Source organism: Cornus florida, unplaced genomic scaffold, assembly GCF_030987335.1.
Source record: "Cornus florida cultivar Cherokee Brave unplaced genomic scaffold, ASM3098733v1 CherokeeBrave_3.0.0_Hap2_Chr03, whole genome shotgun sequence".
Lineage (NCBI taxonomy): Eukaryota > Viridiplantae > Streptophyta > Magnoliopsida > Cornales > Cornaceae > Cornus > Cornus florida.
This window is the reverse complement of record NW_026775573.1, coordinates 18743090-18815178: the sequence shown is the minus strand read 5'-3', so window position 1 is coordinate 18815178 and position 72089 is coordinate 18743090. Positions and strand designations below refer to the sequence as shown.

At 33.5% G+C, this 72089-nt stretch overlaps 5 protein-coding genes across 5 annotated transcripts; 1 reads left to right on the top strand and 4 right to left on the bottom strand.

The window, feature by feature from the left end:
* Window positions 1-7453: 7453 nt before the first annotated feature.
* Window positions 7454-10041, top strand: LOC132299781 (gibberellin receptor GID1C-like). Its single transcript, XM_059796594.1, has 2 exons — window positions 7454-7747; window positions 8469-10041. The coding sequence occupies exons 1-2, from the start codon at window positions 7712-7714 to the stop codon at window positions 9459-9461; spliced, it is 1029 nt and encodes a 342-aa protein (XP_059652577.1). The 5' UTR covers window positions 7454-7711; the 3' UTR covers window positions 9462-10041.
* Window positions 10042-16678: 6637 nt separating this feature from the next.
* On the bottom strand, window positions 16679-19237 carry LOC132299780 (uncharacterized). Its single transcript, XM_059796592.1, has one exon. The coding sequence runs from the start codon at window positions 18941-18943 to the stop codon at window positions 16913-16915; it is 2031 nt and encodes a 676-aa protein (XP_059652575.1). The 5' UTR covers window positions 18944-19237; the 3' UTR covers window positions 16679-16912.
* A 5543-nt stretch (window positions 19238-24780) lies between these two features.
* LOC132299779 (histidine-containing phosphotransfer protein 1-like) lies at window positions 24781-26939 on the bottom strand. The gene is made up of 6 exons (XM_059796591.1): window positions 26735-26939; window positions 26473-26603; window positions 26237-26305; window positions 25439-25510; window positions 25153-25225; window positions 24781-25045 (listed from the first exon to the last, which is right to left on the bottom strand). Exons 1-6 carry the CDS (start codon window positions 26795-26797, stop codon window positions 25001-25003), a joined length of 453 nt encoding a protein of 150 aa, XP_059652574.1. The 5' UTR covers window positions 26798-26939; the 3' UTR covers window positions 24781-25000.
* Window positions 26940-32090: 5151 nt separating this feature from the next.
* On the bottom strand, window positions 32091-49180 carry LOC132299778 (autophagy-related protein 18h-like). Its single transcript, XM_059796590.1, has 9 exons — window positions 48693-49180; window positions 46041-46484; window positions 45118-45561; window positions 44556-44801; window positions 43447-44241; window positions 43152-43330; window positions 33849-34027; window positions 33175-33759; window positions 32091-32586 (listed from the first exon to the last, which is right to left on the bottom strand). Exons 1-9 carry the CDS (start codon window positions 48873-48875, stop codon window positions 32582-32584), a joined length of 3060 nt encoding a protein of 1019 aa, XP_059652573.1. The 5' UTR covers window positions 48876-49180; the 3' UTR covers window positions 32091-32581.
* A 6127-nt stretch (window positions 49181-55307) lies between these two features.
* Window positions 55308-65427, bottom strand: LOC132299776 (receptor-like cytosolic serine/threonine-protein kinase RBK2). The gene is made up of 9 exons (XM_059796589.1): window positions 65089-65427; window positions 62888-62994; window positions 62372-62734; window positions 61910-62161; window positions 61661-61815; window positions 57760-57839; window positions 57546-57681; window positions 57308-57457; window positions 55308-55876 (listed from the first exon to the last, which is right to left on the bottom strand). Exons 1-9 carry the CDS (start codon window positions 65136-65138, stop codon window positions 55706-55708), a joined length of 1464 nt encoding a protein of 487 aa, XP_059652572.1. The 5' UTR covers window positions 65139-65427; the 3' UTR covers window positions 55308-55705.
* Window positions 65428-72089: the final 6662 nt, after the last annotated feature.

Here is a 72089-nt window from a genome sequence, read left to right as displayed (position 1 = left end):
TTTTGTTAAAAATATGTATGGTGAAACCAAAATTCATTCTCATTGAGTTTTTCACATCTTATCAAATATTTATATTGAAAGGTTCAAGTCAAATTTTCTCTGGAACAAAAAAAGTAAAACTTTTTCTCTTAGCGTCAAAGATGTTTACTCATTTCATTTGGTTTAATTATTTTTATTTGTGTAGTGTGTTATTATTTATTATTTGTGTTAATAAAAATATATTTTTTTTCAAAGATTTTCATCATACAATTTTAAAATTTTAATCATGAATATATTTAAAAATATATTAAAATCAAAAAGTGTGTAAAATATATTTAGCACACCAAGAGATATCCTTATAATACCAATGAAAAAAAATTATATTTAAAAACACAAATATTAATATGTTGTATTCTTTCAGTTCATTCCAATAATTTTACGATTACATGCTATTATTTTCGTGGAAATCAGCACCTCATCTTATTTGCTCAACATTGTTAAAAGATCACTTAATCGTCATTCCTAACATTAACTATTATGTTTCTTCTTTTATCAATTAATAAGGTGGACCTCATTTTTCTTTTTGTATTTTGTTATGATGGATGTAAGAAAGACACATCAAAATATTTACATTTTTTTAATTTAATGACAAATTATACTTTATTTACTCACGTGTATCGCATGTACATATTGACTAGTATATCTAAAATTGTACATTGTTTCTCATTTATTCTAGATATTTTAGTACACATTTTTTTTATGTGCCATTTTTTCTAGAAAAATCTACCGGCCCGGCCCGCAAGCAAACTGAGTCCAATACGGAGAAGGAGACCTGCTTTTTGTAACCTTTTATATAAACATATATTACTCTCTATAAGAAAACAAATATTATATGGAATAATTTTGAGCAACAAGCAATGGAGTCCTAATCCAAATCAACTTTTGTAATTCATTATAAATAGAGGCACGTACATCCAATAGAGATATACAAAATTTTCAAGCAATTCCTTTAAAGTATCATCTTTTGTTGATGAACGAATAGTTGCACATACAATTATAGACCTATTTTTACTTTATATCTTAACTGGATTAATTTAGTTTGTCCTCACATTCTGTGCAGCAATGATACTGATGAGAAGGAGTACATATAAAAATGCTACACAATGACAATGACTATGCTAATTTCTTTTTTCATTAGCACTAATTTATCCTATGAGACTTGAACCCTCTCTCACCATTAGACTACAAGATTCTTGGTATTGCCTTGCTTTGTATTTGTTTGATACCCTCGTAGCAAGTCATAATGATGGCTTTTTAAGAAAAAATTATTGCATGGTTTAGACTATAAGATTTCGGTCAATCTCAACTTAACATGCAAATAAAAATTTGAATAAAATTAAAACATCTGATTACATATTATGTTGTGACTGTCTTTTACAGAGGTTGTTTCTATGAAGATGGGGAGCATAAATAGATGGCGAAGCTGGGGACTTGAGATTTGATCTTCTTCCTTAGATTTGTAATGGAATTTACCTAATTAATTGTGTATTGACTGTAATTATGTATTTGGACAGTTTTGTATTCCTCCAACAGCTCATCATCATTTTAAAAGAAAAGACAATGGCTTGCCAAGTTGTAACTTAATGTTACTTTATCGTATTTTAAAATAAAAGTTGTAATGTCAAGTAGTTTAGTTTTAATTTTTCGTATTTCAAAATAAAAGTTACAATATCAACTCTACGCAAAAGTATGTGTGTGAATATACTTTTTACCGAGATTAATAAAAAAAAAAAAAAAAAGTTCATTCTCCATTATACAATGTTTAATTATTTCACAAAAAATCAATATGTTTCCATACACTTCTATAAAACTCAAGTAGATCTTGAAACTCGATTTATTCATACCACCAAGCTAGCTTGTTAAGTCTAGAAACATGGGGGTTTAATATGATGTTTGTACACCTAGTTTTCCTATTACTTTTTCTGACTAAATATATTCATATTCATTTTGCAAGGATAGTTATGTAATTTTATTACTCTACTAATGATGAAGGTACAAATTGTTTTTGTTTTATTTTATTTTTATTTACTATTCTTTTATGGGTGATGGGTGCTGTAGTAAATGGTAATAGAGGTGAAAAATTAATTAATGCATAGAAGTGTTAGGGACAGTTCATTGTCGATGATAGTTCGATTTTCTAACCAATCACAATTATTGTTTTAATTCTTTTATTTTTTAATCTAGTTGAGTTCATTTAATTTAAATTTTTTAAATGAATTACATAATCCAATTTTAAAAAACACCAATTGCGATACAAGCCAAGTTTCAGAAATGCAAAATTTTAGGATAACACAAATTATTAATATTGTACTTGTGAGTTTCGAATCGAGATTTGAATTTGAGTTTCTTTAATTTCAAATTCAATGAGTTCATTAATACTTTAAATGAATTAATTATTATTTTTTTAAATTTTAAATTCAAGACATCTATTAATGTGTTGAAATTCGTGTTAGTGGGTTATAATCGTATCGTATCGATATGATTTTTTATTTTTAAATAGGTAAATCAAATTCGACCCATTCAATAATCATGTCAAAAACTCTCAATACGTACTAATCCAATCAGTTTATCGAAATGAGGCATTTAATATTTAATCAAATAATAAATATTAGAAAAAATTTGTCACAATTAACCTAAATATTCAAAATAAGAAGAAAAAACATAAGGTGTAGTCAAGGTTTATGCTGAAATGATTTAACTGTATATATTAATTGGGTTTAAACATGTAATATATTATATATGTCATATTAACTATTATAACACGTTGAGTTAAACGGGTTATATGGGTTAAACCCCTCAACTCACAGTTAAGTAAGTGGGTTAATGTTGTCAACTCGTTTATAACTTGAACCCATTTAAGGTAAATCCAAACCCGCTTATTTTGGGTCGCGTTCGAATCGTACTGACAGGTCGTGTTGTAATTTGCCACCACTACATCAATTGGGTGCTGTAAATATATATATATAATCTCGCAAACAAACAAAAACAAGTAGCACAAAATCAAATTAGACAATCCTTAGATGCTATAAGACGAATATTAAGAGGAATGCGGGCAAAAGCAACATCTTTAGATAGAGGACTTCTGAAAAGCACAGCAAGAGCATTAGCCACTTTATTGCCATGCCTATGGACATGTCTAAAACATGAAAAGTGCAGCAAGAACATTAGTCACCTTATAGCCACCTTATTGCCATGCCTATGGACATGGCTAAAACATAAAAAGCGCAGCAAGAACATTAGCCACCTTATTGCCATGTCTATGGACATGGCTAAAACATGATGAGGAAAAACTCCGAAGCGCCATATGAACATCATAGGCAATGGTCTGAATCGACAGTCAAAACAACCTTAACCACCATCAACGAATTTGACTCATTGTTCATTTTTGGAAGCCGTTTTGGGTTCTAATCCTTGCTGGGCCTGGCGGAGCATTTAGTCAACACAATCTCTTATTGCTGCCGGTTCGCGATGGATAGTGGAAAACCGACAATCTATTCATAGTTGGTCTGATTGGTGGATTCCAGGTCATTCTTTTCGGTTCCACGACCGGCAACTTCTGTGGTTCCTCAGTTTGTGGCTGAGTTGTTGGATGATTCTCATGGTCAGAATGTGACCTTGCTTCGCCATTTATTTCCGATTGCCACTGTTGATGCCATACTCAAATGCAGTTTAAGTTTGTTTTCCAAAGCGGATAGGTTGGCTTGGGACTTGGAATCCAATGGTATGTTCTCTGTGAAATCAGCCTATACCTTTGCTTACCGCCTTATGACTTGTGGGACGAGCTCTTTGGGTGCACATGATTCACCTTCTTCCTATACGTTTCCGTGGAATAGTATTTGGTCGTGTAAAATGCCGCCTAAGTTATAACATTTCTTGTGGAAGTGTAATAAGCTTACAGCTCTGGTTCGTGAGCCCTTGATTGTTCATCTGCCTGATGTTGTCATCGTGTGTCCATGTTGTGGTTCAGAGGCAGAAACTATTGAACATTTATTTTTTCAGTGTTTTCATTCAATTTAGGTTTGGAAGTTCTTTCCACTTTGATTTGATTTTATTATGGATCACTCGTTTTTTTTTAATGCTTGGTGGTTGAGTTTGGCTCGCCAACAAGGGACCAAAGGAAGGGGTCCGATGTGCTGAGGTTTGTACTACGATGGTAATCATATGACAAAACCTTGTTAGTAAATAAAAACTACTACTCCGTAAAACAGAATTCATCCTTCTCCGTTCAATTCACAAAAAGTCTTAATAAACTCCAGGTCCATCACAATCCACGTCAAATATATAGGAGAATATATATATATATATATAGCTATATATACACACATATAGAGTGAGAGAGACAGAGAGCGCACCAAAAAATAAAAATAAAAAAATAAAAAAGAAGCAAAAGAAAAGAAAAGGCAAAAGCATAAGAATCCAAAAGATGTTATCAATGAGAAAGCGAAGGATGAGGTGTTTGGTTTTGGTCCATAGACATGATATGGACCATATTGGAGGCTTAAGGGGGTGATTTTTTTGTTGCATTGATGAGAGGGCCACTAAAGTACCACAAAAGCTGTTCTGATTTGCTTTCTCTCACCAAATACTTCCAAATTTATTTCGGACTCCACATTATGCAAAAGTGGACAAAACCATTGAATCTAATTTCACCAAAATGAAGTTTTCTTTTCTAATTTCACCAAAAGATAACAAATTTTTTTTTTTAAGAAATATATATATATATATATTTTAAAACTAAAATTTTTTAATTTAAAAAGAAAATTTATAATATTAAACCAAACAGGACCATGGTTCGACGTATCGTCTGATATGCGACCTTTTTTTAAGTCCAATACGTGATTCGTATCGGCCAATTTACACTAATGCAACCGATACTGCGACCGTGACTCATACTGCGAACCATGAATAAAATAATAAAAAAACTCTATATAGTCTTCTAGTCATCACCCAGAACTTTTTTTTTTTTCTATTTTTTTTTTTTTTAAATTTAAATATCCAATTCATTACAATGCTTCGTCCAAAGCCTTATTATTGATTAATAACTAGGGGTGCAAACTGTTTAATTTGGTACGATTCTTGGCCAAAATTGAAATCGTTAGGACATGAAATCAGAACCGAACCGAACCAATTCCACGGTTCAGTTTTTTATTTTTTATTTTTTATTTTTATTTTTTTTTACTAAGACCTTAACCAAGGCAATACCTTAGGCCAAATTTATAGCCAAACAAGCCATCAATAGACACACACACACACACACACATATATATTCAGTAAATATAGGCATATATATTAGTACTTATATAATTAAAAAATAATATATATATATATATATATATATATAATTATTAGTACGGTTCCAAAGGTTCCAATTGATAATTATAAAAAAATAATAATTATATAATTATTAGTCTGGAACCGGAACCGAAACAGTTCCCAACGGTTCCAACCGAAATCGAAGCACTGATTCCGGTTCCACCTATTTTTTGTACAACATTTTTCCTAGCACGAAAACTCGATTTTTTTTATAATAATAATAATAATAATAATAATCCGCTGCCACTTGTAATATTCTTTCCTACAACAATAGCCAGCATTGATGTTCATGCTGTAGTTGGTAAAAACATTTTACCATTGACAAGGGCATCTCTCACTAGTCACTACTGTCAGTGGAAAATGTTTTACCTTTGTAAGTGGGGGCTATGAATATCGACTCTTACCACTCGCAGGAGCCATACCCCTCCACAAATGACACCATAGAAATCCATGCTTCCTCCACTATCGCCACCAGAAAACACCTATGCCCTCACCAATGAAGCAGAACCATGCATATCCTTTGGGGATAGTTTTGTCACACTACATATTAAATAATGTTTAAAATGTAACTTTATCTATTTGAAGGGTAATTTTGGCATTGAATTTTGAGTTGGAATGAAGAAATATATTATGTCTTGTTTATGTTGTGTAGTTTCTAAAATACTCCTGCACTTTATTAAAATATATAATAATAAAAAAAACATACTAATTGAGTTTCTTATCAAATACAATTAATTGAATTTCTTAATTATCTTTTTTTTTTCGGGTAAATTTCTTAATTATCTTATATTAATTTCTTGCATTACTTTTCCATGGCAGGCATTCCTCGAGCAAGAAATGAGGTCGTTTTAGATTGTATTAGAATAATTCCACAATAAACCCTATTATCACTTTAGGGTTTATAACTTACTAGTCGCCTCCCCCAAGCCCCACCTCATGGAACCCGCATAATTAGCTTAGAAGGCTGGGAGGGTTTATAACTTACTAGTCGCCTCCCCCAATCCCCACCTCATGGAACCCACATCATTAGCTAAGAAGGCTGGGGTTCTAGTAGACGCCGATTTAGTATTTTTAACGTCTTCGATTCAAATTTGAACACAAAGGTAGTGATTTCGAACATGACCAACTCCCCTAGTGTGATGAGCGGTGTGACCAGCAGCCACCACTCCCACCATTCGACTCAAACGGACATGCCAAATTTGTATATAGGATTTTTTATATTTTATATTTATACGAAGATATTACTTTTTAAAGCTTCTCTCAAATTTTAAAAAATCTAATATTTTTCTTTCAAAATTTATATTTTCCGATAGATTCTTGTTGTAACTGGAAAAAAATTGTTTGAGAAAAATTCATATTTTAATTGTGGAAATTGGTTGTGGCGTGGTGGAGTGGGGTGGGAACGAGTTTTTTGAATTTTTTATTTATTGAAATGGAGATGGGAAAAGAATAAAAATCCGAGAAAGAAATAGGATAGGAGAATTAAAACGAAAACATAAATAAGGATGATTAATTCCACACTACATGATTCTGAGAAACATAAAATATGTTAGACTAATAAGATACAAGTGACGAGAAATTTTAAATCCGTCTCAATGTTATTTTTATCTTACAAAAAGAAATTTTTTTTTGTGTCCATTGCACCGTACAATAAATACATACAACCATTCATTACCAACATTTATAATACACTTATAAAAGTATGTATTGCACAAACAATAAAAAATCTTGTAACGGACGGAAAAAAAATTTTGAATACTCCAAAAATATTTGGCTAATAAGGTACGAGTAGGGAGGAATTCCATTTCCGTTCCGTTGCCATTTCTATCCATAATTATTCAGCTTCATTCAGTGCACCCTTCCCACTTTAGTCACCTATCAAAGGAAAGCACTGTCTTCCTCAATCGCCACGTGCAAGTTGCACGTGACTTCACAATTTCAATGGCATTTAGTATTAATAATAAAATTTTAATCGTCAATAAAAAACAAAAAATAAAAATAATTAGTTCGAGTTGGTGGGTCCCAATTAAACCTAACAGTTTCTTCCGGCCTCTCTTTGTTCCCCTCTGTCTTTATCCCCGTTGTTGTTTAGCCATTGACCATACATTCTTGCTACCGTGCGCGCCTCCCCACCTCAATAGCTTATCCTTCACCACCTCGCTTTCTCTCTCCCGTCTCTTACCTCTCTGTTTCTTATGAAATTATCAGTGGGAGTAGTGATTCTAGAGAGAGAAAGTCAGGATCTGGGTTTTGTGTTTTGCTGTTCAGAAATGTGATTTGTAGTGAACTGGAAAGCTCTGAAGAGATCTGTGTTGGGCTTTTGAGTTTTGCGGTTGATTTTTCATCAACGGCCAGCCTCATGGCCGGTAATGAAGTTAAACTCAATGACTCCAAGGTATCTAATATATATATAAATATTTAATTATATGTATTTGTATGTATGTATGTACATATTTGCTGGTTGATGATCAAGTATGGTAATGTTAATTATGTTTCAATTCGTTGGTACTTCGAATTTCTGGTTTTTATTTTGTGATTTTGTGCTTTAATATTGATTTATTGACTTCTACTTTAGGTTTTGAATGGGTTCATTCGGGGTTTTGATTGATTATGAAGATCGAGCAAGTGTCTTTAATTGAATCGTTTTTTCTCTGGTTCGATTATTTTTTGGGTATTATCTACTGGATTTCCAAATTTGTTCTTCAGAAGTTTTAATCCTGCCAAATTATTTTGTTTGATAAGTAAATTTTACAAATTTCTCGTCTGGGTTTGGACTTTGGAGGTGTTTGGTTTGGGATTTTGCATATAATATAAAGTTTTTGAGATAGGGTAAAGGGTTTATTTGTATGGCTGATTTGTTTGCTTGCTGTTTTATATTATTGTTGAAGTGGCTCTTGCTTATCATTTGATTTCTTGAATTTCACTGTTTCTCTGTTAATTTATTCTTTACTATGCTAGAACACAATTACTGCAAATTTTGCTAATACAATTGTCTTTTGATTGAATTTGGGTACTTGATGCAGATGAAGAAGAATACTATCTGTGGTCGTGGTTATCATGACTTTGTAGCTTTGAATTGTACAAGGTCTTACTCTTAACCTCTGTTTTGTGTGTAGATGGTGGTTCCACTGAATACATGGGTTCTTATTTCCAATTTCAAGCTGACTTACAATCTTCTTCGTCGTCCGGATGGCAGCTTCAATCGTCATTTGGCAGAGTTCCTTGACCGGAAGGTCCCAGCTAATGCAAATCCAGTTGATGGAGTTTTCTCCTTTGATGTCATTATTGAACGCGGCACTGGCCTCCTCAGCCGAATTTATATGCCGGGTGATGCTGAAGAGGGTCAGCGGAGTATTGTTGAACTTACGAAGCCTATGAGCTCTGAAATTGTTCCTGTCATAATCTTTTTCCATGGTGGAAGCTTTGCACACTCATCTGCAAATAGTGCTATCTACGACACCCTTTGTCGGCGTCTAGTGGGCATTTGTAAGGCTGTTGTGGTATCAGTGAATTATCGGCGAGCACCTGAATACCGATTCCCTTCTGCCTATGACGATGGTTGGGAAGCTCTTCAGTGGGTTAGCTCAAGACCATGGCTTAAGAGTGGGAAAGACTCAAAAGTTCATATATATTTGGCCGGCGATAGCTCAGGTGGTAACATTACGCACAATGTTGCCTTACGAGCTGTAGAATCAGAAGACATTGAAGTATTGGGAAATATATTGCTGAATCCGATGTTCGGTGGGCAAAAGAGAACTGCATCAGAGAAGCGATTGGATGGGAAATATTTTGTCACCCTTCAAGACCGTGACTGGTACTGGCGAGCATATCTCCCTGAAGGAGAGGACAGGGACCATCCAGCCTGCAATCCATTTGGTCCCAATTGTATAAGCCTTGAAGGAAAGAAGTTCCCCAAGAGTCTTGTTGTGGTTGCTGGTTTGGACCTTGTTCAGGATTGGCAGTTGGCTTATGTTGAGGGGCTGAAGAGGGCTGGCCAAGAGGTGAAACTTCTACATTTTGAGCAGGCAACAGTCGGGTTCTACTTGTTGCCGAATAACAACCACTTCTATACTGTCATGGATGAGATAAGCAACTTTGTGAAACCGTAACTGTTAATAGACTTAACTTACTGACAGGCAGCAATGCATAAAGAAGCTTGACAAATCGCCTCGGATTTATTACTTTGGAAGGGCTTGTTTGCAGTTTATAAGAATATGTTAAATTGTTAATACTACTCCTTACTGTTTAGTTGATCATGGTGTTATTACTATTTGTGCTGCATTGCGTTGGTTCGTCTTGGATGAGAGACAGCTTGGCTTGGTTGTTGGTGCATAGCATGGTTCAGCATCTAGCTGGATTGGAAAGTCGTTGGCACTCGGGTATGTGGATTCTCGGTGCTTTGGTTTCCTGCACATTCTTCTGGGCTGTCAAAGCCATTTAAGTAAGTTTGATTGATATATCCAAGATCAAGTTACAATTTCTGACTTCTGGCCCCAAAGGATAGGAAGACAGGAATCTGGGGATATTATTATATGGCCAATCAATTTGGTAATTTTCCTCGCTAATGTCATATAGATAATCTTTGGGCATGGATGGAAAACCATCCATGCATGGTATTGTGAGCTTATATGATGTCTTTATACATGTGTTCTAGAATTGTATAAAGTTGTTTGCTTAGCTGCTGCTCAATTCTCTCTCTTGATTGCCTTTGATATTATCTCTATATGCTGCTGTTGATGCTTCAGTGTTGTTCTTCTGAGCTGGACCTTATTGAGCTTTGGCAACTTTATATGGAATTCTGAACCGATTTATTTTTCTTGGAAACACTTGAGCAAGGTTTAAAAATCTTTTCTAAGTTTTAGATGGATTATAATTGATGATGATGAACTTAATATGTTGATTGTTGCCTCATTTATTTAAAGCTGAAGCTTCCTATTTGAACTCTTCTTATAGTTCTTAGTGATATAAATTGAGAGATTGGGATTTCCTTTGGCTAACAACTCTTTGTTCAGACTTCAGACTTAGGATGTTTAGTTCTAATTACAGACTTTAGTCATAGGAAGCTGTTGTTTGCGCTCCAACAATCTTCTCTGGCGCTCCAACTCCTTTTATTGATAAAAGGATCATACCAGATTGCACTCTACTTTGTTTTTGCAACACGAACTGCCTTTTCCGTTCATTTGTTCTCTTTTGTGATCTGATCTCTCTCTGTCTTTTAAACCATGCGCATACATGTAATGAAACCACAAGAACACAACCATTGATTAACTCCACTCCTCAAAAATAATGCTTGGAACATTGAACCTATTGATTTTGGTTATCAGGAAATAAGATTTCATATCTAATAAGCGTTTCTGTGGAGGTGGGGTGGCTATGAAAATTCTATTTCTTCGACGTCTTTTCATTCTGTGTTGTATCCTAATATTTAATCCCATGAGCCAAGAAAATAATGGCAGCATCCTTGCCAAACCCCAAATTCACCCATTTCAATCCTCGTTTGTTCCATTAGCCACTAAAAAAATCAACACAAATATTGGTGGTTACGGCATGGCAATGTTTGAAGAACTATCGAGCTGCATGTCATTGCCGGAATATGCTCTAATTCTTCCACCTGCCTTTGCAGCAGCAAGCCTGCAACTTCGTTTCTTTCGGCTTGATCCAGAACTCTACAAAATTAAGTTAGAAGTTGTGTTGAGAGAGAGAGGGGCACTTTGGTCTTTTGACTGTATATGAGATGGAGCAACTCTGATTAGAGAGGGCACTTTGGTCTTTTGTCCCCATGGGAGATGAAGCCACTCTCGTTTTAGTTGATAAGTTACTAGATTTGTGTAAAAAGACCACAACCTTATCTCATAGAAAGTTACCTGTCTGGTTGAGTATGAGTGTATATCACCACAACAACTTGAGTTCTACATCACAAACTTTTAGTCTTTTTATGGCAATGGATCTAGAAATCAGGTTTCTTGATTTTAAAGTTGATACAAATAGCAAACTGTTTCTATTTTGACCTAAAGAAGAATAGTTGCAAGGAAGTATCATTGTTGCTGAATTTGTAATTCTGACAAGAAAAGGGTTAGCAATTCACATGCTAACTCCACCAATTTGTTGTACCAATGTTGTGACAACTATAGTGTCAAAGCTAACTTAAAAAGAAAGGTTTCCAAGTTCGGACCACACTGGTGTGGCCATCCTGGTTTCCTAAATCCAATGCCCTAAATAAGCCCTAGTTGACTTCCCAAAAAAGGGCATCAATAATCTTCACTATTGATTAGTGAAAAATTCAAAGAATCGCATTCTCGCATCTCATTCATCTAACGTGAACAGTCATATCTGTCAGTTCATCATTTTTTTTTGGAAAGATTCTGTCAGTTCATCATTCGTTAGATGAAATGAGTGCTACATAAGCCCAGTTAGCTTTTGATTTCCTAAATCCAATACCCTAAATAAACTTAGTTAACTTCCCAAAGAAGGGTATCAATAATCTTCGCTATTCATTAGTGAATAATTCTAAGAATTGCAATTCTAGCATCTCATTCATCCGACGCTTATTATTCATCTGTCGCTCATCATTTGTTGAATGAAATGAGTGTTACCACTTGACTCCTAGTTTTCTAAATCCAATACCCTAAATAATCCTAGTTAACTTTCCAAAGAAGGATATCAATAATCTTCACTGACTATTAGTGGAAAATTCGAAAAAAATTGTTATTGTCGGATCTCATCCAACATGAAAAATTCAAATAAGAATCATGCTACCGATAATTTTAGATATCGCTCAACATCTGTTGAATGGGATAAGTACTGCACCACTCAATGGCTCACAACGGGACTCGAGCTTATTCAAACAATACAGATATGCAAGATTTTGTGATTACTACTTTTTCATTCTTGTCAGTTCTTGGATGCCTTGGGTGATGGAACTGGTGAGAAGAGAATTCAAATATTGGCTTGCTTTGGAAGAGGACTACCCTATATGCAACACTGTCTGAAATTTGGATGGTTTTGAAGAGGACCCCACACATTGCTTTTGAGCTGGTGAGATAGGGTTTCATAATGATGATAGAATGGCATAAATTGGCAAGCAACAGCTAAGCTTTGGACAAAGACATACAACCTTCTGTTTATGTTGACTACTCAGGCCCCACTTAGATATAACATTACGAGCCTTTGTTTGATTCCTTCAAGTACAAAATTATTATTGTCCGTATTGTACGAAGGTTTATGATATTTGCATTATTGGGTACTGGGTATTATTTCTGCATCTCTTGCTTGCTTAGTCCTTGCTGTTTAAGATTGGTTAGATCAACCAAACTAGAGCAAACTCAGGTCTGGCCCAATCCGGAAAATTCGAGTTCGGATTCTAACTTGGTTAGATCAACCAAACTAGAGCAAACTCTAGTCGAGCTCAATCCTGAGAATTCAAGCTCGGCTTGTTAGAATCATCTAGGGTGTATTTGGTAGGGTTGATTTGGAGGGATAGGGAGAGAGAAAAAAAAGAAAAGATAAGGTGGGCGTGTGTTTGGGTGGGTTAAGTGGAGAGAAAAAGAGAGGATAGGGAGAGATATGAAAGAATAATTACAATCCGGTTTTTCTCCTAATTTGAGAAGATAGGAAGAAAAATGATAGCGGAGTAAGTGATTAATTAGTAATACCAAAAATACCCTCCACAAATTAATATACAGAAAAGTTATTCCATTTATGTCCTAATTTTGTTTTCAGCTATTATTTTTATTTTTTTCTTTTTTCTTTTTTCTTTTTCTTCTCTACTTTTGTTTTTATCATTGCATTGAACTATAGGAAAAAAACATTCCAAAATATTCTATGTGAGATTTTAGAAATGGATAATGTGTGAAGTGATTATGAAAGGGTAGGACAGTAATTTGGTCACTATCATTTGTTTTATTTTCTAACCTTTATCTTATTCAAATAAGAATAATTATCTTCTTTTTTTTTTTTTTTCTTTTTTTTTTTTTTTTTTTTTTTTCTCTCTTCTCCCCTACCTATTCAAACACCAATAGAAATTATTACTATCTTTTCTTTTCTTTGTCATAACTAATAGTATCCTTTCTTTTCTTTTCTCCCCCGTCTATCCAAACACATCCTTAATCAGTTTTGAGTTTAAGATTAGGTTTGGTAAAGAGAAAAAGTTCATTATAAATCCAAATAAGTTTGATCTCATAGTTCGTTAAAATGTTTGTGTGAATGCCTTTTCTTCCTATTTGCTTTTGCTTTTCTTAACGGGCAGATAAAATTTTTTTTAGGGTATTGCTATCAAGAGAGCCCTCTAATGACAAGAACATTGGGCTCTCCTTATTGACCTTTGAATTGAGATATTAATAGATTCATTTGACTTTTTGTAGATCTAAAAAAATTAAGCATGTTAAGATCAGCCAAACTCGAGCAAGCTCGAGTCAAGCCCAAACCTGAGGATTCGAGCTCGGCTTGTTAGACTCATTTAATCAAAGTTTGAATTTAAGATCATGTTTGGTAAAAAGAAAAAACTGCTCATAGATCCAAATAAGTTTGATTTCATAGCTGTTTATTAAAATTCGTGAGCCAATGCCTTTTTCCTTTCACTTTGCTTTTACTTTTTTTTACCTGTACAGGTAAAAGAACTTATAAATAAATTAAATAATGCTATCAAGAGAGTTATTCCGACAAGAAAACTGAACTCTATTTATTGACGGTTGGATTGAGAGATTTATTAAAAGAAATGATCTCAATCTAGTGATCAATAAATAAAGATTTCAACGCTCACGAAGGGGTTCTCTTGACAAAATTACTCAAACTTTTTTATTTATTTATTTCTGGAATTTCAAGCAAAACACAATACAGCCTTTCCACAAAGGTAAAGCAAATTCTGAAACTAAAATGTGTGATTGTACATGAACCAAGACGCAGAGAGTAAGAAGTAGGCCCTGGTGACAGAATGTGTTGTCTGCTTAGTAACTACTGTTGTGCTGACAGAATGTGTTCAATCAAACCTTGTCTGCTTGAGCCTCTGGCGCTATTGCCTGGGTCTCTCTGTTTATGTCATTGCAATTGGTATCATAGCCTAGTTTATGTTCTCATTTTGAGGCACCGAAAGGGTAAGCAATCCTTGGGGTAAAAAAAAAGAGAGAGGCCATGTCACAAGGTAATAATGTTTGGAATAATCATATCCATACAAATTACTGTACAATTCAACCCAATGAACCTTTTTATAATTTAAACTCTTTGAATAATGGAATCCAAAATGTGTGTGTGTGTGTGTGTTTTTTAACAGTAGGTTGGTTTACGCGACACATTTCTCAGGTCAAAATGACTACCACGTCATACTAATAGTAAAAAAAAAGCCAAAGACCTGTCATGTAAGTCCCAAAACCTCAAGAAATGTTTCTTCGAGTTCAAAATCTGAGGACACTCTCTCAGGTCAATCTAAATCTTGAGAGAGACCCCTTGAATCTAAATTCCCCGAACACTCTCACAGGTTACTTAAAATCTTGTTTTTAGGTTTATCAAAATTTCGAGAGACATATTTCAAGTCTAATACACTGAGCACTCTCACAAGTTAAAAACATTCTCTCTAAGTCTATCAAAATTTCGAGGGTACTTCTCGAGTTTGGAACACCCTCTCAGGTCACTCAAAACCCTTGGGACACTCCTAGGTCATTTAGAATCTTGTGACACTCTTGAGTCCCTAAGACCACTGGGCATGTCCAAACCCACCTCGAGGGAATTGACTACAAAGGAGGAAAAGAGGCTATTTACATTAAAGAGTTATGCTATATAGGCCCAACATTCTCGTCGAAATGCTTGACACATCAAACAATACTTCGACCATTGGCCAAGCATTTCTGTTGAACCCCTTATCATTTTTTCTTACAATTAAATGCTTAGCCTGCACTATCTAATGTTCAGCCCCTTTACGAAGGTGAATTTATTACATGGTTCTGGCTAATCACAACATGACACACAAGTAAAAATCTCCTTACAAAGAGGGACGATTTGATTAGATAGGCTTGCCAGAGTGTGGCTAAGGCAATATTGGCCTAACCCCTAAAGCCCAGGCCAATACCCTATGAAGGTTTAGGCCATTGACCAATAATAACCAGGTCCTCGAACTCTAAATAACATCCTCTTCATAGAATTTAGACAACTTGAATTACTACAACTACAACTATCAGACATACCAAACGTCACCTGTGCTCATGAAATGGCTCAACTCAGCCTTCTCCCATCATTATAATTTATTACCGACCCCATTAAATACCCCCACAACCACCAACATCCTTACCAGCTAAATTGACATCTCCAATAATTTCCAAGCTGAGGTGAGTTGTTTGCAATGAGCAACATTGTGATCCAAGGAAAATAGTTGGATATCGGTTCACACTCAACTTGTGTTGTCATGATAACTTTTTCTTGCTACTATTATTCTTTATCATTGGATGATTGGTTTAGTTCATGTCTTCTTGTACATTGTTGCAAGCACTTGCAATGCATTACACTTGTGCTTTTCTTTGAGCAGTGTATGTTCAAAGTAGCTGACTATGCAATCCCACCACGACAGGCCTAAGATGCCCAGAAATTAATCAGTTCTGTAACGAATTGTGATATTAAAGAATTTGAAACTTATGTAATTAACCTCGTTTGGTTACCCCGAAAAAATGGGATAGATCTAGTTAAAAATGGTAGATTAAAATGGGATACTAAAAGAATTGATTGCTGAGGAAACTCTCAAGTACGGTTATAGGGGAAGGAATTGACCTGCCTATTCCGACCAGGGAGAACAAGCCATTCGACAGAGAGAGATGTGCATTCATTCTAGCTCATATTCTTGCCACTAGAACTTCTTATAGTAACAATGCTTGCAGTTTTGGAAGTCTACAACTTCCACAGGGTTTAACATTTGAAGAATCCAGGCTCAACATTTGTCCAGGATTTCATTTCCATGGCGATATGATTCCCAAACCAGTCTGTTCTTTATCATGTCATAGTACTATAATTCTGTTTCAGTTCACACACACACACACACACACTACACACAGAATCATCTGATGGAACCAAAGCAATTGGTTTCGAACTACTATGGCAGTTTTCGATTAATGTTGCTTGCTACTGAAACATCCATTGGACCTTGAAAGCAATGTCAAACATCATGAATCCTAGCAAGTAAATATTGAATATCTCAACAAGAATGCTTAAAATTCTAATCCAATTTGGATCACCAGAACTTAGAACAGCCATCTAGTTTGAAAGGACTAATTGACTGGATGGCATGTAGATATGTTAAGGAAGTCAATAGAGCAAAGATAGCATCAAAATATTGCACACTAACAGATAATTATCGAAAGACAGTAGCATTTTATTTATAATGAAAACGCAATCAAAAACTTAGTGGAAGAACATGATCATTTCTGATTCTAGGAAACATTATGTTCTTACAAAAAAGAAAGTTAAGAAAGAACCAAGATATCATCATTTTTTTGGCCATCTGATTAAAAACTTGGATTAGTTAATCCTACAGTTCATACTTACTTCCCCTAAAAAAAGCACTTGGTGAAATAAACGAATTCACTCAGCGCCCACAAGCAACATATGCAACAGAAGCTGCAGCGAAGACCGTTGTTGCAGAGGACATCAATGTCCAGAAGCTCTTCTTCTTATGTGCTTCTGCTAGCAGGAACTCAAGCTGCCGCTTCATCTCCTCTGCCTTACTCTCCCTCTTCTTGAAAGAACTTTTTATCACGTCCAACTCTGCCACGTACTGCTTCATCTCTTCTCCGACCTTCTGTTCATCAATAAGCACACTGTCTTCCACAACACCCATTTCATCTTTAGATGGACAAACTTGTGAAGCTGTTTTCTTTAGCATGTTTAAGACAAGCTCTGAATTAGTATTCCCTAACTTCACTTTAGCCTGCATATCATCAAACTCTTTTCCGGTTTTTGAAAGTGTGCTCTCTAGTGAAGCCATTTCCTTCATCAACCTTGTGCAGCGGCTTTCCAACTCTTTCTTTTCCCCAATAACGCTGCAATTTTCAGTCTTCATCTCCCTAGCCACCCTGTGTGTTTCTTCGATTTTCTTCTCCATTTCCAAAATTTTATCCCTCAAGCTAATACAATTCCTGTTCTCCTCATCAAATCCTTTTCTAGCTTCATCCCTTTCGATTGTAACTAAATTCAGTGCTTCTCTATATTGACTAACTTCAGATTGAAATTGCCCAATCTTCTCTAGTTGATCATTGGATGACTCTTCTAGTGCTGATATGGCATCCTCAAGTTCACCAATCTCTTTCTGCATTTCGACAATTTCACTCTCTTTAAGAGCTTTCACCTCCTCAATCTCCATTTTCTCGCGTCTTATCTCCTCCACCTTTTGCGTCTGATCATCTAATTGCTTCAAAATCTCATCCAATTCTTTCCTGACAACACCCTTTTCCCCATTCAACCTCTCAAAGCTCCTCTCCATCTCCTTCTTTGCTTCCTCCAACACGTTAATCTCCATCACCATCCGGTTTTGCTTCTCCAAACCTTCAATACACCTCTTCTCCATTTCGGCAAAGCTCAATCTCAACCTCTCTTCCTCCTTCTGCCGACTGATTACCCTCTCCTTCAACGCGCTCACTTCCTCAATTTTCTTCTCCACTTCCACTTTCCTCTCCTCCTCAATTCCTTCCTTCTCTCTAACAATTTCTTCAATATCTCCCTTCAGCTTCCCAATTATCCTTTTCGAATCTGTTAAACATCTCTCAAAGGCATCCTTGTCCGCCATTATCATCTGGACCTTTCGTTCACTCTCTTCTTTTTCCTCCATCATGTTGGCATACTCTGTCCTCAGTTTGTGAACCTCTTCTTGAATCATCATCCCTCTTTTCTCCGACTCATTCAATTTCAGTTCAAAATCGGCTGTCGCCTCAGTTTGAAGACGAAGTTCATGACTCATTACAGCCCTTTCACGACGAACCTCATCAACATGTTCACTTAACTTTTTCTCCAAAATCTCTTTCTCGTACCTCACAGAATCGAGTATAGAGTCCAACCCATTTATCTCCCCAATTTGATCCTCAACTTCAGTTCTCAATGAATCCCTCTCTTGACCCAATTGTCTGGACACATTTCTCTCATTCTCAACCTCAGCAAGAAGCTGATCCAACTTCCTCTTCGAGTCAAACTCTTTCTCACTCTTCTCCCTCAGAACCTCTCTCATTACGCTCTCCATACTCTGCAATCTCTTCTCAGTCTCCGCCTTCTCTCTCCTTTCCTTCTCAATCACTTCCGATTGTTGATTGACCTGCACAGAAACAAACACAGAAACCAAGTTCCTCTCCAGTTCCATTTGTACCGTACGGTCATGGAACCGAGTCAACTCCGCCTGCAAGGCCTCCTTCTCTGTTTCGGACCGAGTTAGCTCCGATTCCAGAGACCCTTTTGACTGGAGGAGTGAGTCCATCTGTTGACGGTGCTCGACGGTCTCTTTGAGAAGCATGGAATTCAGGGACTTTAAGTGTTCGATCTTCTCTGACGCGTCGTCCATGGTGGTGGTTTGACGGGTCTGTTCTGGGTTCTGGGCCGGTTTGTCTTTCTGGGTCACCTTCTTTTTAGCCATGGAATTGTGGGTTTTTTTATTTTCGGCGCAGAGAATGAGATGTTAGATGGGTGGTTTAGGGTTTTTCTAGGGCTTTTAGTGGTGGAGAAATGGGATCTCGCAGCAGTGAGAAATGAGAATAGACTGATAGAGAGAGAAAATAGAAGAGAGAGAATGGATTTTCTATCGCGGAAAAAAATGAGATATTGCAGCAGCAGTTATGAAAGTAGAAGAGAGAGAAAGTAGAAGAGAGGGGGGTTATTAGGGTTTTAGTTGTGGAAAATGATTTTAAGTTGAATATCCAACGGTAGAGAGAGAATTTAGAGAGAGAAAGCGGGGGATGGATTAGGTTTTCAAATTCAAATGTTGTGCTCAATTTTCGAGGAAGTTTTTATGGGATGCTTTAGGCCACGTGGTAGCCCAAGTAGAGTTTGGGCTAGCAAGAAAAGGGCCCATATTTGGAAATATAGGTGACCTATGGGCCACGTCGTAGCCCAATTAGATGGTTTTGTTTGGGCTATTAAGGAAAGGACCATATTTAGAACCTATGGGCTACGTGGAAGCCCAATTAGGTGGTTTAGTTTGGGCTATTAAGAAAAGGACCATATTTAGAACCTATGGGCTACGTGGTAGCCCAATTAGGTGGTTTTGTTTGGGCTATTAAGAAAAGGACCATATTTAGAACCTATGGGCTACGTGGTAGCCCAATTAGGTGGTTTTGTTTGGGCTAGTAAGAAAAGGACCCATTTATGGATATGCCATGTAATTCATGATGAAGAAGTGAATACGACGACGTATTAGTGGGTTAAGCACTTAAGCCAGGGCTTGATCAAAATTGACTCTGACCATAAATTTTTTTCCTTTGAACTTATTTTGTGAGAAATTTTATTTAGTTGGAAATGGGACATTATATATATATATATATATATATATATATATATATATATATAAACACACACACACACACACGCACTCCGTATGTACTATGATATACGTTTGTATATTTGTTGACATGTAATGGCGTCTCTATTTGAACGGCTGGTTTTGCTATTAAGTAGCATTTCAGGTGAAATGTTTGGTTGTCAAGTGTATAAACAAATGTAACTAATTAAGTTTCGAAGCATCGAATCGATGTCTTGAAATCCAATCGATGGTTTTGCAATTAGAAAGTTATGATCCTGGATAGTTAGAATGGTGAAGTATATATCTGTTCCTATGTTAATAGCTGACCTAATTAAGTTTTAGGCTATAGTTGGTTTGTCCAATTCACCTCTATTTAAATACAGAGCAAAAACATTTTTATAATTTAATGATAATGATTTTTAAAGTCGAAGAGTTTGATTGAAATAGAGTGTCGAAATTTTTTCATCCCTCTGACACACTCAATTAAGAGTGAAGTGAGATCCAATTAAGTGTATTCTGAAAGTCTTTGTCTTTCCATTTCGTTCAAACTCTCCGGCTTGAATATCATTATTCATAATTTAATGCTTCACTGCTTGCCCTATATTTCTATCACAATCAGTTCTTGAAGTCTACTAATCCACCGAAAATATCAGTGTTATTATTCTTGTCTTAATCCCATATCAATGGAATCGAGTCTACTACAAATATATGGATGCAGAATTTGATATTGAACGGACCACCTACTAATTGGAAAAAGCGAATCCTTTGGAAAAAAAATTTAGTAAGCAAATTAAGCTGTAATAAAAAGAGAATATTATCTATATATATATATACAGGTTCATCAAATATTTCTATTGATAGTTTACCCTTTATCTAAAAAAAATATATATATTTCAATTGATCAATATATGGTGACACTTAGCACAGACACTACAAACACATGTAAAAAAGTGGAATGTTATGATATGAGTTATGGTAACAGAAAATATAAAATACCATGCAATATAATTTATCATGTCATGTTTTGATATTTTGTGCCAAGTTTACATAGAAAAACATAAATGATTTTTCGGATAACATAAAATGGATTTGTAAGTTACGAATTATTTTTTACTTTGGCTGCAAGGCCAGTCTAACCATCCAAGACTAGAACTGGACATTAATTACACTCATCCCGCTAGGGATTCAATGGAGACTGCAGAAGAGTTGATACCATAAGCTTGGCAACAACGAAAAAACTTGTAGCTCACAATGAGCTACAAGGTCTTTTGGTTGGTTTTGTTTGTCCCACTTGTATGTAGTAACTGTTATGTGTTTGCTTGGTTTAGTCTTTAGTGCTTGCCTTGGAGCTTGTTCCTGGGCTTGGTTCAATTGACACTATTGTTCATATTTTCTCTTTATTAAAGTTTACCCTTTTAACCTAAAAAAAAAATAACGAAAAAACTTTGATGTTTCGGGAATACCAATAACATGGTTTCATCTATGTGATAAGATATTATTGGCTGATAACACGATAACAAGTTTTGATATTTTAAGAATACTGATAACATGGTATCACATTTTTTTACTTATGTAACAAAATATTATTGGTTGATAACAAATAACATGGATACTTCCGGCGCAAGAAAGAATTTTTAGGGGAATCACAGGAATCTAACTATCGTATTTAGGAAAACTAGGGTTTTCTTTCTCCTTTTTTATTTTTATTTTTTTCTTCTTTCTATGCCCTAAAATTTTGTTCTCATCAAGTACCGAGATGGTGATTTAAAAGCAGTGTTTATAACCATCATTAATTTTGGTGGATTCCATCATAATGAACCCTCATAATAGAAATTAGGGTGGACATGCATGTATAATTTCTTCATCATTGCTATACCATAATTATGTATGAAACCTAAATGTGGACGTTTCTATCAAATGGCCGGTGATATGATTAATGAGAAGTCACCTCATTTTTCATGATATCAGTTGTGATGAATCATCATGTAAATATATATATATATATTCTTTTGTTTATATATAATGTCAACACAAGATTGAATTAAAATTATATTGTCAATATGTACGTATAAGCACATATTGGTTACCTATGCTACATTGTTTACCATTGTGTTTCTCAATCCAGGTTTTTCAGCCAAATACTTAATTTTGAAGTCTCTTCATGCTCTTAAACCTGCATAATTAGCCATTGCCATTGTTCAAATGAATATTTCATACTAGTTCTGTTGCTGCAAAATAATCGCAGCTCTAAAGTATTGACCAAAAATAATAATAATAATAATAAATAAAATTTATCACCATGAAAAGTGAAAACAAAACAGAATTTTTTTGATGTAAATGTAGTGTTATATGGTTAAACTCTATTCCAAACACTGTAAAACCTCTTCTTTTTTCTTTTTCTTTTTTTTTTTTTCTTTTTTTTTTTTTTTTTTTTAATTTGGAAAGTCAAACAAGTGTAAGCTTCCTTCTTTTTCTTTTTTTCTTTTATAAAAGAAGGTTGGAATATTTTAATTTAAGAGTAGTGATGTTTGCACAAATTTGTTACAGTAAATTACCTAATTAAAAGTTTCTGATTTAAATAGGGACAATTCACTGCAATAAAATCGGTGCAAGAATTATTTTCCTTAATTTAATTGATTAGTTTAGTTCAACTTTTACAAATTTTTCCACTAAATTTCAAATATTTCCTACTTTTTTAATGATAACATTGCTAGATTATTCTGCAAAATTATCCCTTTTAACTCAGTTGGATTTCCATAAACCTAACTTTTTCACTGAGTCATAATTAGATATAAAATTCTAGAAACATGTAATATATATATATATAATATAAGTACACTCAGGTCAATCTGATCTCAACGAATCAAATCATTAATGTAATCCACCAAGCAGAAACTCCTATATATGACTTTAAAATTAGATGTCATCACCTTTATTTATTTATTTTTCCTCATTAAACTATCTTCCACTGATTTCTCTCTTTAGCTTTCACTTCAATTCCAACCCACATTAATTTGAATCCTTAACCAGTTTGTGAATTACATAATGCCATTTGTAATAGCTAGTACAATATATACAATCAAAACCAAGTCATTTTTTTAATGATTTGAGTTTAAAATTGCACCATTCATAAGTTAAAGCAAATCATCAAATTAACTATATATATAAAGATTCCTTTCTACTGAAGAAAATTAAACAAAAATTAAAATGGTTGGTCATAGTGTTTGGATCTCTCAAAGTTGTAAAAAATAATAAAGAAAGTGAGCTATACACACACACACTAACACATCTTTAGCATTACTCTAATAAACTTTTGGTCATATTTGCACATTACCAGCAGACCAGGAGACATCCCACCCCAACCCATAACAGTTGACCTTCACAAAACTCATGTGTGTTCAATGAATGTAGTAGATGCTAAGTTTAAAAAATTGCCCACTTCCATGAATGATCTGATTAATAAATATTAGGGTTTCTTCACCATTTTCCAATACCTGAATGCTTTGTTAACAATATGTGCATGCCCCCTAAAAGTAAAAATTTTCTAACACGATGATGAGTTCTTTCTTAATTGTTAATGGCCGGTGCCTGCAAATCCGATTTGCCAATATATAAATACATATGTAATGTGTGTGTATATATAATATAATATCGGCCATCCAAGATTTGAAGGTTCGTACTGATCTGTGTGTGTAAGTGGTCATTGTTAATATATCGAGGATGTAAGGAGAGGCGGACAACCTAAAATATAATATTATTTGTTGAAAGTGGACGCACTCAGACTTAAACTTGTTTTCTCACGTTTGATAGTTCGAACTTTTACCATTGCACCAAGCAATAATCGCCTTTCTATTCATGTATTAAAACGGTGAATATTGAAGGATCTGAAGGTTGATAGCAAGGTTTATGTTGGTGATTTCTCTACACTGCTGTTGCAACTGTTCTAGGAAGGAATCCAAGGAAGAAAAGAAAAATAAGAAATGAACTATATATATCACTTTTTCTTTCCTTGTATGTTTGAAAAAACAAAGACCGAAACCACCAAGATTGTATCTCTTCTACTTTCTAAGCTGAAGGTTTGAAAGGTTGAGGTTCAAAGTCTTTGGAAATTTTTTTTTTTGAAAAGACACATTCAAATCGAGTAGTCACTTCTGCACGAGATAATGCCAAAGGCTGGAAAAAGAAATGGAAACTAAGTCTAACTAATATATATATATTGTCATACCATCTTTTTAGCAAACAATAGAACTATTGCTGTCCAATCATATATATGTTAGATAAGGTTCCTTCAAATCATCTTTGCATAAAGCAGCTTTCATAGACAAACTAATTTAATCAGAAATCCTTTGTCAGAGGTCCTTGATTTGAACCATAGAGTGAGAAGGCAAAAGTTTCACAAATTTATTTTCCAAAATAGAAAACACAAATTCATGCCTCAAGCTGCAAGCACAAAACCTTTTCTTTCAATTTCTTTTTTCTTATCATTTTTTTGCATTTCGAATTCCAATACCACATCCAAAGAAAAATTGGAAAAGTTAAAAAATATAGAAATTTTAATCACAATATAGTCAAATATGTTGGTAAGGGTTCTATATTACATTCATTATGTTGGACCAATAGAAAGATCTACCGGTGGAATGTTAAATCTCAAATTTTTAATTCATCGTGTCCGAGGTGGACGTGGAAATTTACCGTACTTCATCTTCTTTTTTTTTTTCTCAAAATACCCTTCTATTATTGTTATGAATTTCTTTCTACCTTCTGCGCACCTAAACCAGCCCCTTCTGAATGTGTTCATCAGAAATGGCTTTTAATTTTTTTTTTTAAATAATAATAAATTTCTATGATATATTTAAAAGAGGGTGTGCCCATTAGAGATATCCCTACCTACTTCAAGCACACACATGACATGTAAAAGAAAGAAAGAAAATTGCAGCTTGAGTGATAATGAGAGATAATATGAAAAGAAAGGTTTTATTCACATTGTCCATCACTGCTCATACATTTGATATATAATACAACCTCAAGCTCAAAACATCATAAAACCCTTTAGTAATGTGGATTCTCAACTTAAAATTAAAGAAAGAAAGACGGAGAAAAAACTTCTCTACAATTTGATACACATTTCTCTCTCTTGTTTTTTCTGCAGATGATGACTTTAATTGCTTCCTCTCATCACATAGGAATTGACCCGCCAGCGGCCAAAATTTGTTGCTCAAGCTACAACAAAACAAGTCATGAAATTGGAAAAGCTTTGAGACATAGAAACCAATCAATTTGGTCCCAAAAAAAAAAAAAAAAAAAAAAACCCCTTAAAGAATGCTCACCTTGAACATAGTCTCAAGCTTGTTCCTTACAAGAGAATACTCATTCTTTACTTGTTGGAGACATTTTAGGCACCTGCATAAATCCTTATAATTCCCATTAAGCATGTAAAAATTTCCCATAACAATGATTCTGAGTTTCCAATTGACTTATTGCTCCATTTGTTTGCTGAAAAAGTCAATTAAATGAAGAAAGAAAGAGAGAAAAACTTGATTTTTTTATTATAAAAAGTTCGAGGTTGGAGTGGCTTTTGAAGGTTCATAAATTTTGGGGTTGTGAGGAACTCACCCTTCAACATTTTGTTCCTCGCAATAGTTGCGAAAAGAAATGCAAACTCTTTGAACTCTCTGTGCACCAATGCTGAAATGAGAAAAAAACAAAAAAGAAAAGAAAAGAAAAGAAAAAATGGCAAAGACTAATGTAAGAAATATGAAAATCAAAACATATCTAGAGGTTGACATGCTTCTCTACTTGCATAGGAATCATATTGGAAACATATTTAAATGGTTCACCAAAAGTATTGTGAATTGAGCATATTATGAAAAGTTCTATTAATTGATTGATGAAACAGTAAAAGAAAGGTTAAAATAAACCGTTTGTAACGAAGTTTTGATCTGTGAAATAATTTTCATGGAAACAAAATAGGATGGTGTTGTCTCATCAAATCTTGACTAGCAGATTAAAATCTTTAAGACTAGATTCATAATTTTAAACTTCTCTAAGGCAACTGCATCATTTAAGGGTGGTTTCATACTCAGATTTACATGCTAAACATAATCAAGAAAAAATATATATCATTGATTCTCCATTTATTGGATTGGAAATCATTTGCTTGACCAAAAAAAGCAAACAAAACAATGGCTTCAAGGCTTCAACTAACCACACCCCATGGTGACAAATGTGCTTCTCTCACCTGGGAATAATATAAAAAAAAAAAACAATTTCCACCCTTTTGAGGCCCATACATGAACACAAAAGTTGATATAGATTGACATAAAAGAATACAATTTTTGGTCCTAGCATTGTAAAGGAGAGATAATTAGCTGTAAATGAGTCTTCAAGCTATAAGAGAAAACTTTCAATTACCTGGAGCTGCTACCCTTGAACTGGTGAACATGAGCATCCACCTTTTTGAAATCTACACTCTGCTGATCCCTATACAAAGAGAAGAGAAAAGAAAAGAAAAGAAAAAAAAAAAATCATATTTTCTTTATTTATAGAAGAACACACAAAAAAAACCATTAAAAACTGTATGTATATATAAGTGTTTTTTATTTTGGGAAAAAAATAAATAAAATAAATTTAAGGGGTTGAGTTCTCACAGTGCTTTTGTTAGTTCATTGAGAAGCCTCTCAGAATCTTCAAAGAAGAGAGACACCACTTCAACCACAAAGTCTGGGTTGCTCTCATCTTGCAGCTGTTGAAGTTGGATGAACTGATCATCCAGAAATCCCTTCTCACACACACAAAAAAAGTAAACATCAAAATCCAAAACTATCCCCAAACAGAGAATTAAATTAAAAGCTTAGTGAAACTAGCACATAAAACCTTATAGTTTACTATGAATAGTAGGAAAATACTGACCTCTTTATACAAGGAAGCTCTGTAGTCAACAAACTGTCTTTGCAACTGAACCACAACATCCATTTTAACTCTCTCAAAATCTAAACTTGTTCACCAACTTTCAGATCTTTATAGTTTCAGTTCATAGTAGGAAGAGCATGTTCATTTTTTTTTCTTTATTGGAAAAGCTCAACACTAAGAAACAGATGTAATGAATTCAGTGGACTATGGATATACAGTATATATAGCCACCCCTTTTTCACCTCTCTGGATATGTGTTTGTTTTGTCCCTTTGCTTCCTCTCACAGTCTTAAACCATCATGTGTGAGCAGTTAAAACTCTTTCGACTTTGAAAGCTGTCACAAGATCCAAAATTTAATGCCATGTACCATTTACCTTCCCATCTTCTTCTCTCAGTAATTATTGCTCCTTATTCTCCCCCTCCCTCTCTCTCTCTCTCTCTCTCACACACACACACACGGTCAATGAAACTCACCATAAACTTTTTGTCAGTATTTTTTACACGCAAGTGTGACAAATTTCATAGATTAACAAGTACAAACCTCTGTTAGGGTGGTTTAGCTTGCCTCCAGTTGAAAAATAGAACTGTCCTACGTGTAACAATGTTAATTAACAAGAAACGATAAATTTTTATATGATCTGGCCAATCACATGTAACCATCATGTATGCAATTGTGTCAACTGTAATTCTACTTATTGGTAGGACCATGCAATAATTTCTTAACAAAAAACTAATATAATGCATTTTCATATTTGGTGAACATACCAATAACATGGTATGCTGGGTGCACCCAACCCTGGTCTCTCTCTCACATACATATTATATGCATTTATGAATTTATATATATTTTATTATACACAAGGTGCTAACCTGTCTGTGGGGGCATGAGCATGACATTTCAATGCATGCTATACTTACAGTGGGATGATGTAGAAGTGAGTCAAGACCATGTTACATCTATATCTCTGAGATTTTTTAGGTACACTATATCTGCATGTTTGAAACAAAATGTAAAAGTGATGCTATGAAAGTGAAAACTTAATTTCCTTTTTTCCTTTTCTTGCTTTTTTTTAATCTAGCTGTGTCATAAAATACTGGATTTGCAGCTGTGCAAAGAACATATAAATTCTCTCTATCTTGCCTACTTTTTTTCCTTTCCCTTTGCCCTTTTCCCCTTATCTCTTCACTTTTCACATCCATGCTTTTTAATCTTCTGTAATTCTTTAATCAATTTGGTGCTATTCTTGTTTTTCTTGTTGTTTGTGGTGCTGTTGTTGTGTGGTTGGTTGGTAGATTGATTATTTGATGGGTTTTAAGCAACTCAAAAGGGACATTTCACAATAAAAGCACATGCCCCCACAAGCCTTAGATTTTGGCTTTACACTTCCATAAATAATGTGCAAGCTAGGTTAATAATCTTCAATTTCTTCACTTTTGTTTTATTGTGTGATTTTAAAAATGCTGTATCTCACATGGGTTGAAAAGAATTTGGTAAAAAAATTAATGTTACGTCTTTATCAACCAAAAATAAAAAAAGAACAAAATTAGGGTTTTTTTGTTCTTTTGGGTATTGGTGTCGCGCACACGTGTCCGATTCTGAGGCACCATGTAGGGGGCATGTATGCTTTTTAAGGTTGAAATTGCATTCTGATGAGAAATGATGTTTAGTATGTTGTTGAATATATTGTGGAAATGTTTGGTTTGATAATGAGTTCCATTTGAAATCCTGCTGCTGAAGCACTATGAGAAAAAGTGAAAGCTGGTGCTGGTACTTGGAAGCATTAACTGAAGTGACTTCATTTAATCCAGTCCACCCCAACCTGGAATACAAGAATTCCAGTAAGATATCTGATACCTTGAAAGCACTATCTGAAGTGACTTCAATTAATCAAGTACTCCCCCAACTTGGACTAACAAGAATTCCATTAGGATATAACCAGAAGTTGATTGATTGATTGATTTTATTTTTATTTTTATTTTTATTTTTATTTTTTTGATAGTGGTTGAAATTTTGAATGGGTAATCAATGGACATTGAACTTTCTCTTGAAAGGGGAGGTTGAGTACAGTGTTGACTGCCTTGGCACAAAAGTGGTTTGAAAGGGTTTCATCTTTCAGCATTCTTTTTTCCATCTCTTGAAATTTTGAATGGGTAATCAATGGACATTGAACTTTCTCTTGAAAGGGGAGGTTGAGTACAGTGTTGACTGCCTTGGCACAAAAGTGGTTTGAAAGGGTTTCATCTTTCAGCATTCTTTTTTCCATCTCATCAGCCATCAATTGTGGCATTCTTCTGTTCTGTCAAGCAATTTTGTTTGGACCATTAGGCCTGGATTGTAAAAAGTTTTGATGACTAACCCTATTGTGTAACCATTTGCTGGAGCTGCCAACTCCAAACCAACCAATAATAGTTGGAGTCATTTCATTGCATATTCAAGCACACAAATCGGGTCGGGCAAGGACTAGAACCCTAAATATATGGGATAATTACACTTACCTCTACTGTATATTATTTTAATAGTAGGTGTCTCCTCTCTAGTTTCAAACATAACTTTGACTTCCATGGTTCATGTTTGAGTAGCATTAACCTCCCGTCATAAATAAAAAATTATTTAAATCTCGAGAATGTCCTAAGAAAGTTTGAAAATGCTATTTCTCTTTATGTTAAACTAATAAAAGTACAATGAGTATAATAGTCATTTAACACGTTCGGGTCAAAGTTAACATTGACAAAAAAGTAAGTGTTATTTTTGAAACTAGAGCAGAAGTCCTTATTATTTAGGCAATCTATCAGGGAGGTAAGTATAATTGTTCTTATAGGTATATTTATATATAAAAAGCTAGATTGTACTAGGACTCCTTGTGAGGCCATATTTTAGTAAAAACCCATATGACCTAATGCTAAAAACTTGGATGTATTTGGTCTAAGATTGCGAATTCGAGTTTGAGAGCAGTCTCTGCATATAATATAGTGTCAAAAGTAAGGTGAATTTTCAGTTTTACTCTCTCAATGTGTGTAGCCCGTAATATACACTAAATAGACCTTGTGATAAAATTGCTTCAGTATGACTTAAAAGGCCACGAGTTCAAAATAAAAAATATCTTTATACAAAAATTAGGTTGCGTACAATTGACCCTTTCCAAATTTCTCAATTACAAAAGCTTAGTGAACTCTGTTAGCCTACATTTCATTTTATATTTATATATATCTTTTCTAACATAAAATTTATACGTTCTTTTAAAAAGATTTGAACTCTCTGCCTTCAACTAGTTGAAGGCTGAGAATATATTTCATGATTACAACATTCATGATTACAACAAATTACAACCTGAGTGATTTCCTTTGCCATTTCAATACAATCAATGAGACAACTTGAAAAGAAGTTAAGGACAAGGCCGGACCCTTATGATGCTATGTTTCACTACTAATGGGGTTGGTACTATTTAACCATATTATTTAGAATACGTGGCAGTACTATTAGGTTTTGTAGTAGTACTATTTTGCCTTTTTCTTCAAGGGCACATATATATTTTTTTTACTGTGAACCCTTGGAATTTCATTAATGCAGAGTATCTCAGTGGCCTCATAAATGTTTGAATAGGGACCACTACTGTGTAGGGCATGGGTGATCTCTTCACCTTGATATGAAAGGCATCAAAGTGGGACCCACCCTAAGAAGAAACAGGGGAATTCTTGCCATAAACTCAGTTGCCATGCCAAGCCAAAAGAATACAGAAGTGTAGGATGGTGTAGGTATCCTAAGTACTGAAAGAAGAGAACATAGCCAAGAATCATGGGTTTTTGGGTGGATGTGAATATGATGTTCCTTTTTATATAAATTAAAAGGAATTTATATGTGAATATGATATTCACTGTTGTGTAAGGAATTTACACACGAATTAAATCACCGTTAGATATAAAAACATAAATTATTTTTTTAACTGTCAAATAGAATCTAACAGTTACTATTTCAAGTGTACATGCAATTTTTTTGCACACAGGAAGCAAGAGAACAATTCTGTATATATATATATATATATATATGATGGTCCAAATGTCTAACAATAATGCACTTCACCAAGTCACTGAACTGGGTAAAATTCATTTGCAGTATTGTATGTAGGTATCCAAAGCAAACAATGAATAGTGATTACACTTGGGTGAATGTTCCTAGAACACATGAAAATTTGTACATCACACTTTTGCCAATTCAATGCCCACAGAAATGTCCTCTTCCCATTTGGAGGACATTTCATTGCCCCCTCTTTCTCACACAGTTGGATGGAAGATTCATTGCTCATGTAAATGTGTGCTTACATGTGTGGACATTTTAAAGTTTTGTGTAAAGAGATTTGTCAGTTTTTTTTTCAGGTTCCACAATTTACTCTCATTTTACCTTTTGGGGGAAAAAAATTTTACTTTTATTTTTCTCAAAAGTTGTGTAACATCTTACACCTAATTAAGCAATTATATATACTTTTAGTTTTAAAACTTCAGCAACAATTTCACCGTTTTAGGATTACAACTTTAGCAAGTAAACTATTAGGCTCTACCCCACATGATATATGAGTTTTCCCCTCTTTTTGACGTTGAGTTTTCGCGTTCGGTGGGGGACAAAAATATATAACGGGTTATTAAGTGTGTGAACAAATTAAGTTTAGATGGTATTTACAGAAAATGTGAGGAGTTTGAATCCCGTAATTGACATTTGTGGAGGTGGTAAAGGAAATTAGCTGAGAGTAACCCAATGGTAAGCCTCTCGCTTCCTATCTTGGAGGTTTAGAGGTTAACCACTTCTATTAAATATTTCGATAATTAGATAGGAAGTTCAGAGTTTAACCACTTCTATTAAATATTTTCATATTTTTTCATGCAGATGCCATGAAAAGAGAATAAAAAAATAATAATAATTAATTAATTAGTTAAAAAGAAAACTTTAAATTACCTTTCACCAGGTTCATTGAACATTCAATTCAAACCTTTTTCAAGTTCTAACTTATTGGGTGTCTTCAATAAAGAAATCACTACTTCAGGCATATGTTTACAGAGAGAGTAGACACAGTTGATTTCAGCCACTCAGAAGTCAGATCACATGGTACATGCAAGCATTATAGTAATAGTGACGTTTTTTTTAGAAAAATAAATAAATGGAAGAAAATAAAAATATATATTTCAGATAGGCCACGACTTGTTTTTGTAGTTCCTGCATTTATTAGACCTTGTTTCCTTCATTATTGGAGCAATGTATTTGCCTGTTTTAGAAAAACAGTATGAATTAGAACTGAGTAATACCATTCAAGCTGACAAAGCAATAAAAGTGACAAATAGACTGCATGATGACATCTCATCAATCTCTAATAAGTTGGCGAAATTTCAATTATATATATATATATATGTATATATACACGTATTTGTCCAGACAAAAGAATGCACATAACAGCAGAACCTGATCAAGACTAAAGAATGCACATAACAGCATAATGAGCTCTTTTTTCATTTTCATCTTTATTTTCATTTTTCTTTTGAATAACAAATAATGTTGCACAAACATAGAAAGAACCTGTCCACACAAATCACTTTTATCATGAATTTTAATGTACAACATATATACATGAGAATTAGGATGGAAGAAACCAGGGCAGGCTTGCGCTGGCAACACCGGGATGTACAAGGAATGGGTGTCGTATCTCCCCCATCAATTAGTCAGTGGCTTTCCGCGCTATCTACAAGTAATAAAATCCATACCCTTCATTTAGCTGACCTCTGATCGGAACCTTTCTACAAGATTAGAGTGCAAATTGTGATGCGGAAATGAGGCTCGCACGACATGGTACGAGAGGTACAAATCAACCTGCAAGAGGGAGAAAATGCAAAGTGCAATTGGGTTATATCATAAATGAATAGAGAAGGGTGTTTAATCTCATATATGAAGCTTCAGGCTTAGCTGTTCAATTTGCAACTTATATCAATTTAAATGATCTCAAAAGAGTTCTGCGAGCTCTTGAGAAATAAACAAACTATACTTCACTTACGTTCTCTTGATTGAATCATGTGACTGTTGACAATCATTTAAAATTTTGAGAAATCAAGAATAGTTATCACACTTTTCAGTCTCAAGTTCGCCAGATTAACGCCAATTGTTAACATATATACAAGGCCCCACCTAATTCGAGTCTTTGTTTGGTACGTCTCATACTCCAGTAAAGACTAGGTGTGATGATTGGTTCACATGTCTCTTGCAGTTTTGAGGCCCAAGGATCAAAAAGGTCCACATTTTTTTATGCCTAAATAGATCTCAAGCTTTGACTCAAGGCGTGAGCATTATATGCATCTTAAAATAGTGATAAAAAATCAGATTCAACAGAAATGAGGATGACACACAAATACAATTTTCCAACTAAAGATAATCAAACTATGTAAATTCCATCAGATTTCTTACCTTCTTCAGAGAAGGAAAATACACCCCCAAGCATGTCATCGTTGTCCCCATCTTCATCAGATTTCTCCTTGTTGCAAGGACTACTTCTGCAGTCAACATCAGGAACTTCGGTTGATTCACAGCAATCATCATGAATTGATGCTTTACAGTACCCCTCTTGAAAATACTGCCCAAAGTATAGTGGGTCATGCAATTCTTCATGCAGTGGCCCCTCATCAAGAATGTTCATACTCAAATCAGAACGGTTAGAACTCGTATTTGAACCTTCACTGGTCACAACACTATTTGAAGATTGAACTTCTCTGGCAATAGTTCTTTCAGTAGAAAGTGAGCCCCTTTTCGGAGAAGATGGACTATTTACAATGTAACTTTCTTCACCAGAAGAAGTGACAGTTGGATATAGTTCACGAGAAATTACAGGATAACCACTGTTAAACGAGCTTTGCTTCAGTGGGGATGATGCTAAATTAACATTCCCACACGTTACCCTATCACTCCCATTTGCAGTTGGGAAATTAAGAGGATAGGACTTCCCCGCATCAATTTGATCCAAGTCATGCAAAGGTGCAGTAGTTCTTGATGACCCTGATGGAAATGCCAATAATATGATTGAAAACCATCTTTTAATAAAATTATCAAGCAAGGTGAATGTCAGAACCAAATGAATGTCTTACCGACAGCAGGATTATCAACTGAGCCTGGTGAGTCCAGCTTAGAGTTAGAAACCATAGTATCTTCTGGAAACTTCTCTTTACCATTACTGTAACTAGAAGATGAAGTTGAATATCCCCCCTCAACAACACCACCATGAGAATAGGAAGATGTAGCTGAATATCTCTCCCCCACAGAACCCCTGCAGAGAAACGCAGAGAAGTCATTAGGTAGATATATCAACAAGCATACCCCTAATTGTCATGTTTCTTCAATTAATTTAATGAGGGAATCCTTTAACAGCAAAAACTCTTCTTCTTGAGATGTCATCATCACCTTGAGATAGTATCTTCCATAAAAATCTCTAAACAACTAGGACTTATTTTTTGTATTTAGTACTTTACCCTACTCTAAGCATAGCCATGGCAGGAGAAGATTCAACCTCTTCAATCTCTTATCAGGGGAAAACAGGAGATGGTTTATAGTATTGCATTATAAAAGCACTTGAGAAATCTCAGATCACATTTGGATAATTCACTCCATTGTCTCCCCCATATCATTTAAAGGCACAAGTCGATTCTTCGAACGGAGATCAAAGACTCGCAACTAATGGTAGTAAAAATTTCAAGCAGCATAATCTCAAGAAATCAGAAATATGGAACTAAATATATGTGGGACCTAATTTCATGATAAACACCACTAACATAAAAGAGACTCGTCCAAGACTCCAAGCAATACTTATTTAAACAATTGATGGATTCAATATGATGATACCAGACATCGAGGCATTAAAATAAATCAATTTTAAATTCAAATACAGACAAACTAACCAGAAAATAGCAAAAAGAATGAACAAACCTTACTGATCATTAATGGAATGTAGATGGTGCAGAATGAAAAATGAGTCCCCTCTTCTTTGCTATGATTCTTATTCACATGAGTGACAAAAATTCCTTTTATTATTTAAACATGAAGTGAGTTGCTACAGGAACTATGGAAGAAGTTACTTGAAGAAGAATCTGAAAATAAATACAAGAAAAAAGAAAGAGAAAGCAAGATACATGGGGGTAAATATGGAAAGTGGAAGACTAAAGAAAGTATTTATTATCCTATTAAACTCCTCAAACATGAAAAATATCAGAATCAAAAATTGTAGTTTAAATGGTTAGATTAAGAGAAATTAGGAAAGCTAGTTTTTTATTTTTTTGATAAGTCAAATTTTATAAAAGCGCTCGAAAGGGGAGCGGGTCCCAAAAGAAAAACACAAGGCCACAAAGGACCTCTAAGCCTTCAAAGAGGCCAAAAAATCGACAATCTCCTCTAAAGATCTATAATCTCTCCCTGAAACCCAACAAAAAAGAGTGGAAATAATAGAGAATTTAAGAGTAGAAATCGACATCTCCTTCCCATCAAAATATCTCCTATTTCTCTCAAGCCAAATACACCACCACACACAAATAGGAAAGCTAGTTTTACCTATAAAAATATAAACTTCCTAGCTAGTTTTACCCTCAATATTTGAAAAAAAGAACTTTAGACAATTTCACTACTGAGAAATCCAAAGGGCATTTATGAAGTGCGAACGCAGCTTCAACATACCAAGAGGGGGTCACCTTTCATAATAGTATAAATAACTGTCGAATGCACCATAAGAAATTAAAGGCTACCCATATAAATTGGAACTCAAACTGATTGTGAAAAAATTTGATCCCTCAAAGGAATTAACCAATACTTAGTCCCTTTTTCCTTTGACCTTACAGAGTAGCGTCTTACTTGCATTGCTGTTTCATTGAACAGATTAAAAACTACCTCCAGTCTCTATGTGGAAACTTCTTCATTCACATCCTTAAAACTAGAACTCAGTTGAGATGCAAAGTACTCTGAGTTTGTGATTAAGGTTTGAGAGGAGAAGAAAACAGATAATTTCAGCCGAATGAGATAGAGCGTTATTTCATTTTCTCAACTCTTGACTATTTATATTATTAGAAAACAAGTAACAAAAGTACCATGATTAGAACGTTTGTGTCCAACTCAAACATGTTCTCACATATTCCAACCCCCCCCCCCCCCCCCCCCCCCCCCCCGCGGCCAAGTTGGTGCATAAAATTTCTGATACCCAACTTGCATACAATAAAACGAAAGGGACCTACAACTAAGAACTTCGATAAGTTCCCTCCTAAGAAGGTGCAATAGCCTGAGGTAGATCTTATATTAAAATGTGAACATGCCCAGTTTGCCTATGTAAAGGCCTCAAGTTCCGAATGACCTGATTGGAGAATAACATTCCTTCTTTGGGAGAAGATTTCAGATATCGCAAAATGCAGCAAACTGATTCTAAATGTAAGGAACTAGAATTGTGTATAACCTATAAACTGACTCGTCACACCAACTGCATTGGCTATGTCTAGTTGAGTAGACGGAAAGTTATATGTGTCTGCCAACAACTGTTTGATATTTCCCCTTGTCAACTTGGTCACTTTCATCAATTCTAAGACAATGATAGGACATAAAACCCTGCAATCCTTTGAATCTTGACTCCTCTGTGTTGGATCGAAGCAAGAAACAGCCACAAAATCCCCGAACAGGCAGACAATAACAAATATAAAAAATAAATCCTAGCCAAATAAAAACTTGAAAATCCCTAACAAATGACTTCAAAAAGTTCTAAAAAAATTTACCATGATATGATGATACTGAGGAGGAAGAGGAGATCAAGATGGTATGATTTTCAAACCCTTGTGACCATACAGTACTAATGTCAGCATATATGGAGGCTAACATTAACATACCCTAGACATTTTTCTTTGATTTGAATGTTGTGATGTCCTCCAAAAGTTTTACTTATCAAAAAAGTAAAAATAAAATAGTTATCCAAAGATAAAATCTTATACCGAGTAATTGGATTGCAACGATCAACAGGATGTATTGCTTTGGAGATTTATCAACTTCTTTTCTTTGAGTAATTTTGACATGCCAGTTAAGATTAGTTGAATCTCCTGATCAGACCTGTGACCTTGACAAATAAGTGTTTTTTTATTATTCTTTTTTTAATTTTATTTTTTTTAATTTTTTTATTTTTTCACTAGCTAGTTTACAGTTATTTTGATCGTCTTTACTTCTGAAATTTTGCTGTGTTTCATGGACTTAAACCTTACGCCAATAAATCCGCATATAAAAGTGAATAGTTTTTATTGAGTTGAGTAGATCTTTAATGCTTAAGCGGGTGGTTTCTTGGAATTAAAAACCTCTTTCCTATTTTAAGATCTACTTTACTTACATAACTTTATTCTGTTACTTATTACTATTTAGTATTTTGTTTGACCAATAAACAGTTTCCCTCGACTATAAGAGTAATTTAGTTGTATTGTTTCTTGTTATTTTTTATTTTACGATATGTAATTTTTAAGATTAACACCTCATTTAACACTTATTTGTCCATCGTAATTAACACAATATGTCATTCGAGATGCATGTTATTCACTTAGTTGTATTAATTTTATATGCTCCCACTTCAATCATAGATAGATTTTGGCCAGAATTTTGGAATCACTAACCCTGTTGATCCCTCTTTCTTAATCTCGACCCCTGCCAACTGAGGCCATTAAAGCCAGCCCTTGACCGTAAATCAATAGGTTATCAGTTAGTACTTACCGTTTAAGGAAATTTTTTATTCAGTCAATATTAAATTTTTTACACTTCAAATTTTACCAACTCATCCACTATACTCATTCATACGAAAACCATTCGCATCAAATTGTTAGGACTGATATAGGTTAAGGATAACCAAACGGAAAATAAAATACAAGGTAAGCTAAAAGCAAGCATATAATGTGTGCCATAATTCTAGCAATAAAAACATGAAGTCCAAAAATCTCCAATAAAAAATTGGAAAGCACTGTAGAAGTGTTATTTATTTGTATTGCAATTCCAAATTAAAATACAAAAATGGAATAAAACAATGAAGTTCATGGTCGCTCATGGAGAAACCTTATCTACGTCCATGGAGGCTCACTAAAATTCCAATACTGTTTCAGTGAAGTTCATGAAAATCTTGTCAGCTTTCAGTAAAATAGTTTGAATGCATGGACCTCATTAGGAACCATATTAGCTTATCATGGAACGCAATTTAAATGTTACACTATTCACGAAATCACACTAGACCTTCTCTAACATTAGTTGAAGCTTTCAAACGTTAATTGACACTCATCAGAAGCCACGTAATACAAAAGTACATTATCAAGTAATGCAGAAACTTTAGTAGCTTAGTATAATATTATATATGGCATGCAAAATATAATACAAGTTTCTGATAATAATGACAAGCTATCTCAGTCACCTGTCACTTTCAACTCCTCCTCCCTTCTCCCAAAACTGAACTAATTTAACCAAACCATAAACTTTCTATTGTAAGAATGATATCTCAAATATTGAATGTGCAGCTGCCAGCTGCTAAATCAGATCAACTCGAAAGAGAGAAATATTTTAAGCCTGATTATACTGTCCTTTTCTAATATCTTCGGAATGATACAAGATTTAACCTAGATGTATAAGGCAAATAAAAGATGGAAGAATTGATCTCAAAATTTCAATCAAAGGTTATAATGGGGATTAAAATCAAATAGATTGAAGAAGGTAAGAGGCTTCACTCAATATTTTCCAAAATTTTGCTCTCTTAAGCTTATATTCTTTATTCTAACCTAGAATTACTTCAAAGTTTAAAAACAAGAACTGTCAGCCATTCTCGCCTCTATACCATTTCAAACACTGCATTAAGAAACAAAATAGTTATGTATTGTTTTACTGGATTTGGAGATAGAGATCTCATTTATATGGTTTGTAATACTTCATTTTTGTCTGCTTTTTTTGGTAAGAACAGTTATTATAGATAAAAGTGGCTATGCAAGCAGTGAATACAAGAGCAATCACCTAATCTTCTGTGCAAGAAAAATCACCCATAACATGGAAAAATCACCTACAATCAGGCAAATATTCTGTTTCCATCCCAGATTATCCAAAATCAGTATCACCAATAAGAAGTTGCCTGTTAGGAAGGAAAAAAGACTTGACAGGCACTTTTAGCTTTCCGCGTGCCTTTTCAAGGAAACTAAGATCTTTCCCATCCAGATGCATTTTCAATAAACTGAACTAATTTTAAACCTATAACTAGATTTCACCTTTAACCGACTGCCCTGCTATCCAGGTTCAATCTCAAAGCTCCTCCCTACCTCTATTGACTAAATGCACCCTATAATATTAGTTCATAATACTTAATTATAAAGGTCAAATCGCATTCAGATTTGATTTTTAGTAACTAACAATTAATATACAAATTCACCATTTTATTTTACTCCAATCATTTTCAAATTTAATAATCATATCATATATGATACACGCCATAAACCAACAAGCTAATATCATCCACACGTGATCTTTATTATGTACTTGCCTCGTGATTTTGTTTACCATACAAAATCATGTTCACTTGTTAAATAGTAAGCATTAAATACAATTTAGTAAGTAATATTACAAGGCAAAAGATCCATATATTCCTAGCTCAACTTCTACTTCAGAAATTAAGATGCCAAGCAAGAAGGCGGGAGTTGTACCAATATGGAAGTTGTTAAAGAATATGATTATAGGAGCTATTTAAGCCCTTGACAAAATATTGACCGGAGAAATTCATGGGAGTGATTTTAGGGATTCTCCATCAATATATTTCTCATGTTTATAACACGTTTGTATTCTTTCACCTATAAAAAGAGGTGGTCATCTTAAACAAAATTAAGAGAGAACATAACGAAAGAGAAGTAGCCCTTCTGGGTATTGTGCGCTGTGGATGTAAGCTGTATTGGCCGAACCAAGTTATATTCTTGTGTTCTTCATGTTCAATTTCTCTCTTCCATTTTATTTTTTCTTAACGTGGTATCAGATCATCCAATTGGGAGCTAACAAACGGTACCTGCACCATTCCACTCCGTTATATGATCTATTTCGGTTCTCGTCTCGCTTGAGTTTTGTGATCAGATCTCCTCGTCTCGGATATCTCGCTCAAATTTTGTGACTTTGGTGACCATATCAGTCAGGGAAAGCCTCTACACCAAATCTCATCATCTATTGTTGTCATCTCGTTATCGCTGCAGAGTTATTTTTGTTATGCTTAAACACATATTGTTGGTGATATACCACATTTTTTTATCAAGTGTTAGGGATCATGTTCTTCACGGTTTGTGACCCTACTTATAGTTCATTCAACAACAATTTGTCTTGACAACTTCGTATTTAATTTCAAGTTGGACACTTGCGTTCAAATCTCCGTCTACCAACTTGAGGGGGAGTGTTATAGAATATCATAATAGGAGCTATTCAAATCCTTGACAAAATATTGATAGGAGTGATTCATGAGAGTGATTTTAGGAATCCTCCATCAGTATATTGCTAATATTAATCACATTATTGAATTAATGAATTCTTTCACTTATAAATAGAGGTGGCCATTGTAAACAAAATTAAGAGAATATAATGAGAGAGAAGTAGTTGTTTGGACTTTGTGTGCCATGGATGTAGGCCGTAGTGGCCGAACCACATTATATTCTTGTGTTGTTCATGTTCACTCTCTCTCTCTTCGATTTTATTTTGATTGACAATTTGATCAAGAGGAGGAAAGCCGAACAAGTCTAGATCATACAACCGAGACAAATGGTGCAAGTATTGTTTGTTAGGTCCCAATCGGATGCTCTAATACCATGTGTCAGAAAAATAAAACAAAAGAGAGAAATTGAACATGAACAACACAAGAATGTAAGGTGGTTCGGCCACTACATCCTATATTCATAGCACACGAAGCCCTAAGTGTTACTTCTCTTTCATTATATTCTCACTTGATTTTGTTTACAATGACCACCTCTATTTATAGGTTAAAGAATAAAAACATGTGATACATATGAGAAATATATTGACAGAGGATTCCTAAAATCACTCGCATGAATCACTCCTATCAATAGTCCATCAAGGGCTTAAATAACTCTTATAATAATATTCTCTAACAGAAGTGATTCGATGATATTGCTTCTAATGCAACACCCATTAATAGTCAACTATATTTCATCCTTTATAGGATTATCAGGTTTAGGATCCATTTGGGTTGAATGATTTGAAATGAATGGGTTTAGATCGAATTAATTAAGGAGCATAACATAAATTTAGATTTAGTTTTAAGTTTTAACAATACGCATATATTGATTTGAGGACTTTGATGTATATATCTTTCAAAATACCAAGGTGTAAGGAGTTACTTAAAACCTATATAGGTACCTAATCTGACATTTCCTTGGACTTCCAAATCCAACTTCATCCTTCCATTTCAAATCCATTAATTTATCCAAATGTAGCATTAGTTTCGAATTGAATTTTAGATATAAAGTTAGTCGTCAAATGCAATTAAATGTCAGTAATAGATGGTACTTCTTGCCAATATTGACTTAAACCCAATATAGAATTCAATACCAATAGCATATCCTGCATGTGTTTATGTATCTATGCCAACAAGAAGTGTTTTGGTGTCCAAAAGAATCATCAAAAGTGTCACAGTAGTACATGGTGGTGGTCTATTGGTTAGTGTCGTAGATAGTCTTTGTCGGGACTTGGGCAGAAACGGTGACAAGGCGATTTTGGATTGGACAGTCCGCCCCCAACCCAACCATAAAGAATTGCATGCTCCAAACCTGTCACTGAAACACAAAGTTGATAGATGGATCCCCCAAATGAAGTAATAGGTCTTTCTAATGAAACTGAGCTTTAGTTCCTTATCAGAACTTCATTGACAACGAAAATCTTTTATAAGCGGCATCTCCACTAGAAATTTAATCAGGGTCCAGTTTCCACTATAATAATAAGTCCCAAAAAGACTAAAAAATATTCTGATAAACCAATCTAGTGTAATCAAAAGCCAAACCTATCAAGGATCGAATTTGGGAGGCAATTCGTGTTCCAATGTCATATTCGTGTTGTTTCATGACATGAGTATCCTGTTATATGGGTCGACATCCAGGAAACGATTATTATACACAAACACAACACGATTATTAGATAAGTAACACGACACAACCCACGTAACTAGGTTAGTGAATGAGTCGAGACCTGTCATACTGGGTCACGCGATATGACAAGACACATTTACTTAAATTCCATACCATTAGGGTCATTTGTAACACGAAGATGACATGTTAAGTTAAACATCTCTAATTTTGTTATAAACGAGTTGGCAGGTCAAACACTAACATGACACGTTCAATTCGTGTGTCAATTCAGGTTGACATTTTACGACTCGAACATGATTAAGTCAAACCCAAACCCCCTTATCCCGTGTCGTGTTAGCATGTCGTGTCAAGTATCGCTACCCCTAATCCCAATGTAGGATGTTAATACTAATATTATCCCCTTCCCCTTCCCCATCCCCACTCCAGTTATGGATATACCATACATCCTGGGCTGATGAGGCTGATCAAATTACCTGAGAAACCCAGCCACTGCCATCCCTAAGAAAACACCTTACCCATGCTCTCCCAACTTTATAGGAGCAAGGGTCAAGGAAGAACTGATCCCAAACTGCCAATTCAAGAAAACTGGCATAAGGGAAGCACCTGTGGGAAAAAATGAGTTACCAAGCTTCACCTTGTAGGCTCATACCCAGAGGAAAAGTATCAAGTAAATACTCATTATACTCTTTGCTCCATAGTCCATACTAAAGGGGAGAGGAAACTTACAAAGAAAAAAGGTAATTCTTGTAAAAGACTAGCTCTAGATAGGAAGATAACTGAAACGTCCAGCTAGATTAAAATTACTAGATTTTACCAATGGCCAGTGGCCTAGCTGTATCAGGCCCTTACTTCCTAAAGGGAGGTCAAGGGTTCAAGCCTCAGTGGGGGCTTGTGTGTGTGAGTACCAACTAAATAAAAAAAATACTAGATTTTCTAATACTTATCACAATAGCAAACATTCACTTCCAAAAACTCACTGATATTGTTCCACCTTAACCAAATTTTTAAGCATGAAACATTCTCAGATTGGACAGTGGGAGAAGAAGAATGACATATAAGGTATTTAAAACCATTATGTCATGAACAAAACATGCACGATGAGCAGACAAGAACAAAACTAGAGTTGTTAGGGAAAATGTAGTATATCATGCTTTATCTGAATACAGGTATTTGTAATAGATTAGAATGCTTAACCAGGAGATCTTTATCAACTGCCAATGAGTAGGATAAATATAAAAAAAAACATTGACAAGTTACCAGAACATGATCGCAGATAACTCTGACAATTACCTGTCATCACTCCAATCGGACTGAATCCTTTGGAAACGGTCAAAAACAGGTAGTAAATCCTTTCGCCTTATTTCAACCTTGTGAACAGGAATCTTTTCAACTTGAATCTCTCCACTAGTATAATCTTTACTGAGATTCAGCTTCTCATCCCCCAGCGGACTCATAGTAAAGAAATATATCTAAAATAGAGGTGGAAGGATCATAAGCACACTTAAGATTTACTCATAGAGGAGGATCTGAAAATTATAACTTTTATTAATCTTTTTTATAAGTACAATTAGAGCTATAACTATACCTTTGGATTTTGCCAAATGGGTATCCTCCCGGTCTGCACCTGCACTTCTGCATTGGAGAGATACCAATGGGATCGTTCATGTAGCTTTCCCGGACCCTTTCCCCCAATATCATTATCTTCACAATCAGAAGTATCCATGACCATCTCTGCAGCTTCTTGTCTGCCACTAATCCCATGAATGCACTCCTCTCTTTCTGGCCAATCTGCTCTGCGGCAGACATCCCACCACTGAACAGGTTCACCTTTCACCCGTAATTCCTCCTCTTGCATTTGCACCAATGAACCTGTCCCACTTCTCAATACAGATTCACCTTGTTCTCCCACCATTGAAGGGAGAAGTTCATATTGAATTACATTTCCAGGATGAGCATAAACTAATAGGTGCTCCAAACAATTTACATTTGAAAGAGTGGGTTGTAAATCATGATGTACAGAGCTGTGAAAAACTGCAGCAACAGCAGCAGATGGTACAGAGACCTTTCCTGCTGCAGAAGATGCAGCATTACTTACAGTATTAAGCCACCCAGAATTACCAGTTCTTATCCTGCTGACCACACCGAGAGTGATAGGTTGTGGTGATGGAGGAGACGATTGCTGGTCTACCATAAGAGAAGAAGTAGACCACCATGGTAGGGATAGAACAGGTACAAGAGTTGGCCCATCAACATGAGAATTTTGTATTTGAAGGCCAGCCTCACCACCAAAGGGTGATAGAACAAATATATGGCAGGTTCCCCTGGATGAAACAATAGTAATCCATTGACTATAATGACTAAAACAAATGTCTTGTATTACCTGTTACAAAAACAGAACACAGTTAAAAGTAATAAAAATAATAAGTACCAGCCACTACATTAAGAAAAAAAAAAAGATAACACAAATTTTAAAAATGAATAAGAAAAGAATATCCAGAAAAGAGTTATATGAAAACAATAAGAGCATGCCAAGGTCTAGCCAAGTGGTATTTTGTCCTCCTCCCACATAGGAGGCTGAGGGTTCAAGTTCCCCATCTGAGTAATAGGGTGTGTGTGAGTTCGCTGGGTGTTTGTCAAAAAGCATAAAAAGGAGGAGGGGGGGGGGGGGGGAGAACAGTAAGAGCAGGAACTTACAGCTGAAGTCATGCCACGATGGAGCTTGTAAAGGTGCACATGAGCAGAACTCCAATCATAGCTTTGAGTTCCAGATCCATTTTGCGAGAAGCAAGGCATGATCCGAAAGATATTTATATTGTTCCCATGTATAGAGGCAGTAACCAGAAGAGTCCCACTTGGGTCAAAACAAAGAGCAGATATCGGACTAGTATGAGCCCTAAATTGTGATACAACAGCTCTAGATACAAAATCTTTAATAACAACCTGCAATAAAAATTAATAAGGATATTCTTATGATTGCTTTAATAAGTCTAGTTGTTGGGAGGAGCACAAACCACATCATTAGAATGTAAAATATATCTAGTATTTTGTAAATTTCGTAACAAGAGCAGCTTTCATAGCCGACCCCAAGAAAAAGGCTTGGTTGTTGTTGTATAACATTTGATTATTTAAAAATATCATTTATATATCAAAAAATGAATATTGATTTCTTTTTCCTTCATAAACATCAAGTGCAACAAGCATCAGATTTTAGGCAAGATTTTAACAATTAAGGTTGCAAACTGCGCAAACAACTAACCATCCCAGCAATATCTGCGTCGGATGAGTGTGCTGCCATCCTACCAACTTTCCAGCTGGAATTTGTTGAGCCAGGAGAACTAGAACCATCAGGAAAAAGCTCATGACAGTATTTAGAGAAAGTTTTGTAGCCCATATCACCCAGATTAATTATTCCGGTAGCTAACTGCTTACTTGATTCCATGGCATACCGAGCCATCAGACTTCCATTACTAGGTGACGTAGAAGGGCTAATGCCTGGAGAAGGACTAAGGCTTTGGGGACTAAGGCGTCCTGTGTTCAATGACAATGGGTTGTTTGTAGCATAAGCTAACCACCTGGGTCCCACAGCCATTGGACCATAGCCAACGTTAACTCCAACCATTCCAGGGCCACCCAACTGAGGAACGGGATATGTAAGAACACTGAATTTATTCTCAAGCGTGAGTGCATCAAAGCAGTATATCTGCAAGAAAAACATCAAACTAAATTAGGCAGATTTAAATTGTTTGGCACCAATTGTAAATTTAATCAAAATCAAATGAACTTTCTTCTTGTTTAACAAAAAAAATAAAATTGAACTTTCTTCTTACGCAACAAAACCTTCCTTGGTAAACAATTTTTGTTTAACTATCAGCGTTCTTGTAACTATCCTGTCTCATTTCACCAGTCTGTTAAAGGACCTTGACGAACAATTTCTTGAAATATCCATGATCCGTCAGATGGTAATATCTTTTGGTCTTTCCTAATTTTGTCCAGACCAGAATATTTCCAGGTAAGATTCTTTATTATATGGTCCCAAACGCAAATTTAGGAGCACCATAGATCATCATCATTGGTAGGATATATCTATAGTAAAAATAGGCTTTTCACATGTATCACTTAAATTCGCAACTAAAACTATAACATGAAATTAGAGAATAACTAACACAGGCAGATTCTTACTTGTGCTGCGAGACCCACAGCCAATATCCGTGGACTGCACCTGACCATATAAACAGTTGATCGGAATCTCAGAACATGAACATAATTGTGGGACCTTAATGAGTAAAACCGAACAGCTGTAGGCGAGTTCAGAAAGTTTCCTGTTTGAGATTCAATATAACCATCTCTCCCATTCTGCATTGGAACTGAGCCTCTTGTTTCATCACTTGCAACAACCAAGAGCAAGGGATGTGATTTTCTGAATCCTTCATGTCCTTCAATTTTTGAAGGAATGGGCTGCATTTGTAAAAATGTGACTGGACCATCACGCCTTGACACCAGTTCACTCACACTGGAAGCATCTTCTACATCAAGGACTTGAAAGCCATTGGAGTAACCAAGTAACAGAACACGCTTGGAGCAAAACGGGCCAAGTTCTAATCTGTCAAAGCAAGCCCATAGAACCTGTCCGGCCAAAATAATTAAGAGCATGCTGGTGAATATGATGTAATAGACGACAGATAGTGTGTATGCAGAAAGCAGGAGAACTGGAATTCATCAAAACATAATGCAATAGAAAAATTTATAGGGTGCTCTAACTTGTTGTGATGCAGTCACATCATTCTTAGGCATGATATTTGCTATTTTCAGGCGTATATAAAATGTTCCACACCCAGCCCAAATCATTTTGAGGTCTTACTTCTATGTTTTATTTGTTTGATTTGTCTACAGGGGTCTAGAGTGTCATAACTTGGGTCTTTACATTTTTAGTTCACCTGCCAGTCGAGTTAGTCTTTCCACAAATGAAATTACTAACAAAAAACCTCAAGAGAGACTCTTGGAAAGATGGTGTCCAACACAACAAGAGGGTATGAACAAATCCAAACACAACTTGAGCATTTCACCAAATGATTAGTGATTGAAATTTAGTTCACCTCCACAAAACCAAATTAGAAAATAATAGTAGACATAAGGAGCTGGTCCAAGAGAGTGACTTTGAAGAAGTTACTCAAAGTCACTCTAAAGTATAGAGCGTAGGAAATGGAAAATAGATTTTAGGCCTCCTAGACCTCTTGACAAAAAATGACCCCAGGGCATTGATGCTGAAAAGATGAGCTTAAGAATCATGGGTCACCTACAACGTAAGGAGTATTATACAGGTTAAATTGGGTCAATGGTATAGAGCAGTTCTTTGAGTGGAAGGAGAATGCCGAATGCCCAATACTAAGAAGTTAAATTTGGCATAGCCTCTTATGTACCAAGTTTTCACCTTCCTTTCCATGCTCTCAACCCCCAAAGTGAAATTCTACTGTAATCTGGCACATGAGTTCATTTAGGACAGCTCATGCTCTCAAAACTAAGACAAGAATATCTGACATGCACATTCTGCTGGCTTATAGTGGTAAATATGAATCTAAAGAGTTTTGTAACTACTTGAAAAAAAAAAAAAAAAAAAAAAAGAATAAAAAAAAAACAAAAAATCCATTTTTGTGAGTTAACTGAATCCATTTGCGGCAACCCAAAAATCTTTGGCAACATCATTCTCCTCTTGCACACTAGCCTTTAACTGCTTTTTGAATATTAGAACTTCCACATCTATCAATTACACGTGATATTTTCCTAATTCAATGTTACATGACACCAGAATTTGTGCAATATCCAACTTGGAAATGGCAGGAGTTAATGGGTACAGCACATATCCAACAAGCTTGTTGTTGGACAAAAAAGACAGTTGGAAACCTCAAAAGAAGGAAAACGTAATATTCTACTTCTCATTCACTAGAAGTTCCTAAAGCACTTTCTTAAATTCTCCTTAGTGATGTAGTATTACATGATCAGTTCAGAACTCTTTCCAGGCATCATGTAACATAAACATGTAGTTTTACCCTTTAGTAAAAAGAATTCTCAAGACAATTCAACTATGCAACCCTGTTCATGCATTATGATTTGATTATAAATTTGAATCCAATTATCAGGTAAAACACCCATACCCATATGAACACCAAGTCCAAACTCCAACCATCTTTTCTTACCTTAAGAACATGCAAAATAACTCACATGTCCATGGATATTAACATTTGCTCCTCAAACTGATACTAGGCTACTAGCATCTCATGAGCAAAATGCTTCAAAATATTCAACCTCTAAATCTATTATTCCATGTGTTTTAACAACCAAGTAGGCGTACTATTTTCTCGGGTGACAAGAAACAAAATTTAAAAGAATCATTCATTTTCATTAATGAGAACCGTGCTAATAATGTCTTCTAAATTTATCATGAGTTAACTGATTCCCTTCCAAATAAAATATCAATTAGGAAACTGCCATATATGAAACAAATTCAATTGCCCCATTTGATGGCAAAGAAAACTTCAATAGAGTCGAATCATTTTTAAAATAAAAAAAAATAAAAAAATTAACTTTTTTAACCCCAATTTAACAATTTAGCTTACTTGAACTACAATTTCAATAGTCAGAAACTAAAATAAAAGTTCCACTTTCTCTTCTCAGCTCTATCAGCATCCAAACACAAATTCAAATCATTTCCTCGAAACAATTCAAGAGATCAAAAGTTTCAAGTTTCAACTATTAAATCAAAATAGCAAGCAATGGAATAATTAACTAGTGGAACAACTAAATCAGATAAATTGATCAACGATCATCGATCAAGACCTGGTCTTTGCGGTGCTCATCGGAATCTCCGGATATCGAACCGGCAATGGAAGCTCCCGCGGAGCGCACGTTCGAAGACACGGTCCTGATGCAAGACGAGATGATCCTGAAAGAACTAGGAAGGAAGCCATTGCTGCTGCTGCTCTTGGACTTGTTGTTATAGCTGTTTAGGTTTTTCTTCATAATCGGTTACCGAAATGAAATGTTATAGCTCTATCATATATGGAATCACTGCACCACCGCCGTCACCGTCGCCGTCACCTACCGCCGCCGAACGCCGACGAAAACTGACGATCAGATTGAGCATTAAAAAAAAAGATGCGCCGGAATCTGACACGCGCAGAGATAACACCGGCGAGGATTTGGTGTCGTTGTTGTTTGTTGTTGATTTGACCTTAAATGAGACGGTTCCTTTCTCTCCTCAATCTCTCTCTTCGTTTTAAACTCTTCTTCTTAAGTGTGCTGTAACCAAATTTTTGTTAATATCAGAAACCACCTATCATTTCGTTTACAATGTCATTGACCTCCCTCAACATTTGATCAAAAAATGAAAAAGTATGAAAATGAAAATGAAATGAAAACAGATTTTTTATATAAAAGAAGGTAAAGTGCAAAAAAAAACTCCTAAATTATTGCACTTTTGCAAATAACCTCCTGAACTAAAAACTTTCTCATGAACTATTAATTTATTACAATTAAAGTCAAACCCATCACAAAATACTATTTTACTCTTTCTCAATAAAATTTTCATTTCTTATTAAATTATTTTTATTATCTTTTCTCTTATGTAAATATTAATTATACTATTTACCATAATTTTATTATAGCATCAATTTATCATAAAAATGAAAAAAAAAAAAAAAAGATAAATAAATTTGTAGCTACCACTTTCTAAATTGATTAACTTATTATTAAAATTTATTATTTGTAATAAAACTTATTATAACCAATTTAAACAGTTTTATCGTAAAAAAAAAAATATATCTTCTTTTTCATACAAAAAAAAAAAAAAAAACCTTTTTTCATGTAATATATTCATTAAAAATTTAAAAATTAATTATTTTTTTTAAAATTTTCTACCAAATATTTTTATTTAAAAAATTAAAGGTTAAGTTATGTAAATTTAATGGAGAATATGTCATCAAATTAGTATAATTTTTTTCATAATTTAATTAGATAAGAAAAATATGTTAAATGTAATTCAATAAGAAGGGACATTATGGTCATTTAATGAAATATAGTATAAGTATTGGGGTATGTTGCAACAAAATGTGATAGTTTAGGGGATTTTATGCACAAAATATAGTTCAAAAGGTTATTTGCAAATTCAAACATAGTTCAGGGGTTTTTTTGCACTTTACCCTATAAAAGAATAAAAAATAAAAAGGAAAAAACAATAATGAGTAAGCAAAAAAGAAGAAGAATAGGAAAAATGAAGATAAAATTAGGACTGAGATTGAGTGACTATAATGTTTTATGCAAACAACATTTTGATTAATTTTTTATTTAAATTCACACAAATCAAATAATAAAATAATATATGTACATATAACAATATATTACATTAGGTCGGATCAATAGATTATACAATAAAAAATTTCAATTCATATTTAGTTTATTAAATCAGATTAAATTATATCCATTAACATTTCTAATGTATCACTTTTCACATAATTTTTTTTTATTTTTTTATTTTTTTGAGTAATGATCTTTTCATTTTCTAGGCATCGTGACGTTTTCAATTTTCCTTGTAAATATCATTAGAGAATCATTACAATCTATATTTTTCAATAATGCCGTAAAGAAGTCGTATGAAGTCACCCCTTAAATGTGTTCATATGAAACTCATATAAAGCCATCTCATCTATTTTTCACTTATCCACTTTATTTGGTTGAAATTTCAACATCTTTTAGTAGCACGAAATATCATTGAATTGGTGTATTTTTTCAAAAACTAATGTTGACATAATTAATGTCCTCAAGAAAATTCTAGAAGCATTCATAAGCCGGCTCTTGAAATTTTGAGTTAAATCATGGTCAACCATCAATTATTCAAATTAAGGATTGTGGGGTTATGCCGACATAATGTATTTATGGTGCAAGGAGGTTTTAGTGACAGTTGAAATATCAGGGGAAGTTATTGTAATTGAACCAAAAATGTGTGGAGAGAAACAGAAAATTGAGAAAATAGGTTCAACTTTTGACGGCATGGGATGGAAGTGATGAGAATATCTTCAAAGAGATGCCGAAGCAAGAGACGAAATTCGCGGCAAGTTATATAGATATAGACACAGGGAGCTGTCATCACCACTCAGTTTTATACACATTCATTTCACGCGTCTTGCACGTGCTTCTAATTGCTCATCCACTGAGACATTGACACGTCAGCTTATAAAACAAAAAAAAAAAAATAAGTTGGCTCATTTAATAAAGAGAGAATTACAAGTACATGAACTTATTTATAAGAATAAACATTATTCAAAGTTTAATGATATACTATTTTGTACAGTATTTATTTATTAATAAGTACTGACATTGAGGTGAGTTTCAAGGTAGCACTCACTTACAATTAATTGCTACGACTGTCACTAACAATGGTTATATATATATATATATTATAATTTTGTTTGAAACAATTTGCAAATTGCCCAAATCAAAACTGTGAACTTAAAAATAAATAAATAACTATAAAAATAAAAACGATTGTTTACGAGATGGACGGGCATAATCCACCTGATTTGGGTAATCTCGTTGAAAAATATTCTTTAAGGCAAAGTGTTGAACATAATTTCTTCATCCAAAATATTTAATTGGTCATATAGGCAGAATATAAATTAGTTTCTTATATTTAATGTATAGGATAAGTGAAGAAAATATTCCTAAAAGTATAATCCGTATAATACTTTTATCTTTATTTTAAAAAGTGTATAAAAAATATCCATAATCTTTTCATATTGTGCAAAAATACCCTATTTGGCATAAATTAATGTTGTAATAACCGTTTTGCCTTTTTACCCTTCCAAAAATGCCTAAGGGAGTATATATGTTACTAATATCATAGTATAGAGATATTATGTGCATATTACCTTATATATATATTTAAAAAAAAAAAAAATTTCTCTCTATATATATATCTCTAAATATTTTTTAAAAAAACTTTGAGAATTTATAAAATAAGGATTTGAATTTTTTGAGATCCCTTTGAATTTACAAAGAGTGTTTTACTAAATAAAGATTTTGAATCTTTGATTGAAAAAACTAGTTTTTTTTTTTCTTTTCTTTTTTTTTTCGTACCAACACTGTTAAACAAAAAAATAATTAAAAAATATATATATTTCCCAATATCAGTGTGCACTGGTTTTTGTAGTTTGGAAAAATTTTGTTTTTTTTAGTTTGCACTTTATTTTTGTTTTTTATTTTTTATTTTTTATTTTTATCTTTACTTTTATTTCTATTTTATATTTATATCTTTACTTGTCCATTGCCGGCGTACTCCAATAATGTCATTTTCGATCGTTTTATAAAATTATTTATTTTTATATATTTTATAAAATGATTCAGTAAAGATAATTTAGTGAACTTATTTTTTGATAAATAAGATCTTATTAAAAACGCTCAAAAGGAGAGCGGAACGCAAGGAAACACAAGGGCCACAAGGCGCCTTAAACCTTCAAAGAAGTTAAAAATACAATAATCTCCTCAATAGATCTATAATCTCTCCTTGAAATCCAACAAAAAAGAGTGAAAATTTGTCAACTTAAGATTTAAATTTGTCAGAATGACTTATTTGCACCAGATTGAAACTTCACGAGTGTTTTTTGCACTAGAGGGGCATCATTCAATAATGTCATTTTCGATCATTTTACAAAATTATTTATTTTTATATATTTATAAAATGGTTATGGGTAATTTAGTCAACTTAAGATTTAAATTTGTCAAAGGACCTATTTGCACTAAATTAAAATTTTATGAGTGTTTTTGGCACGCGAAGAGTGTGATATGTACCCGAATATACTTTATGAGTGTTTTATATACTTGACCCTTTTATTAATGTATCCATCAATTCTGTGGGGTCCAAGTAGTATGCTAATTTTTGTTTCTGTGCCACCCATATATGTTGGTTTTTCAAAGAAAAATAATAAATGTAACTTACCTCTTTATAAATTCACCGATTTTTTTCTTACATTAAATGACATAAACATCATTTATATTTGATTCTCACTCATGGAATCAAGGATAATAATGTCATTTCATATTAAACGTAGAGGTCATTTAACACCTCCCTTTTCAAAGCATAAAGACTATATATTTGTATTTATGTGGGTATGAAATCTGGTACACGATATGTGTGTATTTGGGACAAGTAACTTAGTTTGGTATTTTGTCATCCAACTGTTTGGAAAAAACCCTGACCAGAAAAAAAGGTATGGAAAGAAAGCGATGCAACCCCAAAACATGTGATCCTCTTCATATGTTGCTATTTGGTTGGGTTTTAATCCTTTTCGGGACATGGATGCTTTTGATAACTCACACAAACCCTATTATTATTATTGAAAATGCATGCAATTTAAATCTTGTTAGTGTTGGTTAACCTAATCTATACCCTCAAACAAACAATGTTACCCAAATTGTTTACCAACTTTAGGTTTCTCAATTTTCAGCCAAGTTCAGTCTTCTGTTTTTTTCTTTGAATTGATATATATATATATTTCTATATATATATATATTTTTTTTATTCAATATCAAGCAAGAGAAATGCTTGTGTGTGTGAGGCATACAATAATTCTGTCTTAGATTCGCATACAATAATTTGTCATAACTTAGTAGTAACAAATAGTCTCCATCAAACTTTGGCTCAAACGATGTGAGTTTAATTTTATTAAAAAAGAAAAAACACACATACGGTTTTAGGAGAGAGATACTATTTTACTAATCGAGCCATCAATTTCTAATATATTAATGTTTAAATATATGTGAAAAAGTAAAAAAGAAAAAGAATTTGTGGGCTAAGCTTTGGGCTGGTCACCAAGCTACTTTATTATATTAGCATTTGCTAGTAATTTCTTGCTTTTTATGAAAAAAAAAAAAAAAAAAAAAAAAAAAAAACAACACGCGCACACACAACAACAACATCATTGAGCCATATAAGTGCTCTTTTGTGTGTATCCTAGATGCTAGATTTGATAATGTGGCTGTTAAGGGGGACTCATCACTCCTGTCAAATGGCAACTGTTTGGGCCTACAATATGGGCCCCTAACTGAAATTAGGAAATGATAAATGGCCAGAAATGTTAAATCGAATAGTCTGATCGATACACGTGCATCTGTCGATGTAATGCATTGGGATCCACATAGATCTCATCATCTTGCATCCAAGAGTGGAGTGATGTTCGGCCAGATAGTTCGGCTAGGTTTATCCGGCTAAATAGCACGGTCCATGCTCATTTTCATTAGAATATCAAGTGCATAAATTGGCCTGAAATTTAAAGTTCAAATAGTACTGCATTTATATTAAGGTAAAGTGTAAAAATCCCCCATGAGGTACATTGTGTGCATCCCCCGTGTGGTAGCTATCACATTTACTTGCAAAATGCCCCAATGCCGACTATATTTTATTAAATGATCAAAAAATATTTTTCATGAATTACACTTAATCTATTTTTCTTATTGAAATAAATTATTAAAAAAAAAAAATTATAGTAATTTGATGACATTTTCTCCGTTAAATTTGCATAAGTTTAACTTTAACTTTTGAAATATATTTTAAAATAAAAATTTTAAGTAGATTATTTTAAAACAATTTATGTAATTTCTTAATTTTTCATGGATATATTGCATAATTTGTTTTTTAATTTTTTAGTTAGTTTATTACTTTTTCATGAAAAATAAGATATTTTTTTTATTATAAATAGTAAAATTTTAATAATAATTTAATCATTTTATAAAATGGTAGTTATATATATATATATATATATATATATATATATATATATATATATTAATTTTTTTAATAAATTGATACTAATAATAAAACTTAAGATAAATGGTATAATTAATACTTAGATAAGAAAAAAGATAATCATAAAAAAAGTTTAGTAAGAAATGACAAATGTAATGAGAATGGGTAAAATAGTCTTTTGTGATCGGTATGTCCTTAATTGCAACAAATCAATAGTTCAAGGGAGCAATTTGTATTTTACAAGGATTATTTGCAAAGAGGCAATAGTTTAGGGGAGTTTCTTGCACTTTACTCATTATATTCAGAACTAAACCATCAAAAGCAGGCCAAAGACCATCATTTATTGATCAGTTATACAAAATATATATATATATATATATATATATATATATATATATATATATATATATATATTGGTTGACATTAAGATCACCATCCTAAAGGGCCTCAAGCTGACACTAAAATACAACAATCTTGTATACATTTTGTCTTGCCCAAACTGTAGTTGGTACTAAATCAATAGTTCTGATATTAACCAAAAAAAAATTAGGTGCAAAATATAATAACCATTATTATCCAAAATCTGACAACATTAATGATTCTGGGAATATTGGGTTGGCACTCTGGTACATCCTACAATTGAGATCATGCAACGCTGAAAAATGACAATCCTGCAACATATCATATTGCAAGAAAATGATGGTAAGGAAATCAGACAACACTAGTTCCATATTTTGTCATCTGGATACAATTATCTTGATATTCCAAGAAACTATGCATCAACATCCTAAGTTTACAATACAGAGTTCAAATATTCCACAAAATTTGAGTTCCCTAAACATCCATAATGGATCCAGAGCTCAATATCAACAGATGTATGACAAAACCGAGGGGGCGGCACTTCATATTTCCATCTTAGGTTTCCATGGCATTATGGAAACTTCGGTTCCTGTGCACAATGCCTTGAAAACACAAATCCTGAATGTTTCATTTCCATGAACACCCCCCTGAAATTACTAGTATACAGGAACTATGTATAACTACCAACTGGCTCTCAAGAACCCAAAGCAACTTGCTTAAACCGAGTGAGATCGTTTAGGTACTTAGTTGAGTTGTATTCTTCTGCGTCGAAAAGCTCCTCTGAGTATGTTCTTTGGAGAGACCGTGGCTGACTTGCTTTTACACCCTTTGGGTTGTAATCATCACCCCTTAGAAGAACTGCAACCTGTAAACCAACAAAAAAAAAAATCGCAATTGAACCTACTATTCGGGTTTGATTTGAGCATTTATTTTAAATCTTTTGAGAAACCCCTTTTTGTAGTTGGGACAGTAAGGGCGTGCTTTAGGAACTCTCAAGGAAGAATTGCTTCAGTGCATATAATACAATGAGGTCATTGTTAATGGTATCTGTTGACACCTCCAAAGATGGAGGTGTAAGACTCAAATCCAGGTTGGGACATGGGTGCTGGTGTATTTACTAAAGAAAAATTTTTGGTCATTATGAGGAAAAGATGGAGTCCGTAGGGAAACTCAAAATATTTCTCAAAACAAATTTTCCAAAAACTCTTTTAATGCATAATGTGAAAGATTTAGGCAATCAAATAAGATCAAATCATGTAGAGAAAACCTAATTATGCATGAAAATTTTGGTGACCTAAGTCCTATTGACCTAACACCTCCCTTCCAAGTAATAAAATCTCACTCATGCAGCCTTGTTTGTTTATGCCAAAAAGATAATATTCCTCCTTAAAGAAAAATTTTTACAAACCAAACACCTTTCAAAAATTCCAGTAACCATTCTACCTTATTTCTTTCTAAATGGAAGCTTTATTGTTCAAAAATTGCTCTCCAAACTTCAAAGACTCACCCCACAGCGCCCTTTGGATTCTCGAGTCCAACATTCCCCTCTTTCCATCTTGTGTTCACACCATAAAACTTTCAATTCTCAAACACAAAGGTCCATAAATATTTTTGGATTTTCCTAAAGCGTTTGGTGCATCAACGCTATGGCATCAAATCCCCAACAAACCAACTTTCATTAGAGAGAGATAGATTTTCAACCCTCAAGATGGTGCTTGACACCTTTACCCCATGCTTACGGTTTAATTTGATGCTACTTCAATTATCCCATCTGATTTAGTCCTCTTAAAATGAAGTAATTCCTTGTTGAAATTTGCAATTCATTCCGATCTTATCTATTGGTCACAACACAATATGGAAGGACAGCTAGAGAAGTAAAGAAGTGAAAGGCTTTCTTTTCCATTGAAATGATGCCAGGCATGGCCATCCTGTATGGAAATATTGGACTGGTAAATTCAGGATTTCTCAGCAATTCATATTCCTTTCTAGTTCTTAATTACAACAGGTAATCACGATAAACTGAATGGTAAAATGGATGGAATGACCATTTAAGCAATAGAGCCAAAGAAACAGTGAGATTAAAATAACTAAAATGGTCATGGACCTTTCCTGTTTATCACAATTTGTTTGGTCCCCATGCACAAAGAGCCACCAAAAATATTGAAGCCACACCAGTGGCATCCCCATGAAAGCAGCAGGAGGTCTATCGTTGAAATACTTTTGTGAATGTGAACATAATTGAACAATAAAATTGGCAAGTAAAGGGAATTAAAAGACTCGTAGAGTTATTACTTGCCTGACTCATTCGAGGTCGTAGTACTGGAGTTTGCTCTACACACAAAGATGCAGTCAAGAGCACACGATCCATCTCTTCCGGAATGTAACTATCTTCAAGACAAGTATCTACAAGGTCCTTAACATTATTGTTATCAAGCAAAGGCTTTGCCTACAAGTAGATTTAAATGTTAGCTGAAGGATTTTAATAGGAGATCACATGCAATGGTACGACTTGATTTGCAGAAACAAAAAAATACCCAAAGCACAAGGCTTTTCTGTGTATCGTCCACGGCTTGGCGTCCTGTTATGATCTCCAAAAGTAGTACTCCAAAAGAAAACACGTCAGTTTTCTCGTCCACTATGCCATTCATGAAATACTCTGGAGCAAAATAACTGCCATTTAAGAATGAAGAAACGATTACAAAGAAGTCCCTCATTTGTTCTAAAATGAAACGTTTTTGGCTTACATACCCGAATGTGCCTTCAAATTTTGATACATTGTGGTGAGTCCATTGTTTCGGCAACCATTTTGCGAGTCCAAAATCACAAATCTGGATAAAAATTAGCTTAGTTACTGAAAGATAAATTAATAGAGTAATAAATGTATAAATTAGGCAAGTTTCATGATCATAGGGCGAATACTGTTATGATACAGAGTAGATATTGCAATAAACGGATATAGAGCAAAAATAGAAAGAAGATAATTGGCATCTTTCATTTACAATCAAATAATATATCAGAAAGTAAAATTGGAATAATTAGTGATATATTGAAAGAATAAATGTATCTGAAGTGCAATCAAATTAGTTAAATATGGATACTGCAATAAACTAAAAAAAATCCTTCAACCACTTGATGTGTTCTAAACTGTTGGGGCCTCCTCGATGTGATGTTTTAAAGGAACAACTAAAGTATATTCTTGGGCTTAAATCCCTCAAATCTCGTGCCTCAAAGCCCAAGGCTTCTGAGGCAGAAGCCTTGAGAGGGTCAACATAAATTTGAGACGTGTGCCTCATTACTAGCCAAAACTATGTTGCAATTAGTTTCGTTTGTTTATATTTTTCAATTTGTTTTGAAAATAAATCAGTAAAGTGAATTATTGATTAAACATCTATTTTCCTTTTAGACATGACAAGAAGTTTGTAATCTTGAACATTTTTTAACCTCCCAATGATAGCCTACTAGTCAAGGACTATCAACCTCAAGTTTAATCATTATGCAATTCCTAGCATTGAACCTTTTTAGTGTTTCCTTTCGGCATTGTTACTAATAGAGAGGAAATGGAAAAAGACATAAAGGTTCCATATCAAAAGTTGCAAAAACATTAAAAGTTGATCTATAAATAGTCTAACAGTTAAAATAAGGGTATTGTTTGGTACAATGGTAAAAGTACAAACTGTCTGGTACAATGGTAAAAGTTCGGACTGTTAACCATGAAAAGTGGTTCCAAACCGAGGAAGTCACTTCGTAAAAAATGATGAAAAAGATTAGGCCTGCGTAGAGTTCACCCCTTCTAGCACCCCACATAAGCATCAGTGGAAAATGATCTTATTTCATTATTAATATTTAACTTATCTATTTATAAGCTCGCGACTGTCATTAGCCAGCAAATCCAGTCATATATGAAAATTCTGCCTCCTAACTTGCATAGTAGAAGTATCATAAATATGTAGTTCTGTAAATAAACCGTACCTAATTCATTTTCCTTTGGTATTAAGAAAAACATGTATACTCCGTTTGATATGAAAACTTAGATGGAAGGACAGAAAAATTGGAAAAGGTGTACAAGGGAAAAAGAGCCTTACCGTCAAGTTGTTTCGTTGAGTAGGAAGAAAATGAGGGAAAATGAAATTGGTAATGAGTGATTTGACCTTTATAACTTTACCTATAAAACTAAGAAAATCAAACTTCGAAGGGGCAAAAAACTCGAAAGGGAAGGAAAGATACTTTCCTCTCCTTTCCTGCCTACTTTTGAATGGAAGAAAAGAAAGTGAATGGAGAAGGGAGGACTCTGTAACTTTATTCTCCATCTTTGTCTTAACAAAACATACCATTAGTTTGTTCAGCAGTAGTAAACTCTGTAACTAAGACGCTCCTTTTATAGAATTTTGTGATCTTGGACATGGCAACGCACATGCTACACTGTATGTGCTCTAAGCCTCCAAAATCTACATTATATTTCATTTTTGTCTAGAAATCATTTTGTTGGGCATCATATATCAATATCAAAATCAACAAGCATGTCATTGTCCTAGTTACCTCGTATGATCATATACACACATGTTTGGCCACAAGGTCTAAAAGGGATTTTGTTATCGATATTTCTATCATGTCTTATAAGTTTAATTGTAAATTAAACACACTATTTGGGGTCAATTTTCTCAAAAAATCCATTGATTTATCGAGTGAAAAAGTCAGCTACACTAATGTATCATAGTCACACGATTTGAAAATTTTAACGTATATGAACTTGAACCCTCTTCACTCTATACAAGATCTTGAACTTTGTAAAATATTGACACAAAAACTTGTATGCTTGTAAGGAACTTTATTTGGTTATGGAAGAAAGAAAAAAATTGAAGACCCTAAGGGCTTTGAGATCAGAAAATCTTTATGTTCCTCGTCTTCCATATTGTTGAAAAGAATACAAAGGGGAATCGCTTTCTACGCCTAATAAATTATATTCCTAACAGAACCATAATTTAGCTCTTGAAAGCTTCCAAACTGAACTTGATATAGTCCACCCCTCTTTCTAATTTTAGATGCAATGAGAAATGAGCCCCTGTTCTGCATTCCCCAAAGGCTTATAACAAGATTGTCACCATCCTACTCTTATCACCAAGCCTCCAATATAAGAGTTTATAAGGAATCAATACCCAAAACAAAAAGGTCACTGCAAATCCTAAGGTCACAAACAAGTAACCTTCCAAGGAGTGGAGTTCCAACCCCACAAACCATAGTAACACTTTGGTGAAAACCTCCCACTATAGTTCCCCATCTCTCAAGTATCCATTCTCTCCTTCCCTTGAGAGTGAAAAAACAATATAAAGATGAATCATCTATTCGTCTTACCTCCATTTTCCAATTCAGCACCACCTCAATAAAAGGGGCGTACATCACCTCCAATACAGGGTCTTTGCAGCTATATACAGTTCACAATTACATGCAGCCACCACAGCAGAATATTATAGGCACATCTATAGGCCACAAAGGTTTTTTCAGGTGAGTAACATTTCTCTCCCCTTTTGGGCTAGGCAACGAGGAGACTTGAGCCCCTGAAATTGAAGTTGACAGACCACAACTGAATACCATTTGGCCTACTGTGACTTCTTTGTAGTGATAATAAAAGACACAATAGCCCACAGTTCTTTATCCTATTTATTTAAGAATGTCATGATAACAACATTTAAAATACGTGCTGTTAGCATTATCTGTTACATACATAACTTGAAATTTTTTCTAAACTTGTAAATTAAACTAAACAAAGTAATAATTCATAAAATAAAATAATAAAAAAAAAAAAGCGCCAAGACCAAATAAGCTTGCACATTCTTTTATCGTGCTAGTCATAGGATTTGCCATTTGAAACAACTTTGTTTGAACTTTTGTTCATCATAGAGGGACTGCATAACCACACAAAACTGTCACTAAGAATAGAAACTCCCTTAACTAGCCGCTTAATATTTACCAGAAGAGTAATATTCTTTGCATTTGGGCTCTATGTTGCCTTTCTACCAATGATGAGCTGCGTCAAAGAATCATGCAATTTAAGACAGCCAAATCTGATTACCAATTTAATATCTTTGCATGCACTGGGAGTTCGTTCATGCTAAAAATGTACAGACTTTGAGTCATTGGGATTATGGTAATTTTATATTTCATTAAAACATTCACAAATTTTAAATTCTTATAATAATATTAAATATTCAATAACGAGTCATGCATTCGTATTAATATTTAATGCATGGTTTTCTCTTCTACACTTTTGGTACCTTCATAAAAATTTGAGATAATTTATATGATGTTTTAATTTGAAAGCAATAAAAATGGAACAGTTGGAAACTCAGAATATAATCAGAAGAGAGCTTCACACAAGGATTCATAAGGACTTACCAAACATAAGTAGTTGGTAGTTTAATAACAGTGGAAGCAGAAATAGATTAATAGATAGTTTATTTGATGATTAATCAGTTGGCTCAAGTCTCACCACCACAAGGGTGATGTTTCATGCATGTAAAGGTCACAACACCTTGTCTCATTGCTTTTTAGAAAATTATGTTTCAAGTAATAAACCATTGAAAACAGAAATCCTCTCAAAAAGTAATTTTCTCTTTTCACACTGGCTATCCTCAGGTTTAAAGTTGAAAGATACCTGAGGCTCAAATTTCTCTGTAAGCAGAATGTTATCAGCCTTGATATCTCTGTGAATAATTCGCCTTTGGCAATGCTCATGAAGATACAACAGACCATCAGCTATCCCTAGAATAATCTTATGCCTAACAAACCAATCTAATTTTTCCCTTGAACCTGCAATATTTGATTAAAAGAAATACATGAGAAACCCATAAAAAGAAGGCAGGGATATTGGAGAAACAAGATCAAGGGAGAGTTATGAGCAAACCACGAAGAAGTGATCCTAAACTCCCAAGTGGAGATAGCTCAAGAACAAGACAGGTTCCTCCTTCAACTCCATACCCAACCAATTTAGCAGTATTAGGATGATCGACGTGAGCTATGATGCCGATCTCGGATAAAAAGCCTATTGTCTGCTCTTCTGGTGTCCCTTTGATCAGACGCTTAATTGCTACAAGCTGCCCGTTTGGCAAACAGCCCTTGTAAACTTCAGCATAACCACCCTTTGCTAAGAAATTTTCTACAAATAAAGAAAACTTAGATTTGCATCAGAAACCAACATTTAGAATCAAAATTTTAATGACATTTTCCAAAAACCGCTGACAGGAAAAGTAAACAAAGGAACTGTCTTTCTAAGTTACTAATACTTTAGCCATAAAACTGGAAAGAATTTCAAATCAAGATGTACTTTCCAAATTGAGGATTCTAGATTCTCCGACAAATTACAGACCTTGGCTAAAATTGTTGGTTGCAGTTTGGAGGTCTGAGAGGGTGAAGACCTTCCAGGAAGACTTCAAATGAGATAAATCAGAATCTACACACTGTCTCACACTTCTGCTCTTTCTTGTTGATATCTTCGGCACAGAGAGAGGGGGGAAGGAGGGCATCCGCTTAACCGAGCTTTTCTTCCACAGTCTGAAGAATTTGCGCCATTGAGAAGGCGTCTGTGACTTTGCAGAATGGGTTGCATTGTCTGAGGTGTTTGGTTTGAGTGAATCTGATTCGGTTTCCAAGCCTCTTATGCATGCTTCTAAAACTCCCCTAGGAGAGAAACCATCTTTCTTCTCTTTTTCCATATCAAGACATCTCAGGTCTACAACAAAAAAAAATCAATGAATGATAACAGTAGAACTAACACAGATACATACACGTGAGAGTAAAGATGCACACAAGTGATTTGTAGAGGATTACACACACACACACAATAGAGAGAGAGAGAGAGAGAGAGAGAGACGGAGCATATTACCTTGAGCAGAAGCACAGGGGTAAAATGGACAACTGAGTGTTCTTAATTCTTCAGCCTTGTCTTTTGCAGTTCTCTTTGGCACTTTGATAAAATTCTTGCCAATTTTTCTGCATAAGTAATCCCAATATTAACAAAAATCCATTATCACCCAACCTTGACAAGAGAGAAATTAAGCAGGCAAATGTGCAGGGGTTTGTGTCTCTGGCAAAACGTACAGTATCTGCAATGTTATGGCAAAGGAGTGCTAAACCTACAAAACCAGGAGCTATCAAACTTTCTACATCTTCTCTGTAACTGCTAAAAAAAAGGGTAGCCCAATGCACAAAACTCTCACCTCTGCAGGGTGATCACAATGGAGCAAACTTACCCTTGCACTAAGGCCCACCCTCTCCTCTGAACCGGCTAAATAAACTAAATTTTGCAGTTCATTCAGACTCACTAGAAATGATCATATGGGAACTATTACATCGGCTCCAAAAAAAAAAATTAATAATAATAAAATGCTTCGTTATGGAAGATTTGTATCCTGAAAGCAGTCATTTTCTGCATGTAACCCCTAAGGTTAGGTCTCCAGTCCATCCCTGGGACCACAGTAGGTAATGACCCTTTTGTATAGGAACTAAAATTAAAGAATACACAGAATCAAAATTAATAAATAATACAATATTGGAAAACCCCACAAACCAAAGCTCAAATACAAGGAAAAACAGAAATAAACTTTAAAAAATAAAAAATAAATAAAATAAAATTGCCCACTGAAACCCTAAACCCTACTGAAACACTAGGTAATCTTCTCCTTGTTTTAAATAAAAATTATATTCAAATTTCACTAGTTAAAACTCATTAAGAATTAGCAGAATAATAGATAGAAAAAAAAATAAGAAGATAGAATATCACAGATAACACGGCCAAAATTTCTAAAATCTTCTCTGTTTTTGCAAAAGTAAACCCATGAATTAAAACTGAACATAAATGAATAAACAAACAAAATAATAATAATAATACTACTATATAATCTAAAATACAGGAAACATGTACTAAAACCTCTAAATCAACTGGATTTTACTTGAACATATAACATCTGCAAAACCTATTAACTAAACTAAATGAAAATGATTATAAGAATTAGATATAGAAAATAAAATTAAAAATAATACAAGAATCGGTCTTTAAAGTCTCCCTTGTTCCCAGCCCGCCCACCCACAGAAAATAAAATAAATTAAATTAAAACTATCTTACAAACATAAAGTAATAATCACCTATTGTATCAGAAGTCTCTGATGCCCTTTGCTTTCATAAACATTACAAATCAACTAGATCCATAAAATTAAAATTAAAACAATAAAAAAGAATCATATTAACCCCAACAAAAGGTCCCATTAACACATCATGATAAATTTTAAAGGAATCCTCCCTTTATTCATGGTATATAACAAATCCACAAAAACCCATTAGCTAAGACTCCATGAACTTTAGTATAAGAAAAGAACTATCACAACAAACAAAGCCCCATAAGCTGCAGCTCAAAAAATTCATAAAAAACACAAAATAAGAAGAGCATGGTAAATCATATTAAAAATCTCAAACCATGTCCTGTGACTGTATAAAAACACCAAATCCAACAAAACCCATTAAAAATTAAAATAAAATAAAATAAAATAAAAAAACCCACTTATGGAGAGTCAAGAATTCAACAAAAATCACTTAAGGCAGTATGGGTTATCTCTAAGCTCCTCTGACATTTGCCAAAATATACAAAAACCCACAAGCTAAAAATCCCAAAGACCCATTTAAAAAAAAAAAAAATGCAAAGAAGAGAAAACCCATAAGCTAAAGCTCAAAAACTACATAGAAAACACAAAATGAGAAGCGCATGCTAAATCATATTGAAAAAGCTCAAATCATTCCCCGTGACGCTAAAAACACCAAATCCAATAAACCCATTACAAAAATAATAATTAATAAATAAATAACCCACTTATAGGAGAGTCAAAAATGCAACAAAAATCACATAAGGCACCATGGGTATCCCTAAGCTCCTCTGAAATTCCACCCCCACCAACCACCACCACCCCCCCCCCCCCCCCCCCCCCCCCCAAAAAAAAAAAAAAAAGGAAGAGAAGAAGCTAGAAATCTAAGAGGCCTATTGAAAAAAAAAAATCGGAAGTTAGAGAAAACCCATTGAAGAAGAAGACACTTACCGAGGAGGAGGAGCTTCAGGGGCTGGACCAGCCATGAAGTCTGAGACCATAGAAGGCAGAGAGAGATCGAGAAATAAAAATAGAAATGACCATTATTTTATTTGGAACCATTCCTTTTCATTTTCTTTCCCTTGCTAAAACATCGGCTGATTATCCATATTGAGGTATGTAAAAAACTCACTATTTTTGGTACATTTTCATTCCTGTCCCATTCAACTTTCCATTTCTCTCTTTATATAGATGTGTGTATATAGAGAGAGAGAGTCGACTGTTTGCTCCGCTGGTGGTGACAGATGGAAAGAGTTCACTGTAAAAGCAATACCCTCTGGTTCCGAGACTTCTACTCTGTTTCTTGTAAAACCCACGGACATATATTATGTGAATATATGTAGAGAGAAAACGTGAATTTAATTTAAATCTCTTTTTTGCCCTTGTGTTTGAGATAATCTATGCTATTGCCACGACAAATTTAGATATTCAATTTTGTCCTTTCTTGATACCATTTACAGTAGTATTCACCAACACCCAACATGTTACTTTCTGTGCCATTTTAATCCTCTAATGTCAATGTAATAATATTACATCAGCATTGCATAATCGTACGTTACACATTTACATCACAAAATATAATAATTATGCAACCATGATGCAACAAAGTTATATTAAAAATACAATACTCATATAAATATTAGATTGTTAAAGAATTATTTCAAAATTAAAAAAATATCTCCAAAATCGAATGCTAGGATAATTAATCGAGGACTAATACACAAAGCTCACTTTTCATTATTCCCAAGGAGTTGTATTCCTTGATGTACACAAAACATTGATAAGCTTAAATAGTGCTAATTAAACTTATCAATGTTTTGTATATGGAGATACCTTTTCAAGTAAATGCAATTTTTTTTTTTTTTTTTTTTTTTCAACCAACATATCCCAAATACTTTTTTTTTCCTATTTTTGAATTAGGGGTATTTATGTCATTTCATTTTAAGAGTTGAGTGAAATTAGTTAGAATGGGAGTGTATATATATATATACATATTTGAGATGTAAAGTATTTTTATTCCATCTGTATCTTGCCTATGTAATTAAGAAAGTTTAGCTTTTTTCCTGTCTTGGATTAGAATAAAATTAGTAATTAAACCTTAACCCAATCTATAAAAGGTGATTTTATGTAAAAATAATAATAATAATAAATAAAAATTTGTGTTGATTTATTAGTGATCCAAAATAGATGATATTTTTGGTTTATTGATCAAATGCATTTATTTATTTATTTATTTTTCTGTTTCAAATCATGTAATCAAATAAATGAGAAATCAATCATTAAGAAATGAAAATGACCCATATCCAATTTGAGTAAAAAGTTTTTCAGTTCAATGTCAATCTAAGTCCACATCGATTTTGGGTTGATCCGAACTGAAATCTAAACAAATATATATATATATATATGAAATTTTTTTTCTTCACAGTTGAGTAAGAGACCACTACCCGAAAAAAAAAATCATCATGCATGACATTGGAGGTAAAAAATTGTCATGTAATGAATTTGTTGCTTATTGATAAGCAAGAGATTTTCCTTGTATATAAGGGATCATTTCCTTGTATAAATATATATGTAGTAATAATTTCTTATTTATTGGTAAACAAGATATTCATTAGCACCACGCATGGTAATCAGTAGATGTTAAAAATGCAATTACCAAACAATATAATAATGGGAAAACTAAATTTAGTGGCCTTAAATAACAAAATAGTCTAATTTTAAACTTCACTTTTTAATTTGATTAAATTAAACAAAATAATTACAAATATATCAACAATTATTATTAAGGTCCAAAATACTAGGGATGGCAACGGGGCGGAGTTGGGGAAATCCGTCATATTAACTTCGCTCCAACTCCGAAACGGGTTTATAATTAGTATAACATCCTCGCCCCTACTCCTGTAGACAAAATATCAACTCCGCCTCGCATACTCCATTTAATTGCGGTAAAGTTGAAACTGTTGAATTAATTCTTGGACTTGGGATAGAATACTAAGGTCTTAAATCCTTGATTAATTCTTGTGAATCACGTGCATAATTGTGGAATTTTAGTAAGTAGTGATTCCAGCTAATATTTAATCAAAATATATTAATGGACACTTAACTTAAATATATATTTTATATATATATATATATATAATCGGGGTCTGGGCGGGGGTGGGGTGAGGGCATCACTAAATCTGCCCCCACCCCAAACTCGTTTCGGATTTTCAATTCTTTTACCATATCCGCCCCAAACTCATTTATGGAGCTACCAAATCAACCCCATTGGGAGCGGAGCGGGGCGGAAACCCAGCGGGTTGGAGGAAATTGCCATCCCTACAAAATACCCTTCAAACTCTTATTCGAAAATATTAAAATATCCTTATAATTATATAATAATAATGATACTTGGTCCAATATTTTGGAGTCGATTTTGGTCCGATTCTTACTTGGCATGGACACATCATTGCTCTTACCATTTTGTTTTTTCTTTCCAAAATGACGTTTCACTCTTTGTTTAATTAAATTGCTTTCCATTCCCTCTATCTTCTTCTTCTTGTGTCTCTTTCTATCTTCATCGTCTCTCTCTCTCCCTTCTCATTCTAGGTTTTTTTCTTTACTTGATTGTTGTTATTATTGTTGTTTCTGGTTTTGATAACTTTTCTGAACAACCACGTTAATGAGGGAGCAAGCGCCATAACCGCCATGCTTAGAGGATTATTATACAGACGCTTGACTTTGTCGTCTTCCTCAGATCTTTTGTAGAGTGGCTTAAGCTTCATCTTTCTATCTACAATTATTTGCTTACCAAAAAAATTATAGAATATACTGAAAATTTTGGTCTTGGGTCAATTGATCTATATGCACACATATATAACCCGAAAAAAAAAAAAAAAAGAAAAGAAAAAGAAAACAGACCATATATAATTGAAGAAACTCAGATGACATGGCAATGCCAGTCTCAAGGAATCTAAATTTGATAAGAAAATAGTGTTATGTATCTTGAAGAGTGTTTTGTTTCTTCAATTGGGTATTTAATCAAACAATTTATTTGTATAAAACCAAACCTTCTACAATTCCTCCAGACGCACAACAAATATATACATCTTAAATTGTCTTATTTATAAACAAAGCGCCTTTCTTGCTTTAGAACAAGAAAATATTATTCTACCAATAAAAAGAGATTAAAAATTATATGTATAAACATGTATATAGTACATATACATAGGGAGAAAATACTGTGTAAAATAAATTTGGATTTATAAGATACTCTTTAATAGTTTGTCATGCTTGTTGTAATGGATCTGATTTTCTTCGGTCAAACTCCTTCCAAACATAGGATCCACCATCAAGATTCCATAATTTCTTAATTGATTTTTGGTATTTTGAAATTATATAACTCTAAAGATATTTTGGTATTTTAGAATAATAGTTTGGAGGGTGTTTTGAACCTTAATAATTATTGTTGATATATTTGTAATTATTTTGTTTAGTTCCGTCGAATTGAAAAAACAACTTTAAAATTAGACTATTTTGTTAATTAAGGCTACTTAGTCTACCTGTATATAAATTTCCCTATAATAATCACATCAAATGATTATCATGCATGGTCTGAGTGAATTTCTTGTTCATTGATAAATAAGAGATCATTTATATATATATATACATATATATATATATATGTAGTGATGGATATTTTGCTTACGGTAGTAGAGTAATAATTTATATCCACGCTATGTATAGTACCCTTTAGATATAATCCTACAGACAGTACAAACTCAATCTTTTCCTTTCCTAATTCAACAAAACCACTATTCCAACAAAACTACTATTCGATCTACCTATTCTATTTATTTAAAATTTCCTAATTTAATATTAAACAAAAAAATTTGTCTACTATCAAAACAATAAATTAGTCTTCAAGATAAGATCACATACTCAGTATAATTTTTTTTTTTTTTTAAATATGTGTATCGACCTTATAATATACGCATCATTCAAATTAGAAGTGACAGGATATTTTTATTTTGCTTTCAAGTAAATTAAAACTAATCTTACAATTCTTCGCAAGTCAAATCACATGTAGTAGTTTTGTTGGATGAAGAAAGAAGAATGGTGAATTTGTAATATGACAGTAAGATATATCTAAAGTTACTTTACACACTATAAAATTTCTTGATATGAAAAAATATTTAATCTTTACTAATCAAACCACAATCTCTCTATTATGAATCCATTACTATAAAATTTCTTGATATGAAAAAATATTTAATCTTTACTAATCAAACCACAATCTCTCTATTATGAATCCATTACTATAAAATTTCTTGATATGAAAAAATATTTAATCTTTACTAATCAAACCACACTCTCTCTATTATGAATCCATATAATATATATATATCTCCGTATATATAACGACAATTAAAAAAAAAGAAAGAAATGAAAAAATCCATTTAAAAATAACAAGAAAAGAAAAAGAAATAAAATAATCATATAATGTTATTAATGTGTGTGTGTATATATATATATATATTATAATATACATACACACACGTGTTTAGATATGTATACGGATCAACTTAAGAGGGAATAAATAATTAAAAAGATATTTTTGTCATATAAATTTATATTAGTGTATAATTTTAAAATTAATCATTAATTAAAAATGCAACTGTACCTTGTAGTGGCTCTTGCGACTGTAATTAACACACCTCTGTGTGTCTGTATATATATATATATATATGAACATGTTGATGTGACATGAAGAAATATCCAAACATAGGAAGTACTACAAATCACTTTCGAAGTGAAGAAGGCAAACATGCCTAACCAATTCCTGCATCCATACCGAACAAAAAACTATTAGTAGGGACATCCTAAACTAAGATGTGTTAAAAGAATTTAAAAAATATTTTTGTGATGTCATATTTTGCAGTCAAAACCGATATTTGCCGAGTTATAATTATATTAATTGTGAAGTTTATGAAGAACTTGTTTTGAACAACACTTGTATGGTAAGTGTTTTTTTTTTTGGAAAAATTGCTTAGGAGTTTAAAAAATTTAAATGTGAAGATTGATCATAAGAGCTCATGTTTGACAGACTTGATTTGAACTAAGTTGTGTCAAAAAAAAATAGTTAAGAAGTGTTTTTATGGAAAAATTGATAAAGTGTTTAAAACATTAAATGTGAACTTGATTTGAATAGCACTTAGTCTAGTTAGTGAGTAAATTGTGAAGACATTTTGGGCAAAATATTTTTCATTTTCAGGTAAATTATTTTTTATTTTTTTGGGTGTTTGGTAAAAATCTACATTGAAGTTGAGGTCATGTTCATAGGGTGAGATATGTAAAATAATTTGTCGAAAATTGATTGATGAATAACTTATTTTTATTAGATTTTAATATTTTTTTTCTTCGTAAATTTTTTACGATAACCAAACATCAAAAAATAAAAAATATTTTATATCCAAACAAACGGAGCCTTTATGTGACAGAAAAATAGTTGAAAAGTGTTTTTATAGAAAAATTGTTTTCACGTGTTTAAAACAATGTAATAAAAAGATATACTAACTCTTCGTATTTATAACCTGAAAGATATATTAAATTATTCATTTGATTTTTCATAGATTTTAAAGAACGGTCTCAATTCAGTAATTAAGTGTAATTTTTTTTTTTTTTTTTTTTTTTCTTAATAGCATTACTCTTTGGCAAGAGTCACGACTCTTTAGATATAACCATAAATAATTTATCGGACTTTTTTGTAAATTTTAAAAAACTGTCAATTAACTATGGTAACGAGTATATCTAAAGCGATCAAAGTAGTATAATCAATCACTTTCTTTGTACATTCTTGTGAAAGCTCTTGCCAAAACATTAGTTCAGTTGTGACAAATATTGATATGTTATGAAAAAATAAAAAATAAGATAAAAACTCAGGTACTCATTCAAATGATTATATATATATATATATATATATATATATAATCCAAGCACAATAAATTTTGATTTGGAGGATGAAAAGGTACAAGGAAAAGAACCCAATATTTGAAATTTAGCCGTTTGGAACTCCTCTGCTGCAAAAAGGACATGTTCTGTTATGTCAAGTGAATAGCATTGAATTCCATTATTTTTAAAATTCAAGTTAAATTATTATTTATCCAAATTTATTGTACTTTCTACATTTAATTATACATTTATTGACTTTGTTTGTATTTTATCTATAAAAAGGTTCCACTTATGAGTTGGTCCAAGAATGGACGATGTGTGGATAAGCACAATACAAAAACTATAAAAAAAAATATTGAAGTTAAAAGAGAATTTATAAAAAAAATGCCCATAAAAAACAAATCCTTATATTATGAAAGATTTGAAAATAAGACATTCAGAGTCACATTACTCAATCATTAGTATAGTAACAAAATTAGACCTTGTGAAAATAAAATAAGAATTAAATTAAAAAATACATTTTAAAATTGCAAAAGTATTCAAAATTTTAGTCAAATCTATATGCCGTGTAAATAATTTTGTCTATTTCTTTCAAATATTTCCTTCACATATTTTGTATAGGGTCCGTTTGGTTAGCATAATAGGATTTAGTAGTCCCACTATAACATTTTTGTGTCCCACAAGGTATATATATATATATATATATATTTTTTTTTTCTGTCTATTTTTAACAAAAAGAAGAATGTAGGGATTTATAAAAGCTTATGCGTTATTTACCAAAGCAATAATTCAATAACTTATTTGCAAAAGTTAGAAAATTCAAGAGGTTTTTTTTTTTGTAATTTGTCCAACAGAAAAATAAATAAAAATGGAATATATATTAAGTAATTAGGAAGAGTAGGGACAAGGAATGAGTAATAATAACCTACAATTATTTTTCTCTTTTCTTTTTTTATTTTTTATAAATTGTTTCTATATATTTTCAAAAGTTTCTAGCACTAATATCTAACAAGCAAATGAAT

What these genes read in the sequence shown, in the direction of transcription:
- LOC132299781 (XM_059796594.1), top strand. Translation starts at nt 7,712, where the DNA reads ATGGCCGGTAATGAAGTTAAACTCAATGACTCCAAG. An exon ending in TTAAACTCAATGACTCCAAG is followed by an intron (nt 7,748 to 8,468) that starts GTATCTAATATA and finishes TTTTGTGTGTAG; the next exon opens with ATGGTGGTTCCACTGAATAC.
- LOC132299780 (XM_059796592.1), bottom strand. Translation starts at nt 18,943, where the DNA reads ATGGCTAAAAAGAAGGTGACCCAGAAAGACAAACCGGCCCAGAACCCA.
- LOC132299779 (XM_059796591.1), bottom strand. Translation starts at nt 26,797, where the DNA reads ATGGATGTTGTGGTTCAGTTGCAAAGACAGTTTGTTGACTACAGAGCT. An exon ending in GAGGAACAAAATGTTGAAGG is followed by an intron (nt 25,226 to 25,438) that starts GTGAGTTCCTCA and finishes GGATTTATGCAG; the next exon opens with GTGCCTAAAATGTCTCCAAC. An exon ending in AGCTTGAGACTATGTTCAAG is followed by an intron (nt 25,046 to 25,152) that starts GTGAGCATTCTT and finishes GTTTTGTTGTAG; the next exon opens with CTTGAGCAACAAATTTTGGC.
- LOC132299778 (XM_059796590.1), bottom strand. Translation starts at nt 48,875, where the DNA reads ATGAAGAAAAACCTAAACAGCTATAACAACAAGTCCAAGAGCAGCAGC. An exon ending in ATGAGCACCGCAAAGACCAG is followed by an intron (nt 46,485 to 48,692) that starts GTCTTGATCGAT and finishes TTGGCCGGACAG; the next exon opens with GTTCTATGGGCTTGCTTTGA. An exon ending in TCCGATTGGAGTGATGACAG is followed by an intron (nt 34,028 to 43,151) that starts GTAATTGTCAGA and finishes GTTTCTCTGCAG; the next exon opens with GGGTTCTGTGGGGGAGAGAT.
- LOC132299776 (XM_059796589.1), bottom strand. Translation starts at nt 65,138, where the DNA reads ATGGTCTCAGACTTCATGGCTGGTCCAGCCCCTGAAGCTCCTCCTCCT. An exon ending in CCCCTGTGCTTCTGCTCAAG is followed by an intron (nt 62,735 to 62,887) that starts GTAATATGCTCC and finishes TTTTTGTTGTAG; the next exon opens with ACCTGAGATGTCTTGATATG. An exon ending in CAGAGAAATTTGAGCCTCAG is followed by an intron (nt 57,840 to 61,660) that starts GTATCTTTCAAC and finishes ATTTTTATCCAG; the next exon opens with ATTTGTGATTTTGGACTCGC.